At 46.1% G+C, this 68,881-nt stretch overlaps 7 protein-coding genes and 1 long non-coding RNA gene across 8 annotated transcripts; 6 read left to right on the top strand and 2 right to left on the bottom strand.

The window, feature by feature from the left end:
* The first annotated feature begins 8,856 nt into the window (after positions 1–8,856).
* LOC128875499 (dynein beta chain, ciliary) lies at positions 8,857–28,532 on the top strand. The gene is made up of 36 exons (XM_054121133.1): positions 8,857–9,094; positions 9,150–9,382; positions 9,472–9,737; positions 9,893–10,299; positions 10,653–11,080; positions 11,181–11,422; positions 11,493–11,760; positions 12,307–12,850; positions 12,922–13,239; positions 13,419–13,773; positions 14,018–14,289; positions 14,380–14,760; positions 14,825–14,973; positions 15,245–15,274; positions 15,618–15,863; positions 15,935–16,466; positions 16,534–17,098; positions 17,173–19,566; positions 19,881–20,242; positions 20,313–20,789; positions 21,018–21,282; positions 21,384–21,733; positions 22,103–22,365; positions 22,430–22,726; positions 22,800–22,969; positions 23,359–23,662; positions 23,733–24,202; positions 24,343–24,897; positions 25,293–25,593; positions 25,650–25,931; positions 26,005–26,306; positions 26,377–26,504; positions 26,936–27,150; positions 27,204–27,560; positions 27,620–27,784; positions 28,233–28,532. The coding sequence occupies exons 1-36, from the start codon at positions 8,857–8,859 to the stop codon at positions 28,530–28,532; spliced, it is 13,431 nt and encodes a 4,476-aa protein (XP_053977108.1).
* Positions 28,533–42,057: 13,525 nt separating this feature from the next.
* LOC128875745 (inducible metalloproteinase inhibitor protein-like) lies at positions 42,058–43,305 on the bottom strand. The gene is made up of 3 exons (XM_054121606.1): positions 43,144–43,305; positions 42,691–42,803; positions 42,058–42,598 (listed from the first exon to the last, which is right to left on the bottom strand). The coding sequence occupies exons 1-3, from the start codon at positions 43,238–43,240 to the stop codon at positions 42,458–42,460; spliced, it is 351 nt and encodes a 116-aa protein (XP_053977581.1). The 5' UTR covers positions 43,241–43,305; the 3' UTR covers positions 42,058–42,457.
* Positions 43,306–45,724: 2,419 nt separating this feature from the next.
* LOC128875757 (uncharacterized) lies at positions 45,725–46,500 on the top strand. The gene is made up of 3 exons (XR_008456877.1): positions 45,725–45,885; positions 46,254–46,339; positions 46,446–46,500. It is a non-coding gene; the product is annotated as an uncharacterized LOC128875757 (long non-coding RNA).
* A 28-nt stretch (positions 46,501–46,528) lies between these two features.
* Positions 46,529–48,097, top strand: LOC128875756 (chymotrypsin inhibitor-like). The gene is made up of 3 exons (XM_054121617.1): positions 46,529–47,045; positions 47,256–47,353; positions 47,438–48,097. Exons 1-3 carry the CDS (start codon positions 46,991–46,993, stop codon positions 47,513–47,515), a joined length of 231 nt encoding a protein of 76 aa, XP_053977592.1. The 5' UTR covers positions 46,529–46,990; the 3' UTR covers positions 47,516–48,097.
* A 131-nt stretch (positions 48,098–48,228) lies between these two features.
* On the top strand, positions 48,229–49,250 carry LOC128875755 (chymotrypsin inhibitor-like). The gene is made up of 3 exons (XM_054121616.1): positions 48,229–48,381; positions 48,613–48,713; positions 49,044–49,250. The coding sequence occupies exons 1-3, from the start codon at positions 48,330–48,332 to the stop codon at positions 49,122–49,124; spliced, it is 234 nt and encodes a 77-aa protein (XP_053977591.1). The 5' UTR covers positions 48,229–48,329; the 3' UTR covers positions 49,125–49,250.
* A 1,371-nt stretch (positions 49,251–50,621) lies between these two features.
* On the top strand, positions 50,622–52,480 carry LOC128875747 (proteoglycan 4-like). Its single transcript, XM_054121608.1, has 5 exons — positions 50,622–50,757; positions 51,218–51,493; positions 51,907–51,998; positions 52,068–52,176; positions 52,254–52,480. The coding sequence occupies exons 1-5, from the start codon at positions 50,706–50,708 to the stop codon at positions 52,268–52,270; spliced, it is 546 nt and encodes a 181-aa protein (XP_053977583.1). The 5' UTR covers positions 50,622–50,705; the 3' UTR covers positions 52,271–52,480.
* A 2,501-nt stretch (positions 52,481–54,981) lies between these two features.
* On the top strand, positions 54,982–55,873 carry LOC128875752 (chymotrypsin inhibitor-like). Its single transcript, XM_054121612.1, has 3 exons — positions 54,982–55,143; positions 55,218–55,336; positions 55,532–55,873. Exons 1-3 carry the CDS (start codon positions 55,092–55,094, stop codon positions 55,610–55,612), a joined length of 252 nt encoding a protein of 83 aa, XP_053977587.1. The 5' UTR covers positions 54,982–55,091; the 3' UTR covers positions 55,613–55,873.
* Positions 55,874–56,984: 1,111 nt separating this feature from the next.
* LOC128875754 (chymotrypsin inhibitor-like) lies at positions 56,985–57,707 on the bottom strand. The gene is made up of 3 exons (XM_054121615.1): positions 57,546–57,707; positions 57,229–57,329; positions 56,985–57,160 (listed from the first exon to the last, which is right to left on the bottom strand). Exons 1-3 carry the CDS (start codon positions 57,595–57,597, stop codon positions 57,077–57,079), a joined length of 237 nt encoding a protein of 78 aa, XP_053977590.1. The 5' UTR covers positions 57,598–57,707; the 3' UTR covers positions 56,985–57,076.
* Positions 57,708–68,881: the final 11,174 nt, after the last annotated feature.

Raw genomic sequence — 68,881 nt, 5'->3', positions numbered from 1 at the left:
AAACATACGTCATTCTAGGCCACAACTCGATTTAAAAAAAAAATGTTACTTCCGCCACTCTGGTTCTCAAGGCCTCATGTAGCATACAAAGACTGTATTCAAAAATTTGAAAACAGTCATTCGACCGGTCGTGGTAGATTCGGTGTTAAGCTCGCTTCGCGTCGACAGGTTTGCGTATTTATTCCCCATCTGCTAGAAATTAAATTCTCTCGCCGGGTTAAAGAATATCGACTTAAAGGGAGACTGATTTTCTCAGGAAAGAATCGAAGTCGAGAGGACTCCGTCGTGCCACGTGGATTCCTCTCTACTTTCTACGCAAACACCGTGCATCGATCGACCTCCCCCGCGAACATATTTCCCTCTGTTTTACGCTTAACGCTCATGGAGGCTCCGTTGAAGGAACTTTCGGGCAGGAACTGCAAACTTCCATCAGGTCGGTGTCGCCGCTTGTTTTTCGTCGCAGCTTTAACGTTCTCGGATGACGCGGAGTGACACGCGATAAGAGGACGTCGGTAGGCAAAGTGTTCCAGCCAAAAGAACGACGGGGGTTGAAGGTAGCCAGGGAGAGGGGCGAGGGCATCGTAGGAAGAAAAAGAGCGCCGCAGACGTGAGAGAAAAAGAAGAGATTCGACGTCAGCAGATCGAAGAGGTTTCCACTTTCTCCCTGCCAGCGAGGGTATTGGAAAACCGGTGGAAAGAATGGGGAAGGCCTCGACTGCATACAACCTTCGAATAATATCAGCCGAATATTGGAGGAACGCGAGGACTGCCGTGCTCGTAAACCCCCTGCGCGGATATGAATGCGGATAGCTCAATTTTCCACGCTAACGTTGGAAACGTGACGGCTTTGAGGTGATGTTTCCTCCTCGTTTCGTCGTCGAGCGTTGATCTAGTCTCCCCCCTGCCGGGAACTGCGAACCTTACACCCAAAACAGGCTGAAAATGATTGCACCTATTCGAGTCTAATCCTTATCTCGTTGGAAATCACGCAGGAGTGTACCTTGACGAGGTAGGAAACCTACTTTCCTAAAGAAACGGTACGTTCAAAAATTATGCCGCTTTACTTATTGTAAAAATGGCGTTCGTTTTAGTCGATGCTCGAGGAAAACCATCTTTCGCAATTGCAGAGTTTCAAAGTAGACTTGCCCAGCTCGGAGTATGTTTCCAGCTTCCCTCAGATTTTAATTGAGAGACATTCGACGTGTTTTCGAGGACCAGGAAAGTTCCGGCGAAGGACCGTCGCGGCGGCGAATTTTTCAGAGTTATCGTGAGACTTTAGCCAACTGTCTTCGCGAACCGGAGAGGATGTCGGATTCCGAGGGTAGCGCGGAGGGCAGCCACGGCTCGGAAAAGTCGGGAACGCGGGAGGAGATCGTCGTTCCGTTGCCGAATCGGCAGAATCCCACCGGCGACAAGCTCGAGGAATTCGAGAAGCTGCTGCAATCGATGATGGCGTCCCGTTCGCCCTCGCAGGAGCCCGAGGAACCCGAGGAGAACGACACCGAGAGGAAGATAGGTGCGTCTTTGACGATCTTTTTGTTAACCCTTTGCACTCGGATGTCTCTTCTGAGGGGACATCGCAAGTCCAGCCAAACTTTGTTTGTGTCGTTTCCTTCTTTGGAAAATGTTAGAAAGAGGAAACGAGACAAACATATCAGCAAACTTCAGATTTATTCGAAGCCTAGGGTTTTGCGCATCACTGTACATTATTCCTTGAAGGTTTCTATTCGAATATCATGAAAAATCAAATGAAAATATGGCACACGTATTAAGATATACAGTCGATCCTATAAATGTTCGTACCATCATCGCATATTAGAATAGTATAAAATTTTGATTTTCGACACGAATACGTTCCTCAATGACTAAAGATTTCTATAAACTCAAGTATCGTTACAGAAAATTACATGCTTTATAAGTTACATTATGTAATACGACGTGATTCCTGTTTGCACGTTTCGTAACGAAATTGCTCCGAGCGCAAAGGGTCAACTTTTCTTAAAATGCTAGACTAGAATAGCAGAGAATATAAAACAAGACAGAAGACTTGTAGATGAAACGATAATAAACGAACCAATGCAGAGTAGTAATGCCACGTAATACTACACAAACCCTGTGTTCCAACCGTGAGCTTCAAAATTCGTACAGGGTCAGTTCCTATTCAACTTTTTTGGCCTATAACAATGTCTCTATAATGAATTGAACATGAGAAGCACGAGTTAAACGCGTCGTACGAACGTGCACAAACGATTTTATACCTGACCGTAGCTAGCGTGGTTCTAGAGTAAATCGTAGGGCAAGGGATCAACTCGACTATTAATTTACGAATAAATAAATAAGTAAATTACCCTCTGAGAATAAAAGACGACGACGTCGATTGTTCTCGCATCACTGTAGGCCTCTAAGACACGCGAAGGGAGAAAAGCGAGGCTCGTCTAGCGTGAATCTTGCGCCCCTCTCGTCCAACGCAGAGGAAACGCTGGTCGTTCTCGAGGGAGCACGCGAAGGGGCCTCGGGATGCAGTTTCGCAGTAGAAACTCAGGTAACCTGTTGAGAGGGGCATGGAGTGGGCGAAAATGGAGAGCTTGCTGCAGCTTAACTTGGAGAATTTCCCAGACGCTCGCCAAGGGCATTTCCAGGGAAAGTGGTTGAGCTTGAAGGGTGGTTGGCGATGGTAGAAGAGAATGGGTGGGAGGGAAAATTTCTCTCTGGCCCCGGGGATTAAGTTCCGCCCCGAAACGTCTCGGGCTTCGTCCTTTTCTCCGTTCTATTCTTATTCCGTCCGTCTTTTGCGAGTAGCGCGCCGAGAACCAGATGCCAACGCGAACTTTAATGATCTTTTTCGTGGCTCGGTAGACCCAGCCGGAAATTAGCGAGCGAGAGAACTTGCTCGCCGGGAGCCTTCTGCTTTTGTATTCCTTTCGTCTTCGTCGTCGTTGCGAGACTCGTCGACGAGGGTAAAAAAAAAAAAAAAATTGAAAAAAGATTTTTCGAACTGGCACACCTTGGGCTCGTTTGCATTTCCTCGCCCTTTTCTCCCTTCGGTCTCTTCCTTCGCTTCGCTTCAGCGTTACAGAATGCACGAAGATTTCTGAGAAATGCCAGCAAGAGGGAGCTTTTCGAGCTGCGAATCGACGAGTGTCGGGGATGGTGTCGGCGAATCCGTGTCCTTAAAATTTCCGGCCTCGCCCAGATCTCATTGTTATCGAGCTTTCCAATATTGGATCAATAGGTCGCTCATTTACATTTCGTCCTGTTTTTCTTCCTCGCTGAAATCCTTGAAAAACTGTATTAAAATGATAATTACGTTCGTATACTCACGCGATAAAATAACGAATTACACGGAGTCATTTAAAAGACATTCATGGCGAACGATAAACTTCCAGAAAATTTCACTGCTATTATACGTCCCAGCGTCCCCTCAAAACGACTTTTGTTTCAACGACTCCCTTCCAGTACACAGTTATTAGTGATTCAGAGCGAAGCGGTTTCGTTATTGAAACTTTCAAACTACGGGAAGATCTCGATCGTGAATCACCCGGAGAAACACAAGTTGGGAGAAAAGTCGTCGCGTGAAGAATGGTCGCGATGAATCAGCACGGCGGACTCGAGGACAGTGGCGCGACCAAAGAGGGCGGCAAAGAATAATCTCTTACTATAAATACATATTTAGCTAACCATTGAAGCGTTCAACAAAATGAATAAGTTACGTAATTGCAAATTGGTAATTTAATTGTTATTCTACCAACGAGCTTCGCGATAAGTCTTCGTTTTCAAGTTGCACCCCCTCTGTTGGATTCGCGAGTGCGCCACTGGCTCGGGAGGGCAGTCATGCGAACGCAGGAGTGGCTTAAAGCTTTATCGTTCCTCCGTTAAAAGGGACTCCGATTCAGGGTACCCTTCGCGATGTCGTGCAAGGGTAATAACTGCTTTAATTACGGATGCACCGAGGAGATTTAGGACCGCGTGTAACGACACCGTTGCTTTCGCTGGGAACCGCAGCTGTTGCCAAATTCGCGTCGTCGCGGCGACGTTCCCGAGGCTCGATACCGGTCCCGTCCTAAATTTCCCAGCGAATTTCCCGTGGAACCGAAACCATGGGACGTCGGGCAACCCGTCCACCGTTCCAAATTAAACTCATAAAACGCCCTGAACCCGCGTACCCGACCATTCACCGTTCAAGGGCAGCTTTGCGAAACCCGAACACGCGCGAAACGTCTAGCACACGACTGGGAAATTATACGACACGATATGACCGTAAATTTCGCGAGGAAAACCCTCGTGAACTCCTATTTGCGCGCAGTTTCTGTGTTTGAATCGCTCGGATGTTGCTAACGCTTGCGAATCTCTCGAACCTATTAGCTGTCGTTCTTGAGGCGTTGATTATTCATTTTTGACGGCGAAAAGAACCTGATAGCGTTGTAATATGAGCAGTAGTATTTAATACGAGTGAGTATTTAGTATGAGGGTAATATTTAACCCTTAAATGCCCCAAGTTTCAAATTTGATACCGGACTTTTAAATTGAATTGTACACTTGCAATTTGTTCGTTTTAAATATTTGGCTGTATGTACGTTACCATTGCGTAATGTTCTTTTGAACAAAAGTTAAAAAAAATAAACGTCAACTGTAAAAATTGTTCAAGTAATAAATACATTGATATTTTTTTGAATATAATTTGGAAAATCAGGCTTCTAAGGGTTAACTTGCATTCCATGAAATGGTGAAGGTGGCCAAGGTGACAACCCGACCGCTATGATTAAGATAATAAATTGCGGGGACGGGTACGGTGGAAATTAGCATTGCATCGGGCCGCAGAGGATACCCTGAATTATAAATGCCGCGGAGGGCGTTGCCTTTTGAATGGTCGCAAGGAGACTCCTCGAGAAACGGGGAAGAGATTTTGGCCGGAGCCGGTTGCGTCCCTGGCGATGGGCCAATTCGATCTCGCGGTCGACTCGTTTACGGAATTTGTGCCATTACATTTACGAAAAATGTCGCAGAATGCGTACTAGGTCCTGTGAAAAGGGTTCCTCGAGACGGCGTCCCTATCGAGACTCGTCTCTCTATGGTTTACTGCTCTTTATTTTCCATGAAAGACCAATCCACTTCTACGTCTTATTTCTTCATTATACTTCAAATAAATCATTGTCTAGACTCGATTCTTGTTGTTGATCCTCCGAATAAAATGAAATTTAAATATGTATCGCACACTTTTTCGTATCTCAACAGTCCAATTTACGTTTCCCCTCCCCAATTTCGAACCGTTACAATGTGAAATCGCGGAAGGTATGAAAAATGTCTCCCTCGCGTTCCCCCGCAAGCACGGAGCCATTTTCAAAGGTTGCGTCTTATTAACGGCGACCCTCGCCGTTTTCGGAGTGGAGTGTCAATATACAACGGCCGGATTATCATAATACCGTTCGACAGTTCGCCACGTATGCGCGTACATGCTCGCGGGAGAGTGACATCTTGCCACCCCTGTTCGCGAGGAGCTTTAAGCTCCCGCCGTTGGAAAAAGTTTCTAGATACGCCAGATGCGTTGCCGTTTTTTCGCGAACCACCCTCTGGGTACTCGATTAGGGTCGAGTTCATGGAGATCGTTCAACTTTTATTTGTCCTCGGCTCGTTCCACGGAACGGCCTTCTGTCGCGTACAAACGCTTCCGGATTACGCGAGAACATAATAATTTCGCGCGGAACAGGACCGTTCCTTCACCCTAGTTTCTTCGACGTACTCTTCACGGACGCGAGAAGACATTCGAGTCTACGCGATTGAGAATCTTTCGGAAATTCTGAAGCTAGCTGCAACAATGATTAACCCTTAAATCCTCTAAATTTCAAATTTGACACCGGACTTTTAAATCGAATTGTACACTTGCAATTGGTTTGTTTTTAATATGTAGCTGTATGCATGTATCAAAATTGAGATCTGCTTTTCTTCGAAATAAATACATAAAATATGTACTGTGATTTTTAAAATTATTTTTTTTTTCAGGCTTCTAAGGGTTATCTTGTACGGTTGATCGCCATATATGGGCGACAGTGTTTTCCACTGAAGAACTAAACAAATTAATTCCGAGAGTCAAGCATCAACGGAAACGAATATAAATGAAATTTATGAATTTTCATCAAGTTATAATAATAAATACCACGACAGATGTTTGATTACGTAGTCTCAGTAGTCTAAATAATATTTATTCCTAGCAGAAATTTTCAAGAATCTGGCAATCGACGTGTTAATTACAAATAGTAAGATGCCCAACGAAAAGAACCCTATCTCGAGCCTACCTAAATACACGTTTACGAAACCAGCTATTATGAAAAAATGATGAAGCCTTGCCTACTCTATTACGTCCGCTAATAATCAATCCCCATGACACGACAGAGAATCACCATCGTCCTCTTAATCGATTCATAAGCCAGTCGCGAGAACACCCACCCTTGCGTTGCTGCCACGCATCGCCATCAATCACTTTTCCTTCGAGCTTCCGTTCACGGATTGAAATCGTCGAGCGGGCCGAGCGTGAAAAAAAGTACCTCCTCGAGGATCGAGCCGAGCCTAAACAATTTGCACGGGCGTGGGTAATGATTTCGGACGTTATCTACCCTCCAGCGAAATTTGTCCCGGGCCCTCCATTCGTCATCCGGCCACCCGCGTTCCTTTATCGCAGCGATTCTCAACCCCGCAGCACCTTCCAAAATGATTTCTTATTTAGGGAGCTCTCGAACTCTGCGTCATTTTTCATGCGCGCCTCGTTTCACTCGGCAATGAAAGTTCTTCTTTACAGAGTCGACCGGCGAGCGGAACAATTTTTTATAATGCACCCCTCGAAGCACGAGCTGACCGATTTGGAGTAACTAACTCTCTCAGGGGCACAAAGCACACTGTTACGCGAGAGTCCCAGAGTTCGCAGCATCCCCTCTGCTTCTCCATCCGTGTGAGCTTAGGCTACCTCCGCGGGAGACAACGGGATCGAGAGAATTCCACGCTCCACGCGTCTGTTGTCCTCCATCCTCGCGCGAGTAGATCCAATTTGCGCGACGAGTACCCGCCACGAACGAAATTCGCGACTGGAGGGGGCCAGTGGATGTAATTTGACGCGGCGGCACGAGGGTGCTCGTGCTCCTTTTTTTTCCTTTTTTTCCCTAATTCAACGAAGGGCGAGCAGCCGCGAAATGAAAAGCGCGGCCACCCCCCCTTTTGTGCGCGGCGTGCACGCGTCACCCCCCTAAAGGTACCCGTCATCCATTTGCGAGCTGCTTGAGAGCAGCGCGCGTGTGTGTGCTCGAGCAGCGGAAAATCTCGAGCCTTTCGGGAAACGCCAGACGGCTAATCTGTCGGGAGGAATTAGTTCTGATGTTTGATCGGCGCTCTTCAAGCGTCTGAAGTTACCCCGCAAGGGTAGATGATACGTCTGCTCCAGCTGGCAGATGGTCCTGCAAGCTGCTCCCTTTTCTCGCATTTTTGTCCCGGTTTCCGGTACTTTGGCTATCGTTGAATTCGGTAATCGAGGTCTCCGTTAGCTGCTTAAACGGTACAGTCTTTTCCCGTCTGATATAGACGTCCGGCACAGCACCCATGCGTCAATTGGGAGTTTCCACCGAGCAGTGGTCTAGAATTACGCGGTAGTTCTTCGTTCTCATCGTCAGCCTTAATCGCTGGTCTCGAATAACAGCTTCGACTGTCGCAGGCTATTTCGACCTGGCTGACACCCAAGAGCAAGCAGCTGCGGCATTGGGCCTTCCCTATTTTCGCATCAGCGCAATTTTCAGAGCCGATCGATCGCTTCGGTCGGGGTTACGGCCTTGGCGAATGATCTAGCGATACGTGGACGACGATTTTTCAACGAATATGCATTGTGTACGATGCGAACAATCGACGACGTCGCCTTTGGTGTATCCCGGTCATTGAAAAGCTAAGCTGTCGTTTGCGTTGAAAGTGACAATGCCTAACGGTTATTATTCTTCAACCTAGGTGTACTAAAGTGTCTACGGTGCGTCGATGAATGAGAATCTTGTACCTAATTCTCAGTATTTAACATAATAATTAGCGAAATTGAACTTACTAGTAACGGTCCTCGTTAGCCAAAGGCACCACTCGTACCGCAGACCTGAGTCAGACCACTGTAATTTTTCCGTCAAGGATTTCAAGCGAACGTCAAAGGACTCCCGAGAGGACGGACTCGCGTGTACGCTATCTCCGCGATGGAAGACTTCCTTGGACGCGAAACGCTGACTAATATCCGGGGCGATTGCGGAAAAGTAAAACGGTACCTGCCAGTACGCGGAAGGCAGGATCGCGTGCAGTGTCAGTCGTTCGTTGGGATATATTCCGTGCGTCCCGTGACAATAGGGGGCCAACTCAACTCGAAGACACGATTGGCCAATGCCAGAACGTCTCGGTTCAGTCGGTGCCTGGTCTCTTGACCTGCTTGCACGACCAAACGATTTTTATTTTTACCATTCGACCCCCCTCTTGCGGTTGCCCACAGTTCTTCCAGGTGTTTTCTACACCGAAACATGCGAGTCCCGTTCCGCGTCGCGTTGCAAGGCTGTACAAAGGTCTACCGATACCATCAAGTGTCTGTCGCATATCGTTGAAACCTTGGTGGGAGTTTCTCTGTGGCATGGGGACTGATAGCTCCTCGAAGGATCATCCTGTACAGGGATGACCAATGATTAGTGATTTAATTGTGATTTATTCACGCTATCCGGAAGTCTATGGTACCGGAGTCTCGAGTCCAACGAAGCGAGTCGGTTCTACTCAGAAATCGCTATGCGTTTCCCAACGCAAGCCTTAATAGGTACTTTGTAGAATTAATAGGAGATTCGTTCCACCCCCGCGAGCGCAGAAATGGCTACGTCGGATAGCCTGGCGGATTTTCGGCTGGAGTACATCGGAGGATTCGTGCAGAAGTCGTTGAAACTGAAGCCAGAGAAATGGGGCAGGCTGCTGCTCACCGAGGAGTACCGGAACGCCGTGCTGGATTTTCTCGATAATCCTCTGCCAGCGGTCCTCTTCGTCGTCCTGACGCCGAATGCGCAATTAGTCGCGTCCACTTCGTTTCCCATACCTTGCCTGAGAACCAAAGGTGAGTCTGGATGAAGAAAATCCTTCTATCTTCTATCTTGAAACTTATGATTTAGGTATCTATGCGGTGAAGGTGAAGCAGACGCCACTGGCCAAAGAGAAGGAAGCGTGCACCGCGATGCTGATCCTAGGCGACCTGTCTTCTCGTGTGGTGGACCAGTTGGCCACTCTGGTGGACAACGTGTTCGCTCCTCTTCTTAGCAAACCGGAGAACCACAAGGATCTGCCCGACGTCGCGGTCCAGGACATCTGCAGACACGTTCACTCTCTGCGCGGTACCTTGTACCAAGTAATATATTTACCACCATGTTCATTTTCATTTGATCAACTCTACCAAAGTTTAAATAGAGAATACAGTGATCTAATTCGCTCGTACAGGTGAAGGGTCAGGTAAACGGCAGGACGGTGCTTCCGATGCCAGCTGGGATGGAGAAAGTGACGGAGGTGGAGAAGCTAGTCAGAGCGCAGGGAGCGCAAGCCGTCGACCTGTATTTGAAGAGCGCCATAGAAGGTGTCGTGATAAAGTGGGCCTATTTGGTGAACGACGTTGTCACTCAGGAATCCAACGCGGCTTTCGACAATGGGCAGAATCCCACCCCTGACGTCGAGCTGGAGTACTGGTCCGCTAGATTAGCAAATTTAAGGTAGATTATACTACGGATACGCTTGAAAGTAGATAGGGATAGTATTATTCCATTGACGTAGTCCAAGGGCCAGTACCTGTGCCAACATTATACCATGTCGATCGATATATGCCAAGCAGACGTCCTAAATGTCCTCTTCGTCCCACCTGTCGTAGGTACATCTACGACCAGCTGCAAGAGGATCGCGTGAAGAAGATGGCGAGCATCCTGGAGAGGACGGACAGCGCGTACTTCCCGTGCTTCCGCACCCTCTTCGAAAACGTGGTGTCGTCGATGGCTGAGGCGAAGGAGATATCGCTGTATCTGTCGCCTTTGGCCAGATGCTTCAAGACGGTCGAGGAGGTCGACTTCTCCGAGGCTAAGCCGTTAATGGCCACGCTGATACACTCGGTAGGATTAGCCTGGTCGAAATCCACCTACTATCAGAGCTCCTCCAAGGTGATCATTGTGCTACGACAGATTTGCAACCTGTTGATACAGGAGGCTCGTCGATTCCTCGATCCGACTTCTATCTTCCAAAGCGACGTGGACGAATCGCTGCAGCGCGTTCAGATGTCGAGAGGTGGGGCTGACTTATCGAAAACCGATTTCCTTTTAGCGGATCCGATATCGGTTTAGTCAAACATTCGCAATTAACCATTCGGCCTACGATTTACTGTGGCATCGTGCCGTGCCATAATCGAGTATAAAATACCTTGTGGCTTTTCATACGACGTCTCTGACTCGTGCTTTTCAAATTCTGTACCGTGAATCTCACACGTTGTTATAGCTTAAAGAGTTAAAAGTCACTAGGTGACCGAATGTTTCGCATCTGTTCGAATTGTTTTCATTTTCTTACAACGCAAGACTTTTTTACCTTTGTCTTCTAGTTCACCTCTCTGTTCTGTTTTAAATATCATTTAAATTGTTCTTCAGGAGTTCTAGAGGAGTTCAAGCGTCAGTTCGAACTCAGAAAAGACATGCCAGCTATGAAGCCCCACGCACCGCCGTGGACCTTCAACTCCAGCGCGGTTTTCTCTCGCTTGGACGCCTTCCTGAAGCGACTGAGCGATATCGAGTGGCTCTTCAACACCGTCATGGAGTTCTCCAAGCTGGAGAAGATCGAGATCGGCGGTATACTCGGTCGATCTCTCAGCAGCAGGATCATCAACGTCTACAAAGAGTTCCAGCAACTATTCTTGTCGTTCACCGTGCGAGCAAACGACGCCCTCGAGCCCGACGACGAATCTTTCGCCGTCGACTGTATGAAATTCAACGAGTCGATCACCGATCTGGATAGCAAACTGGCGGCCATTCTCTGTCAGGCGTTTGACGACTGCGGGAACCTCGAAAGCGTCTTTAAGGTAGAAGGCGTCGCGATAATAAAAAGCAGAGATTCCCATAGCTTCTCATCCGCAGATTCGTTGGAATTCACTCGCGATTTAATTGAACTTAACGTTCCAGTTAATAAACATCGCTGGTTCGGTGCTCGACAGGCCAGTGATAAGCAAACAATTCACGGATCGTTACTCCAGGATCCTGGAGCTGCTGAACGTCGAGCTGACGGTCGTCGAGGTGCTGTTCAATCGCGGCACCAGAGGAGCTCTAATTAATCTTCCGCCTCTGGCCGCGGCCTTGACGTTCACCAGCATGCTGAGGCAACGCGTCGATCTGCCCGTGCAATCTTTCAAAGCTATTCAACACCCGTGAGTGACTTATACAGAGATTCAGACTTAGCCGAGCCAGGCGTCGACGCCAGACGGTTCACGATTTCAGCATGGCGAGCAGCGAGGAGGGACGAAACATCGAGAGGCGGTACGAGAGGCTGATCAAGATTTTCAACGACAAGGAGAGCGACCTCTTCGAGGAATGGGCTCGAACTGTGCCGAATACCGTCGACGTGGGCTTGAATCGCAATATTCTAGCTCGCGGTACGGATTCCGCGTTGTTGCTGAACTTTGACCCCGAGCTGCTGACCGTTTTGCAGGAAGTGAATTATTTGAAGCAGATGTCGCGGTCGGATATACCCTACGAGGCTGTCAAGGTGCTCCTCTGTTCGCTTAGAAAAGAATTTAAAAATTAATTAACACATTGTTAACCGGTCGCGAGTAAACTCGTGTTTGCACTTGCATGATCTATATCAGGGCTTCTTAAACTATGGGTCGCTTAGGGAATTCTTGTGGTCGCGAGATATTAATGTAAAATATTTAATTTCCTCTTCGATATTCTCTTTTCTTTATGCTATTGCTTTCTCATATCTTTATTTTATATTTTTCGGGTTACGAAAAAAAAATTACAATCATAAATGAGGTCGTGAATGAAGAAAGTTTAAGAAGCCCTGATCTATATAAATTTACGAAACCCAGGGCGATACAGAATATTGCAAAAGCTTTGCTCGTCGTGTCATTTTTTTTATTCTTTTTAACAAACAATACTTTTCTCGTTATTTAGATTTATATCATTCGGTAGTTCAGTAGTGAACAAAATTACGAAATAATAGCCGATGACACGAAATCGCTTCTGTGTAAAATTGCCGGTCAACAATGCGTTAACCATTGATAAAGGATCGAGTGTTAAAATTCCTCGTTAGGTGTCGGAGAACGTGGAAACCTTCCGAAAGTTTCGCACTTTGTTGGGAGCGACGGTGGACTCGTACAACAATATTTGCAAGAACACGAGTCGGGTCGAGTTTCGACTGATCGAGAAGGAGATAACGAGGATCGATTCCCTCGTGTCCCGGGGAGAGAAGGAATTATGCTGGAGGTCGGACGGCGTCCTGGAGTACATCGAGGAGCTGGGAGAGCTCGTCGAGGGGCTCTGGAGGCGTATAAAATCCGCCCAAACGAACGTCGAGAAGATCAAAGCTATTTTGGAGCCCTGGACCAGGACTCCTCTCGTTGAAAGGAAGGATCGCCGTAAGGATGCTTTATTGTCCTTCGACGAGCGACCGGAGAAAGTATCCAAACGTTACGGCGAGATCGAGAGAGCAGCGGAGCAGATTCACTCGTTGCTAGGGGAGAACCAGGTCCTTTTTCAAGTTTCCGATGAAATGGAGGAACCCTGGCGGAGATACGTGGACCACGTCGATGGCATTGTTATGGAATCCCTTCGTAGAGCCGTGGGGTGCTCGTTAGGTCGCTATTTTCAACGATTCAGTTAAGAGCCAGGACACGCGGATTGATTTATATTTCGTTGTTCTTATCAGGATACTTGGTCGAGAACATGGATTCCGTTGGACGAAACGTGCCGCTTTTGGAGGCAAAGTTGGAGCTCAGAGAGCCCGATCTTTACTACGTCCCTTCGTTGGAACCGGATGATCCAGACGGGCTCGATCAGCTGATTCTTCGTCTCTTGAACGACATCATTGGCATGGCTGCGTTGGTGCCGAGGTTGAAACAGGACTTCGTAGGATACGCTGAGGAATTAGAGGAGGATTTCGATATCAAAGGAATGAAGAACGAGATCCTGAGTAACGTGTCCACCGCTGTGGAAGACGCCACCGAGTTCTGCAGCAATTTCGAAGGTGAAATGAATTTCTTCATCGACGAATGAAATTTCATCCATGCAACGAATACGTAGAAATGCATTTACGCTTTCTCGCGAGATAGGAATTCGTATTATCATCGTCGTGCCTTTTATTCAGCTTCGTCCAACATCCCGGTTATGGTACGTACGTAATCCCTCGTCATCTTATTTTATCAGGATACGCCTATCTCTGGTTGGACGACAGAGGTATAGTGATGCAACAGTTCCTCGAGTATAGCCGGCAATTGACGATGGAGGAAATGGAGATGGTGGCCGTCCAGGATCCCAAGGGGCCGGCACGGTCACCGCCGAAAATGGAGCAATTCCGCGAGCAAATCGACCTTTACGAGGGCCTCTATCTCGAGATCGAGGAAATGGAACCGTCGAAAGTGTTTTGTGGCTGGTTCAGGGTAGACCTGAGACCCTTTAGACAGTCGGTGCTGAACATGGTCTGCAAATGGTCGAGCATGTTCAAGAGACATCTGGTCGATCGCGTTACCAGCAGCCTCTCGGATTTGGGATCGTTTATAAGGTGTTTGTTTCTGCGGAATGACCTTCGTCGTCCGATAAAAACAAGCCGCTTTCTTGTCGACGTTCGCTCCGAACGCGCGAACGAAGTTCTCGTTTCTTCCATAACCGTTAAATTTGATATTTTTAAGAATCGTACAAAGTAGTAACTTACTCGAGAAAGTGAAAGCAGTTGCTACTTTTAGAGAATAAGCTCTAAATTAACGATCGCGCAGACTAACGTTTACGACATCGATTCTGCTCGATAGGCGGGCAGACGAAGGTTTATTGCAACCGATTCAACCCGGCGACTATGCTGGCCTCGTCAGCGTGATGGGTTACCTTCTGCAAGTGAAAGAGAGACAGCCGACCACGGACGAGATGTTCCAGCCACTGGAGGAGACCATCGAGCTGCTCAAGTTTTACGACCAGGACATACCGGAGGAGGTGAACGTGCTGCTTCAAGAACTGCCGGAACAATGGTCCAACACGAAGAAGCTGGCACTCATGGTGAAGCAGCAAGTGGCTCCTCTGCAGGCAGGTACGATAACGTTGAATTATCCTCTTTCAAGTTCGAGCTATCTGAAAACATACGAGCCAAGCTATTAATAAATTACTCGTGTTAACAAAGGCGAGGTGTCCAGAATAAGAGGACGAATCTCGGCGTTCGACACGACGATAACGCACTATCGAGAGGCTTTTCGACGCTACAACTTCTTCAAGTACGAGTGCCAGAACCCGTACGAGTTGCTCGACGAGGGTCACAAGGAGATCCTGATGCTGGAGACGCAGATGAAGGACATACAAGCGTCCGCGTCCTTGTTCGAGGTGACCGTGCCAGAGTTCAAGGTGTTGAGGCAGTGCAGACGGGAGCTGAGGATGCTCAAGCAGCTGTGGGACTACGCGAACATCGTCAGAAGCAGCATAGAGGGATGGAAGACGACGCCATGGAGAAAAATCGACGTGGAGAACATGGACATCGAGTGCAAGAAGTTCGCCAAGGAGATTCGAGGTCGGTAATCGAAGTATATCGACTGAAGTCAGAGTGTAAACGGAATGTTTCTTGGAATAATTAGCCCTGGACAAAGAGATGAGGTCTTGGGACACCTACGTGTCGCTGGAGGCGACCGTGAAGAACATGTTGACGTCCCTGAGGGCTGTGGGGGAACTTCAGAATCCAGCGATTCGAGAGAGGCACTGGAGGCAGCTGATGAACAGCACCAAGGTATCGCCAGGGTTCACAGAACGTGTCAGGGACGCCAAGAAAGCGATTCAGGAGTATAGATATCTCTGAGTCTCCTATTTTGTACAAGATTACGCATTTTTATAACTATTTTTTACATCATTGATACCAATGTCTGTATATATGTACATATTTTACGTTAAGGTAGTCGGATAAGAGTTAGGAAAATTTGAAGGAAAACATTTTGAAACGTGTACTCACGATACTGATTAGATATAGTTGCACCGCTGTATATATGCTGTCGGTGTTGCAGAAACTGGGCGACATGACTCCAGAAATGACCGTAAGTCCACTGTAAATACGCGCACGATTACGTTTTCATCGATATTTCGTTCTTTCGTTCATCTTCGTACATTGGACACCAGAGTAGAACGCGTCTCATAAGCACTGGCATACCCCATGGAACGATAACAATTCACAGAGCATGCAGCATAATTTTGTAACACGTTCATTATACGCTTCATTGTACATATTCCGTTAAATAAATTCTGAATCATTTGATACGAGTTCTTTGATTCGTGCTTCACCTGGCATCACCCTCGCGTTTCTTTTTGTCGAATTCGTTATCGAGCTTCGCAAAGGTTAAAGCACTGGAGAACATGGTCAGCAGAGATTTCTGCGATTAGGTGCGATTCGTAATGGACGCCTCGACCACGCTGGCGGACCTGCTGGAGCTGAATCTCCACGACTGCGAAGAGGAGGTGAAGAATATCGTGGACAAGGCCGTGAAAGAAATGTCGATGGAGAAATACATGAGGGAACTGAACGTCACGTGGTCCAAAATGGAATTCGAGAAGGAGACTCACGCCAGGACTGGAGCCACATTGATAAGAGCCAGTGAAGAGTTGATAGAGACCCTGGAAGAGAATCAGGTTAGGACAGGTTAGATTTAGACGCTCCGATGATCTGACAGGGTTGCGAATGGGGTTCTTGGCTTTCTCAGGTGCAACTGCAGAATCTGATCACCTCCAAGTTCATCGCTCATTTCTTGGAGGAAGTGTCGAGCTGGCAGAGGAAGCTGAGCATCGCGGATCAAGTGACCACCGTCTGGTTCGAGGTGCAACGAACGTGGATGCACCTCGAGAGCATATTCACGTCCTCCGAGGACATACGAAGGCAGCTCCCAGTGGATGCCGAGAGGTTCGACCGAATCGATAAGCAGTTCAAAGAGATGACCGAGGAGATGGCGAAGACGCCCAACGTCGTCGAGGCAACGAACAAGGAAGGCCTCGTGTCCGCCCTCGACATCCTGCAGAAGGAGCTCGTTCTCTGCGAGAAAGCTCTGGCGGAGTATCTGGAGACAAAACGCCTGGCCTTTCCAAGGTTCTACTTTGTCTCGTCTAGCGACTTGCTAGACGTTCTCTCGAACGGCAACCAGCCGGAGGTCGTGGCCAAGCACCTGACCAAACTGTTCGATTCCATGGCGCGACTCAAGTTCGGCGAGGAGATTGCCAAATCTTCCAGGGCCGTGTTGGGTAAGAGTTTCGAGTGTAAATTGCAATTCCTTGCTATATTTCGTAACTGTCTTAACAATCTGTTAAGGTATGTTCGCCAAGGATGGAGAGTACGTAGAATTCGCCAACTGCGAGATGAACTGCGATGGGCCAGTCGAGGCTTGGCTGAACCGTCTGCAGCGGGCCATGAGAGTCTCCATAAGGCACTACTTCAGCGAGGCTGTCGTCTCTTACGAGGAGAAACCGAGGGAGCAATGGCTGTTCGACTATCCAGCGCAAGTGTCTCTTTGCGGCACGCAGATCTGGTGGACCACCGAGGTGAACATCGCGTTCGCCAGGCTGGAGGAGGGCTACGACAACTCGCTGAAAGACTACCTTAAGAAACAGATCTCCCAGTTGAGTATCCTCATCACGCTGCTGATAGGGGAACTGACGAAGCAGGAGAGACAGAAGGTGATGACGATTTGCACGATCGACGTGCACTCGAGGGATGTCGTGACCAAGCTGGTGCAGTCCAAGGTGGAGACTGCCCAGGCCTTCCAATGGCAGAGTCAACTTCGCCACCGCTGGGACGAGAAGGAAAAGGATTGCTTCGCCAATATTTGCGACGCGGAGTTCAAATATTCGCACGAGTACTTGGGAAACACGCCAAGGTTAAAGCTCGCGTCCAACGAACGATCGTTACCGAAGGAAAGGGGAAGTTAACGTGTATATGCTATTGTTTCAGGTTGGTCATAACGCCTCTGACGGACAGGTGTTACATAACTCTGACCCAGTCCCTCCACCTGATCATGGGCGGTGGTCCAGCAGGGCCAGCAGGCACGGGTAAAACGGAGACTACCAAGGATCTAGGCAGAGCTCTAGGCATAATGGTCTACGTGTTCAACTGTTCGGAACAAATGGACTACAAATCCTGCGGGAATATTTACAAAGGTCTGGCTCAGACAGGTGCATGGGGCTGCTTCGACGAGTTCAATCGGATCACCGTGGAGGTCCTGTCCGTTGTCGCCGTGCAAGTGAAGTCGATTCAGGACGCCATCAGGGACAAAAAGGAGAAGTTTAATTTTATGGGAGAGACGATAAGCTTGGAACCTACGGTGGGCATATTCATCACCATGAACCCTGGTTACGCTGGTCGCACAGAACTCCCAGAGAACTTGAAGGCACTCTTCAGACCCTGCGCTATGGTCGTTCCGGATTTCGAGCTGATTTGCGAGATCATGTTGGTGGCAGAGGGCTTCCAGGACGCCAGGATCTTGGCTAGAAAGTTTATCACGCTCTACACCCTGTGCAAGGAGTTGTTGTCGAAGCAGGATCATTACGACTGGGGACTGAGAGCGATAAAGTCCGTCCTGGTCGTCGCTGGAAGTTTAAAGAGGGGTGACCCTGGCAGACCGGAAGAGGAAGTGCTCATGAGAGCCCTCAGGGACTTCAATATTCCAAAAGTCGTCTCGGACGATTTGCCCGTCTTCATGGGCTTGATAGCCGACCTGTTCCCCGCATTGGACGTTCCCAGGAAACGAGACGTCGAGTTCGAGAAGATGGTGAAGCAAGCCGCAGCCGATCTGCTGCTCCAGCCAGAGGATGGGTTTATCCTGAAGGTCGTTCAACTGGAGGAACTGCTCGAAGTAAGGCATTCTGTTTTCATCGTTGGTATCGCTGGATCGGGCAAGACTCAGGTATGGAAGACCCTGTTTAGAACCTATCAGAACATGAGGAGAAAGCCTGTGTACAACGACCTGAACCCAAAGGCTGTCACCAACGACGAACTGTTTGGGATAATTAATCCAGCAACCAGAGAGTGGAAGGACGGATTGTTCTCGGTGATCATGAGGGAGCAGGCGAATCTGGGAGGCGAGAACCCGAAGTGGATCGTCCTGGATGGCGACATCGATCCCATGTGGATCGAGTCTTTGAACACCGTCATGGACGACAACAAAGTTTTGACTTTGGCCAGCAATGAGAGGATAGCTTTGACGCCTGTCATGAGGCTGCTCTTCGAGATATCGAATCTAAGAACCGCCACCCCGGCCACGGTGTCCCGAGCAGGTATCTTGTACATCAATCCTCAAGATTTGGGCTGGAATCCCTACGTCACCAGTTGGGTAGAGAAGAGGACGTCGCCGATAGAGAAGTCCAACTTGGTGATGTTGTTCGACAAGTATATCCCTCCTTGTTTGGAGACTCTGAGAACCAGGTTCAAGAAAATAACCCCTATCGCGGACATGGCACACGTCGAGATGTTGTGCCATCTTCTTCACTGTCTTCTGAGGCCCGAGCTAACTGGCGGCGATTTTCTAAAGGACCACTACGAGCTCTACTTTGTGTTCGCCGCTGTTTGGGCGTTCGGTTCCTCCATGTTTCAGGATCAGACCATCGATTATCGAGTGGAGTTCAGCAAGTGGTGGACCAACGAGTTCAAGCAGATCAGATTTCCTAATCAGGGTACCGTGTTCGATTACTATATCGACGCCGAGACGAAGAGCTTCGTTCCTTGGACGCAACGCCTGCCTAAATTCGAGCTGGACTCCGAGATGCCTCTACAGGCGGTTCTAGTCTACACAGCCGAGTCTATCAGGATCAAGTACTTCTTGGATCTGTTGATGGCTGAAAGACATCCTGTTATGCTAGTGGGCACTGCTGGCTGCGGAAAAACCGTTCTCGTCGCCGAGAAACTCCTCCATCTACCGGAAAATTACGCCGTGGCCAACGTCCCCTTCAACTTCTACACCTCGTCTGAGATGCTGCAGAAGATCCTGGAGAAGTCGTTGGAGAAGAAAGCCGGCAGAAATTACGGTCCGCCAGGGAACAAGACTTTGGTGTATTTCATCGACGACTTGAACATGCCCGAAGTCGACGCGTACGGGACTGTTCAACCTCACACGATGATTCGTCAGCACTTGGACTACGGCCACTGGTACGACAGAACGAAGCTGACGTTGAAGGACATCCACAACTGCCAATACGTAAGCTGCATGAACCCCACGGCTGGTTCGTTCACCATCAACCCGAGGCTGCAGAGACACTTCTCAGTTTTTGCTGTCAGCTTCCCCAATTCCGACTCTCTGACCACCATCTACGCCTCCATTTTGTCGCAGCACCTGTCAAACGTCGAGCACAGGTACCGTTTCAAACAGTACGCAAGGGAGTTGGATAACTTGACCCTTTGCACTCGGATGTCCCCTACGAGGGAACATCGTAAGCCTAACAAGTTTTGTTAGCAACACCACCGCAAACATAAAGAATTTATGGATCTCAACGCTTCAAGAAAGCTATAAGAATTTATAATCGAGTCTAATAATGCCAAAAACGGTCACGTTTCCAAAGTTAGATTATTTTATGTAGCGCGATTCCTGTTCGCACACTTTGCGACGAGGTGGGACAGAGTGCAAAGAGCGAACCTTGTAGATTTTCTGATTTCTGAGCGTTTTACAGGTTTCCGTCTTGCGTCACCGAGCTCTGCAAGAACGTCGTGCAAGCTTCCATCCAGCTGCACCACCGCTGCGCCCAGATGTTCCTACCGACAGCGGTCAAGTTCCACTACATCTTCAACCTCCGCGACCTGTCCAATTGCTTCCAAGGATTGCTCTTCAGCGGCAACGAGTGTCTGCAGTCACCGATAGATCTGATCAGGCTTTGGTTCCACGAGACGCATCGCGTGTACGGAGACAAGCTGACGGACGAGAAGGACATAGAGAGCTTCTCGAAGCTGCAGTTGGACATCTTGAAGAAGAATGTGGAAGAGGTGGACGAGGGCGCCATCCTGGAGAAACCCAACATCTACTGTCACTTTGCAGGTGAATACTTTCGAGCGGTTTGTAAAATTTGCGACGTTCTTCGAGACACTGAAGGATATCGAATCGCCAGGCGGCGTTGGAGAGCCGAAGTATATGCCCGTGAACGAATGGACTACGTTGCACCGGTTGCTATCGGAGGCGATGGCCAGCTATAACGACCTGGTGGCAGCTATGAATCTGGTGCTGTTCGAGGACGCCATGATGCACGTTTGTCGCATAAACAGAATATTGGAGTCCCCCAGAGGCAGCGCTTTATTGGTGGGCGTAGGTGGTTCTGGCAAGCAGAGCTTGTCGCGATTAGCCGCGTTCATAAGCTCCCTGGAGGTCTTCCAAATTCAGCTGAAGAAGGGTTACGGGATCGCGGATCTCAAGCTGGAGCTCGCCGTTCTGTACTCGAAGTCGGGCTTGAAGAACTTGGGCATAGTTTTCCTGATGACCGACGCGCAGGTGCCTAACGAGCAGTTCCTGGTGCTGATCAACGACATGCTGGCTTCTGGCGAAGTGCCGGACCTGTTCGCCGAGGACGAAGTGGAAAATATAATAGCAGGTTGTTGGATAGTTGCTGTGTAGTTGGCATTTTTCAAAAGTACCAACTTCAACCCTTTATAGGTCACTGGTATTGTTATAACTAAGGAAGGGGAGGGATGTTTGATTTTTAAGTTTCTACGCTCGTCTGTTAGGTTTAATTGGAAAAGAAAGAATTCTCTTACCAGAGAATTCTGGCCTATAAAGGGTTAAGATGCCAATTACTCGTTGGGGTCGTAAACGTTCACAGGGGTCCGCAACGAGGTGAAGGGCGCGGGTATGTTGGACACCCGCGAGAACTGCTGGAAATTCTTCATCGACCGGGTGCGCAGACAACTTCGAATAGTTCTCTGCTTCTCCCCTGTGGGATCCACTTTAAGGGTACGCTCGAGGAAATTCCCAGCTATAATAAATTGCACGGCGATAAACTGGTTTCACGAATGGCCGCAAGAAGCTTTGATGTCCGTGTCGAAGAGGTTCCTGCAGGAGTTGGACGAACTTCCCGGGGCTTATAGGTATCGCGTTTGAATATCGACGCTGGTAACTTGCTCGAGACGCGTGCCGTTTTAATAGCAACTCCGACTAATATAACGACTCGATGCTCCCCCGAACGCAGAGATTCGGCGGCAAAATTCATGGCCCACGCTCACACGAGCGTCAACGCCGCGAGTCGTCATTATTTGGCCAGCGAGCGTCGTTACAACTACACCACGCCGAAGTCGTTCTTGGAGCAGATCAGCCTGTACGCCAAGTTGTTGAAAGCGAAGGCGAAGGAGCTTCGCGCGCGAGTGGCCAGACTGGAGAACGGATTGGAGAAGCTTCGATCGACGGCTGTGCAAGTGGACAAGCTGAAGGAGAAGCTGGCGGTACAGGAGGTGGAGCTGCAGCAGAAGAACGACGCTGCTGACGCGTTGATCGCCATTGTCGGTATCGAGACCGATAAAGTGCAGAAGGAGAAGGCCATAGGTATCGTACGGAGTGTACCGTGATTCTCGAATTATCGTAGGTAGATTGGAACGTTTTCAAAGTTTGCTTGGTTTGGTTGGTTTTTTAAACTTTAGATTCACTTTAGTTATTGGACTGAACCCATACATCGTCATACAATTATTCCTATTCTTCTTGAAGTTACTTTACCTTCCATAACTCCTTAATTTTTGCTTAGTTCGCGTTATTGTAACTCTGTATATTACATTTACGTTAGTCTTGTCTTTCGTACGCGTCTGTTGGCCCCCATCTAGCTAGGGTATCTCGGGATTACTAAGCCCGTACTTTAGCTGCGTATTCGCATGCTACAATCCCTGAGGGCTTTAAAATTTGCTTCCTGTTCGTATTCAGCCGATGAGGAGGAATGTAAGGTCGCCATAATAGCGGAGGAAGTGTCGAAGAAACAGAAGGACTGCGAGGCGGATCTGCTGAAGGCGGAGCCGGCGTTGTTGGCCGCCCAGGAAGCCCTGAATACCCTGAACAAGGCGAATCTCACGGAACTGAAATCGTTCGGTTCGCCTCCTGGAGCTGTGACGAATGTGACGGCAGCCGTGATGGTCCTCCTGGCACCGTCTGGTAAAGTGCCCAAGGACAGAAGTTGGAAGGCTGCCAAGGTACGAAGACGAGGTCACAGATGCTTCCTCGAGAGAGACCACGCTATACCGTTTCGTTTCGCAGATCGTGATGGCGAAAGTGGACACCTTCCTCGACTCTTTGATCAACTACGACAAGGAGAACATCCATCCAGAGGTGATCAAGGCGATCCAACCGTACCTGAAGGACTCCGAGTTCGAGCCAGAGTTCGTCAGGTCTAAATCCGCTGCAGCCGCGGGCCTTTGCGCCTGGGTCATCAACATCATCAAGTTCTACGAGGTGTTTTGCGACGTGGAACCGAAGAGGAAAGCCCTCGCTCAAGCGAACGCCGAGCTGGCAGCTGCTCAGGAGAAGCTAGGAGGAATCAAACGCAAAGTTGCGGTAGGTAGAGCGCGGTCTAGTAGCGTCGGGGCTTGTTTGAACGAGTTCAGAACGAGTGTTGTTTCCGAAACAGTCGTTGGAGGAGCAATTAGGGAAGCTGACGGCAGACTTCGAACAAGCGACGTCCGAGAAGCTCAAGTGCCAGCAGGAGGCAGACGCGACCAACGCCACCATCGCGCTGGCTAACAGACTGGTAGGAGGCCTGGCCTCGGAAAACGTGCGATGGGCGGATTCGGTGGCTAAGTAAGAATCAATGTCTGTTGATCTCTGAGTTCTGATAGATAGCTGATAAATAGATCGTCCGATGCTTTGATCAAGTTTCGTTGGGGTCCGTCCCCTGGTGTGGTCGATGGCGATAGACTTCACCAGTTAGAAAGAGTTTAAACGAGGACTCCAAGTACTTGCCTCGATGAAATGTAAAAATGGAGAGGGCTTGTCTTTCTATCCTTTCTTGATCGCCTTATGGTGGGTTCGTTAGAATAAGAACCCCTACCAGTGGCAACTGGTACTAATAATCATCTGTTACGTGCTCGTTTGTCGTTTTACAAACACATCACCTTCGGGTGGGGTCAGGTGTGCCCCTCAGACACAGGTACTGGCCCTTGGAATACTAACATGGAATACCGTTCAAGTTTCATGCAACAGGCATCTACGCTACCGGGTGACGTGCTCCTCGTGACAGCTTTCATATCCTACGTCGGATGTTTCACCAAACAGTTCCGACAGGATTTGCAGCACAAACAATGGATGCCGTTTCTACGGACCGTGGAGCCAACTGTTCCCATCACCGAAGGCTTGGATCCCCTGTCGCTGCTAACTGACGATACTCAAATCGCCAAGTGGAACAACGAAGGTCTGCCAAACGACAGAATGTCGACGGAGAACGCCACCATTCTGACCAACTCGGATCGCTGGCCTCTAATGATTGATCCCCAGGTACTTGATTCCATCGCGAACGTCTCACGACGTCTGAATCTTAAACGATTAAATCCTTAATTTTCTACAGCTTCAGGGTATCAAGTGGATCAAACAGAAATATGGGGAGGAACTTAGGGTGATCAGATTAGGCCAGAAGGGTTACTTGGACGTTATCGAGCAGTCCTTGGCGACGGGGTCTACGGTCCTGGTGGAGAACATCGGCGAAACGGTGGATCCTGTGCTGGACCCTTTGCTGGGCCGAAACTTGATTAAGAAGGGTCGCGCGATTAAGATCGGCGACAAGGAGGTCGAATACAATCCGCTCTTCAGGTTGCTATTGCACACGAAGCTCGCCAATCCCCATTACAAGCCCGAGATGCAGGCTCAAACAACCCTAATTAATTTCACGGTGACGAGGGACGGTCTCGAAGATCAACTGCTCGCCGAAGTAGTGAAAGCCGAGAGGCCGGACCTGGAGGAGCTGAAGGCCGAGCTCACCAGGCAGCAGAACGATTTCAAGATCACCCTCAACAGTTTGGAAGACTCTCTCTTATCGAGGTATGCGTCGTCCGAGGGACCATTTTCCATTTCCATTTCCTTCTTTCGTAGATGATTTATATCTCGTATCGTCCGACGACATCTACGCCGGCGAACGAAAGCGTTTCCAGCGAACGGTGAAATTGCAATTCTGGCCGCAGATTGTCGTCAGCTGGCAGCAACGTCCTGGAAGACACGTCGCTGGTGGAGAATCTGGAGACGACCAAGAGGACCGCGGCGGAAATCGAATCGAAGGTCACGGAGGCTCGAGGAACCAGCCGGGAGATCGACGCCGCGCGAGAATTGTATCGACCAGCGGCAGCGAGGGCCTCTCTGCTCTACTTTATCCTAAACGATCTCAACACCATCAATCCAATCTATCAATTCTCGTTGAAAGCTTTCAGCGTGGTGTTTCAGAAGGCCATCTCGAAGGCCGATCCCGCCCCGGACGTTTCCGGGAGGGTGAAAAATCTGATCGAGTGCATCACCTACTCCGTGTTCATGTACACGACCAGAGGGCTGTTCGAGTGCGACAAACTCATCTTCGCCTCTCAGATGGCGTTTCAGATCCTCCTGGCGAGAAAAGAGGTGACCGCTGGCGAGCTGGACTTCCTCTTACGGTTCCCCGTAACGCCTCACGTCACGTCGCCCGTTGATTTTCTCACCAACACCAGCTGGGGCGGAATAAGGAGCCTCGCCAGTCGAGAGGAATTCCGGTAAGCAGTTCGAGACGGCTACCCGTGGCCATCTTTGGCGCCCAAACTTCCACGAATTCGACAAGAACCGCACAGAAATGCTTCAATGCTCGTAACATCGGTACGCAGAAATAAACTCTTTGCTCTCCTATGTCGAGTCAGACTCGACAGAACCGTACTGAAATAAAAGAATCTGGAGTGCAAAGGGTTTCTCTCATCTGCCAAGTTTACTTTGTACGGATGAAATATTTTTTAAACCCACCCTATCTCCTTGAACCGTACGATGACACCTGCTCCTCGTGGAATAAATTTTTGCGCGAGCCAGAGCCTTTTGAACCCTGTTACCTACGATATATGGAACCCACCGGGCTTTCGTTGGCCCTCGCGTAAGAGACGTTGTATATTTCTCTGCGTAGTAATCTAGACAGAGACATAGAGGGATCAGCGAAGAGATGGAAGAAGCTGGTGGAGTGCGAGTGCCCCGAGAGAGAGAAATTCCCGCAGGAGTGGAAGAATAAAACGACCATCCAGCGTCTGTGCATGCTGAGAGCCCTGCGACCTGACAGAATGACTTACGCAATCGCAGCATTCATCGAGGAGAAACTTGGTCCCAGGTACATCGAGGGTAGAACGGTCGAATTCGCCAAGTCGTTCGAGGAGACCAGTCCTAGCACTCCAATTTTCTTCATCCTTTCCCCCGGAGTCAATCCTCTCAAGGTACGTGTACAAAATTCCTCTCGTTCGTCGAATCTACGCGATTTCTGCTCGACCAGGACGTGGAAGATTTGGGACGTCGTTTGGGATACACGCTGGACAATCAGAATTTCCACAACGTGTCGCTTGGCCAAGGCCAGGAGACCGTTGCGGAACAGGCGATGGACGAGGCGGCCAAGAGCGGCCATTGGGTAATCCTACAGAACATCCACTTGGTCAAAAAGTGGCTGCCGCTGTTGGAGAAGAAGTTGGAGATAGCTGCCGATGGCTCTCATTCGGAGTATAGAGTTTTCATGAGCGCGGAACCAGCCAGCACGCCCGCGGGACACATCATCCCTCAGGTAAGCTTCGATCTTTCCCCCTTCCCCTCGAATGCGTTTCGAGTCGACACGACGCTAAAACCAGACAAATTAGGGGATCCTCGAGTCGTCCATTAAGATCACCAACGAACCGCCCACGGGAATGCAGGCGAACCTGCACAAAGCCTTGGACAACTTCTCCCAGGAAACTCTGGAGATGTGCAGCAAGGAAGCGGAGTTCAAGGCGATCCTGTTCTCCCTGTGCTACTTTCACGCGGTTGTCGCCGAGCGTCGGAAATTCGGACCTCAGGGCTGGAACAAGGTCTACCCTTTTAACGTGGGCGACCTGCACATCAGCGTCAGCGTGCTCTACAATTACCTGGAAGCGACGTCCAAGGTGCCTTGGGAGGATCTCAGGTGGGCGTTGGGGTTTCTTGGTCGCCGTCGAACATTTCGCAAGCGTACTAATTATCGCTAATTGAATTAGATACTTGTTTGGAGAGATCATGTACGGAGGACACATCACCGACGACTGGGATAGAAGACTCTGCGTCTCGTACCTGGAGGAACTGATGCAGCCCGATTTGGTCGACGGAGAACTGCAGTTGGCGCCAGGTGAAAGGCTTCTTTTGCGGTCTCGGATGTTTTAGAATCTTTAGAACCGTTTGCACTCCTATGTAGAGTGCGACTCGACGTCAATGTTTATCTCAGGTGCTCCTTTCATGTCCAAGTATATAGCAAAGAAAATTGTATCAAGAGATATCATACACTTGAAAGTTACAAAATACAACAAAAGTAAGAATAAAACTGGTATTTAACCTCTTCACGCCCTTGGCCACATATGTGGACGTTTAGATTTTTATAATTATAATTGCTGTCGATAGTACAAAGAACAAAAATTTGATAATAACAAGAAGAAATAGTCCCTGAAGAGGTTAAGTACATTTAAAAAAAAAGAACACTTAAAAGCGTTGGGAGCTGTTGATATATAATTCGGAGTGCAAAGGGTTAAGTGGTAATAACTTGTATCATCGATCGTCTCAAAGGATTCCCAGCGCCTCCGAATACAGACCTAGCAGGCTATCACGGGTACATCGACGAGGCTATGCCACCAGAGTCACCTTACCTCTACGGGCTCCACCCAAACGCAGAGATAGGTTTCCTGTCGATGACCGCCGAGAATCTCTTCAAGACCGTGTTCGAGATGCAGCCACGGGACGCGGGCAGTTCGGGTGGTCAGACGGTGACCAGAGAGGACAAGGTAATCGTTCGACTTTTCTAACGAGGCAACGCTACAATCGAACATGTTCGAAGGTGAAGCAAATACTGGACGAAATAATGGAGAAACTGCCGGACGAGTTCAACGTAGTCGAGATAATGAGCAAAGTAGAGGAGAGGACGCCGTACGTGATCGTGGCGTTCCAAGAGTGCGAGAGGATGAACTACCTGACGATCGAAATCAAACGATCCCTGCGTGAGCTGGATTTAGGTCTCAAGGGAGAGCTGACCATCACCTCGGACATGGAGGACCTGGAGAACGCGCTGTTTCTCGATCAAGTGCCACCAGTCTGGACCCAAAGAGCCTATCCCTCTCTTCTAGGGCTCGCTGCTTGGTTCGTCGACCTTTTGTTGCGCATCAGGGAACTGGAGACTTGGTCTACCGATTTCATTGTAAGACGGCAAGCTTGTATCCACCTGCTGGGAAAGAATCTAGGAGGATTTGTTTTTAGTTACCAGCTTCGGTTTGGTTGGCTGGATTCTTCAACCCTCAGTCCTTACTGACAGCCATCATGCAGTCGACAGCCAGGAGGCAGGAGCTGCCTCTGGACAAGATGTGCTTGCAGTGTGACGTGACGAAGAAGAACAAGGAGGAATTTACGTACGTTATTTGCGTTATTGTGCGTCCATTTAGATAACCTGTGATCGAAGAATTAATATACAGCCAATCCCATAAGTATTCGTACCTTTTATGTCTATCGAAGACATTCGTCTAAACTGATTGATAGGTTTGATGTTTCCAAATAAACTTTTTATTATATATATATGTGTGCGAAGTCTATTTACGTACATATTTATAATAATAAAAATACTTTATTTACGGGCAATATGCTCTTGATATCAAATACGATACAATAACAATCAGAAAAATGGAGACAATCACAGCATATCATTATGTAACATGTTCAGCTAGATTACGCATATCCAAAATTGCTGATGAATCACTGCTAATGAATTATTTATTTTAAACATCAAACCTGTCATTTAATTTAGACAAATTTCGTCGGTAGATACAGAGGATACGAATATTTATGAGACTGACTGTATTTGTTTTATGGTTTCGACGTTAGGTCGGCCCCCAGGGATGGCGCATACATCCACGGAATCTTCATGGAGGGAGCGCGATGGGACGTTCAAACTGGCGTCATAGTGGACTCGAAGCCCAAGGAGTTGTTCCCGGCGATGCCAGTGATCAACGTGCGCGCGATCACTCAGGACAAACAAGATCTACGAAACATGTACGAGTGTCCTGTCTACAAAACTCGGACTCGAGGACCCACTTACGTGTGGACATTCAACCTGAAGACCAAGGAGAAGCCGGCCAAGTGGACTCTGGCTGGCGTTGCGTTGCTGCTTCAAACTTGAATCGTTCTTTCGTATTAGCTTCTAAATTAGGTTTATATTAGAATAGACAAACTCAAGACGGTAGTCTTTCAGATTGTAGTTAAGGGAGGGTCGCTCAAATCCGGTCCTTAAAAAATAAATGACCCCCTTCGTGGACCGACTCCAATATACGAGTGGACGCGGTCCGTAATTGCGGCCGAGGAAGAAGAGAATAATTCGAGCGTAAATCCCGAAGGACTCATCGAACGGAGGATATCGCGAGGTCGACTAATCGACCGAGAGTTAATAAACCGTAAGACAGAAGAAAACCGACGCGCGGTCTCCGAGGAGCAGCTCCTCGTTTTCTGCGCGAGGGACAGACTGTCCCGGGACAGAGCGAAGGGAAGAAATTATCTGTCATTCCTCGAAACAAAACCCTCCCTCGATGTTTCTGGATCGATAGTCGCCGATAGGAGCCCCTGAATGGAACCAGTTCGACGGAAGAAAGTAGATTAGCGTGTTAAAAATTTTGATTCGACTGTACCAGGATTTTCCCAGTATTAGTTCCAGGTCTTATCAAATTTTGAACAGACGAGGAAGCGGGAATCGTATACGACGAGTCCCTTTGGTTGAATTCGACAACCAGGAGAGTAAAGATAGAAACGGAACGGAACCTCGAGGTGAAAACGCAGGAGGATACAAGAGCTCCGGCCGCCTCGGGGACATAAAAGCTTTCAGATTGCGACGCTGGATCAAAATTGTATCGTGTTAGCGGAAGAAATTAGATTTCCCTTACTGACGGGAACGTCGAAGCGCGCAGCGATTCGCTCTCGGGGAACGATCTCTCGCAACAGAATGAAATCCCATCAAATATGCAGAGGTTATTAGCTCTCGAAGGGGCGAGGAAAAATGTTTGCCCTCCCGGTTTCTTCCCGTCCCTTCGACGGAGGATTTTATACGGCGGCCTCGCAAGGTCGGCAACGGTCCGCGCTGTTTGCCCCTTTAAGACAGAGGGACGATAAACTCTTGTTGATCAACCTGTTAACTAATGCAGCTGATGCCTGCTCAAACCTTCGGGGAGCGCTTCGTTGAAAAAATCCTCGATCCTGCGAACGAATGGTCCGTTTTAAGTCCGAGGCCTCATTCGCAGACGTAATTTCTTTTTACTGGCAGGATTGGCGCGTTTAATCCTCGACTAGTTGGAACAAGGCTTAAACGTATCAGAGGGGTCTTTCGAGGTGTTTTGGCTGATTACAGCTAGGGATTGTCTGCTGGCGAACTTTGGATGGAGGGCAAGAATATTATCGTCCACAAAAAAAAGCTGAAACTGTTCGAAAGGGGAGCACGTTGATACCGGCGGAGGATTTTTCACCTCGCCGTTGTTACAAAGGCTTTGATTACCTCCGGCACAAAGAAGAGCCACGATGGTCCACGCTCCGCGCAAAGTCAACTCATGAATCCCATCGAATCAAAGGGGGCAGAGAAAAAAGTGTTCGGCCCTCGGACGACGGCTGGTGATTGGCTGGCAAACACCCTCCTCGTGATTCGCGTCGATCGATTGGCCCCTGCACCAGCTTCAATCACGGTTTTCATTAAGCCTCGCTGGACAACCAAGGGCAAGAACGGGATCGAATACCCAGCGTTCCTTGCTTCAACGCGAGAGGAAGTCGCTTTCGTGGCCTCTGCTTCCTGGAATCGGTTTCCTGGAGACGGCTGATTGGGCTTCGGCCACTCGTGCCGCGATATGCTCGAACGAGATGGAACGAGTTTTGTTATCGAATCTGGAGCGGGAGATTCCGGGAACGAAGGTGAAAGTGGAAACGAGAAAAGTTCTCGATTGTGGCCATTCTTGGGAACCAAAATCGCTGGAGAATGGAGATGTTTGGAGAAGCTGCCTTCCAGACCAGGCAAGGCTACTGAAAGCTTCGATCCTAGAAAAGGTTTCGTAGGTTTAATTTCGTACTCTACGAATTTTATTTTATCCATTGAGAATTAAACTATTTCGCGGTTGCAGGTGTGGGAGTTAATCAATGTCCCAACTAAAGAGCAGGCGATAGTACTTGTAAAGATCGACACTGGATCTAGCGAGAGAAGCAAACGGTTCGCGATATCAAGTCGCCTGGCTAACGTTGCTTACAGCGTATTTCGAGGGTTACCTCGCGTAACGTGCGATCGATAGGGGGAATACAGGGTGGGGCAATAAATATTAGCACCTCAGATATCTTCGAAACTATAAGTTTTACAGAAATATTTGCTGAAATAAAATTGCACAGTACGAAAGTGACCATCCGGTGGCGATAATATGTAGTTTTCTTCGAACGATCGTTCGTCGCGAGTAATAGCGAGCTAATGGCTCCGAACTTGTACCGTACTACGACCTTTAGATATAGATTAGGAATGACAACTCCAAGGAGCCTCCAAGAAAACTATTATCGCTACCAGATAACCCCCTTTCTGCTGTGCAATGTTATTTCAGCAAATATTTCTGTGAAACTTACAGTTTCGAAGATATCTGAGGTGTTAATAACGATTGCCCCACCCTGTATATTAATGCCGCTGGAGTCGAGAGGCTTTCAAGGAGCGGGAGTGGCTCTTTGGCAAAGAATTCTTAGCAACGAGTAATCATCCCCTCGGAATGCTAATTTGAACGGCGCGGAACGGAGCCAGGACCCTTCGAAATCGCGAGGCGTCGTCGAATTCAATTCACCTAAATTCCCATTCGAGCTTCGTGAATCACGGATCGCTCACACGTCGTCGCGGCTCGAGCGTCTACATCTGTTGGAAACGCGATCGTTAATGGACGCTCGTTAGCGTGACAAATCGCTTGTCAGAACGACGTGTCGCCCTGCTCACGTGGTTCGCGATATTTGGCATCACGATCGATCGGGGATCGACGAATTCTTGACGTCGGTGCTGGCAATTGATTCGATTACGAATGATTTAATTTATAACGCGACGAGGGAGGTTTTAGAATGAAACACCAAAGCATAATACTTGTTATACACGGTGGAGACACGTTCGAATCAGGATTTCAGGACGACATGCCGTATGCTCCGCTAACCCAGAATATTACTAACAATATTTCGTGGATCCATCGCGTCAGGCTTGAAGCTCCCACTGGTCTCGTTTCCCAGAAAAATGCGCGCCATCCGAGTCGAAGGGAGGCTGTAATCGGGCAGCGAGTACCCCGTTGCGCGCGAAACGGATCTAATTTTAAAGGGAACCCCAAGCAGGGGACGTCAGATTCTTGACGGACGTGAAAAATGTCACTCGTATGCAAAGCAAATTGCGCAACGCCGTTTCATTATTTCGCTGCGAGCCCCGCCGTCTGCTTGGGGATTCCCCTCTCGCGGAAATTTTAATTCTCGGCCGGGAAGTCGTTCGAAGACTCGCGCTGGACCCCTTCCTCCGTTTAATATAAGGTCACGGGGTGCACGGCGGCTTAGGACACCTGCGGTCGGTCCTTTAAAAATGATTAACCTGCGAAAGGAGCGGCCAGCCTGCGCCGAATGAAAAATGGATCCTGCCCTCGGGCTTTTAGGTCGACGCAGAGCCGTCGTTAACTCTTCCGAACGGCTGCGTGATTGCGAATCCGATCTCTAATGATTTCTCCGGGCAAAAATGGCCCCCTGGATAAACGCTCGGGACCGTCCCTCGTCGTTACCGATGAAATTAGTGGCTAACATCGTCATTTTGGGATTTGGTCGCAGGTCTTTGCTTTCGAAACGAATGAACAAATTAAATGAATTTTTGTTCGAGTCAATCAACCTCTTCACGGTTGGAAATCGTACATTTTAATGGAGAGTAAGTCAGGGGAGGCATGTTCTTTTGTGATAACAGTATCCACGTAGCAGACGTGTCCGAGAAACGGCACGCGTGCCCCATAACTCTGGCTCGCACCTCGTATGAATTCTGGCGCTAACGTCCCGCCAACAGCTCTTTTTCTTTCGGCGCTGAATAAATTTCACCCCTTCGTTGCAGCGTCGCACCGGCTATCGCACGCTCTCGACTCGGACATCCCTTCGAGCGCATTTTAATATCGCGTGCACGCGCTTCCACGCCGGCCAGACTTCGCCGCATTGCAGTATCCGAATCGATTGACCCTCCTCTTGTCACGGGGGATGACAATCGTCATTCGATTCAAGGCTTTTACTACCCTTAAAAGGTAACCGTTGGGGACACAATTGTCAATTGGACGAGTTTCGTCTTCTGTGCACTTTCTCCTGGACTTGTTTAATTTTATATATCTTTAAGAGACTTTCGAGTATCTTCGATACAAGTTTCATTGAGAAACGCTCCCTTATTCCCATTTCTTGTTTCATTAAGCGACGGGTCAGACGGTTTAACGAAGGCTCCCGACACGGATCGTCCAAGCAATCGGAAATACGTATAAATAATCCGTGCCGGCAATTACGGGTTAATTAAATTATCCGGCTCGCCGTACTTCGAAATAATTATCTCCGTAGTTGAATCTGCGACAATCGAAGAATAATGGAGCTTCGCGTCGGGCTGACAGGGTTCGCGAGGAGCTGCTCGATTCAGTGCTTCCCGAACACCTTTGCGTCGCTACTTTAAACCCCAGAGATTTCTCTTTGAAGAAATTTTACAAGAATTTATATTACCTCGAAAACAATTATAAATATCTGTAGTCTAAACAAGGTCCTGGGAAGACGCGCACAATTGCTTGGCAATAAGAGTACAAAGTGCGACCGTCGCACTGTTGGGAAGCACTGTGTCGGTTAAGCCGTGACGTGCTTCAAACGAACGATTTATTTTTATCCTGATTACGCGTAATTTATTTACAGACCGTAATCCAGCCGTCTTTCCCGGGTGGAGACGTCTCGAGGGTGGTCGCTTTGCGAAATCAAAGGTGCAAAGGCTTCGCGCGGCGAAGTTCGATAAACGCGAGGAGGGAAAGAGGCGAGAGGCGGAATCCGAGGGAAATTAATGAAACAGCGGCGAAGGGACGAGATGAGATCCTGAGCTGGCCGGCTAACTAGAGAGACCTTTGAGCGTCTGAGTTCGGCTCAGCAGATCTGTAAACCAATCAGTGACGCCTCGTCGATACGGAAGGCTAAGTCGACGTAACCGGATCGCTCGACTAAACTGCTTACTTGATTATAGCGTTAGTTAGCGCCCCGTGGTCGCTCGTCTGTGTCGCGGGGAACTTGTCCCCTAAATTCTCGTCACGTAGATCGGCCCAATTTTTGCTACGGTCCTAAACTTTGCGAGAACAGAGCGTCACCGATACTCCGAAATCATTCACGACGCAGATTTAAACCGGGCACACCGTTCGAAAGGATCGTCCGTGATCCACCGAAGGATCGACGAATCCGTGGAGAAACGAGGGGTCGATCGTGGAAAGGCATATCGAGGGTACGTGCATCGGCTCGGCTCTCGGGAGATTACAAGGGAAACACGTCGAAGACAGTATACACAAGGGTGGCTACTAAATTTGTACTAGGTGAATCCACAGGCCGGGATACCTTCCCGCTCCTGGCGCGCAAATACTCCTGGGAGAGGGTCGAGTTATTCGATAGGTTCGAGTTTGGTCAAACAGCGCCGCGGTCCGATTGCACGTTTTCCCTTTTCCATCTCGGACCCTCGCTACCTGGGATTACAACCGCGTATCTATTGTCGTAATTAGCCGGGGTTGCGGCGATCGGCGTCGCGACATCATTTGATCCGTCGACCGGTATAATGGTAGGAACGTCGATGGCGTCGGGACGGCTGCCGTTTGCGCTACCGGACGATAAAGGGAATAACGCGCTTGTTTGACCACGACGTAATTATTTCACGTTTTCGCGTCTACGCTCTTCTCGAACGCTGCGTGTTGCCAGAACGTTGACAAACTAACGCGTTGGTCGTGCCAAAGGGTTGTTTGCTTTTCCCATAGACAACGAGCGCGTAAATAGCTTTGTTATCTCGAGTACAAAAAATAAATGTATCAACCCTTTGAGTGCCAAGCGATATGTCGCTCCTCGAAGTTGTAAGTGCTATAGCTCGTTAACCTTGAAGTAAAATTGACCGAAATATACATTTTTGTTTACAATCATGCACCTTTGTTTAAAACTGTTTGGCATTTCTCGGATATGTATGAAAATTACCTCAGACACTCAAAGAGTTCATTTCTGTAAAAATCGTCTCCTTTTGAAAAATCGACCGTATCTTGAGCAAACGAGCTAACTTGTATCTTGGCAAACAGAAACACGGTTCAGCTAATTGCTACAGGTGACAAGTGACCGCCTCGCGAATTTTATGGATGGTTTCTTCCACTGTTGAGCCGATAGCAAAGTCAAACAGGGAACGATTTTCCGCGTTCATGATGAGTCAACGCAACATGCTCCAAGGAGAAAAAATACTATACTACTCGACTCGTCACTTTTAGGTCCGAAATAGCGCCTGACGCAACCCGACAATTCCCCAAACTACTTGCCAATGCGACTCGCGTTCTTATCACGCGGCTCTCCGACGATTCCAGGGACTATGTCGAATATCTGAAAGCACTGACGCAAACGCGAGGTCTTGCCCAACCGGCTACAACATTTGGAGAGAAAATATTCGAGGCTAATATTTACGTTCGGGCAGCCCCGTGGCCGTTTATCGTTGATGCGATTAAGTCGACGCGTGATTCATTCCCGAGCAGACGTTAATAACATCGGCGGACTCGAAACGAGCATTATCGAATTTCCGAGGCGTTCGTGGAACCGTTCCATCCTCCGCGGTGTCAGAATTTCCCCGCCAGGTTCGCGCCAAGAGCTTGCATGAATCGTCGTGGAAATCAATTCGATAAAACGGTTGCAAGGTGGAAGTCAACGTTTCCAACGATAATGGATCTAAACTTATTTGCGTGCTCCGAAACAGGACCTTTAACCAGAGACATTTTCGAACGCGTTCTTCCTAAAATTTAGAGCGAAACTGGGATGTGGAATCAACGGCTGACTCCGTCCTCGTGCCACTTTTGTAATTCAGATTGTAACTCTCGTCGATTCGAAAGCTGCTTACCCTTCGCTCGTGATTCGAGATTATTATCTGAACAAGAGTTCCGCTCGCCTCTGGGCCCCAGAAACCGTACAAAAAACTACACAGAGACAGGAAGTCCTCCCCTTTGATCCCCACGGTCGACCAGTTTTTAATCCTCGGTGTCTCCAGGCTTCACGCGCGCGGACCAGCCGAAACGCGCGGATTTATGCGTCAGGGTTTATACACGGGGACGACTTTAAATTCCGTCGATCGAGCGGCGAAAAGCGGCGTCGTCACGGACTACCGCGGGCCAACCCTTCGCGCAGTCCTCTCTGTTTTCGAACGTTATCGCGTCTCCCACAGCGAACACGGGAACACAGGGCCCGGTCCAGCCTCCCGAGATTATCCGTATTGGGGAGCAGAGCACGCAGCGGCGAGGCAATGCTGGGATTTCGACTCGATGCGCCTCCATTTCGCTCCATCTGACTCCCTTCCGTAGTTAGCGATACGCGTGACTCTGTGGCCAGGCAATCTTCCAGGATCGTCGTTGATAGACTTGGAAAATGTAATCATGTAACTGGTAACTGAACGTGCTCGAGCTTTCGCGCAGTAAGTTTTGGTTTGCGCGATGGGAAATAGCACGGAACTGAATGGCATATACAGTGAGGAGCAAAACGGAACTAATCGTGGCAATTTTTATGAAAGATATTTATTTTTCTTCAAATAAATCATAACAATAAGAAACTAGCGTTGTTTGTTATTTCTTTAGAGTCTCTGGAAATGTACACTATTTTATAAGATTTCCCTTCCTTTGGCTGAAATAATACAAATTCGTAGAATCAGTTTTGGAGCCTAATTTTTCGTAGAAAGATTTACAATTTCACAAAAAATTTCAGACAAGAAATTTCAAATGTTATAAAATAGTGTTGGTTTCCTGAGACTCGAGCTTCGAATTTTTTACCATCCATGATGTATCTCCACTCACGGTCCAGGCTCTCAGGCGAGAAGCGTTCCAAGAATTTTTCAGCCGGATCTCCATGGGCGAAGGGAGAACAGCCGTTAAATCTCCGCTAGTGGATACTCCTCGACCACCGCGAATGTCATTTTTCTCACGGGAAAGCCGGCATACCCGATGCTACCGATATCACTCGCAGAGACTTACGCGATGCGGCAAACAAAACGGCCGTGTCAGGCGATTCGCGCGGTCAGCTACGCTTTTCAGAGGGTGAATTCTCTTAAGGTTCCCCTTTCTTCGGTCCTCGAATCCTCTTAGCCCGTGGAAACGTATCCATGATCGATATCCTTGGATGCCGAGTCTGTTGTTTCTCTAAAAATTGCTTTATTCTTGGGGAATAGGAGAAGGGGTGTCGATCAGCCAAAACGTACGTCTAGTTAAATACACGAAGAATATTCAATCCCATAATTAATTGTACTGTCGATGCCTATTAAAGAAATTTGTCTAAATAAAATAATAAGTTTAATGTTTCCAAATAAATTAAAAAGTAAATTATAAATATGTACATGCGTGATTCGAGATATTGAAGACATTTGTCTAAATAAAATGATAGGTTTGATGTTTCCAAATAAAATTTTCATTATAAATATGTGAGGTTCGTTCGCGCAAATACTTATTATTAAAGTTGTCGTTGAGTTTTTCAAAATTTCTTCGATATATATAGAGGGTATGAATACTTATAGGGCTGGCTATATACAGGGCTGTATAAGCTACCTGCTGCGCGTTCGCACGGGTGCAGGTTGCAATTGCAACCGACCAGCTGAGTCATCGAGGGCGCGGGATTGCAACAGAGGGTGTCCATTAAGGGTTCGTGACTGGGCCATAGCAGGTACGTGACAGTGAAACAATGAGACAGCAAGAACAGATCGTTTCTCGACGAAGCCCCCGTCGACTGGTTACACGCTAATTGAGGAATGAAAACCGAGAAGCTCGTCAACGGAGGACGTTATCTATCCTCTAGGCTAATAAAAAGCTCCGTTCCTGTACGCGCAAGGGGCACTCCCCTGTCAAACGACCTCGAGGAACGTATTTATCTTGCTCGAGGTCGTTATTTCGTTCGTCCAGCTCGACAGACCGAGCGATTCTGTTCGACAAGCCGCGCTCGAAACCACCCAATCATTTTTCCAATCGATTTGCCGATCATTCTGTACGAGCGAACGCTCATTTCGGGGAAATAGCCAACGGGACTTGGAGGATCCTTGGGCGGAGAATAGAAAGAGAGAAAAAGACAGAAAAAACGAGCCACTTGCAGGGGCCAATGAAAATTTCCGCCCCGTCGTCGACGGCTACCGTCTGCATCTTGCCGCCTTCGATCCTGGAATCCCTCGAATTCCGGGCAAATTTCGCGGACAACTTTTACAAATCGACGCCGAAGTCGTTCCATTAACACGCCGACTTGGATTAATCGCGACCCACCAGGCGATTTCTCTTCTCGAGCCTCGATTCGTCCAAGTCTATTCGAAATTAATGCAAAAGTCGAAGCGGTGCGTGATACGTTTTACCGTTCGATTCGAATGTGTAGCGGATCGTGAAAGTCATCGGTGGGAGTGCGACGAATCGTACAGGGATAGCTTCGTCCTCCATCGATCCGTCTGCGACTGGTTTTAAGTAATTTAACAGAGGCGGCCCCTGGACGCATAAACAAACACGTGAGCTCATTGCGCGTCGATTGAATATTCATGCGACGCCTCGTATTTACATTTCGTCGGGATTATCATAACGGACTCCAGGTCGGAACGATCCCGAATCTCGCCGAAGCTCCGGATTCGGTTGCTCAAGAAAACTCGACGGAATCACCGGCGGAAAAGAGCGTGAGGGGAAAACGGAAAGACATTTCGCGGAGAAATGGTATCGGGTAGAACGGTCTCGCGAGACTTTGCTTGCCAGTGTTTACCCTGTTTTCTTTTTGTTCCCTTCCATTCTCCCCTCGTTTTCATTAATTATACGGGAATAACTACGACAGGATTGATCCCTCTTCGAGCGCAGCTCGCAGTGGAAACGGAGGGGCTGCAACTCGCGTGGAAGCCGCGCACTGATTTGCCTAAAAAGTTCCTTTGTGGTTGCTATGGCGTACGAGAATTACATCGGTTATCGATTCACCCTTCCAACTCCAGCCGGTTCAGCCCTAATTTCCTCTGCGCTTCATTAAAATCATTGGACGAGTGTCGCTCGTTAGATTCATGGCTCGTACTCCTGACGGTGCGTGGATTGAATTGTTACCCTCTTCCATCGACGTCTTTGATGATCGAGGGATGACGAGCTCGCAGCTTCGATCGTTCGTTTCGGAGCCACCTCTGGAATCTGTAAATAAATTAGATTTATTAGTTTGGATTCGCTTGTGTAAAAAAACAAAGTGAATAAAGTTAATATCGAAAATGGAGTACAACGAAATACTAAATTTATTAATTAAAAGTTTCGATTTTATTACTAAAATGTTACGAATAAGCTGAGTTCTTTTCAATACGTGGAGTTGCTCAAAGCTAATCGACGAACGTTGTAAGAAAAAAGGTAAAGAGAATTTCTAGCTGTATACAGTGCAGTTTTCGCGCATCTGCTTAAAAGTCCTCTCTGCCGCTTCAGAAGGCGGGCTATATCCTAAACTTTCTCTTCGATTATTCTGCAGTGACAGATATAATTATACACGTATCCTCAGATTCCTCAGCGCAATTTATTTTTGCGGTAAAATAAAAGGTTGAGTTATAGTAAATATTCCAACAGTGAACAAACACTGTGACAGCTCTTGATTTGTTATTTATCATTTACATTTCAAGCCCAGTAATCTCGACGAACCCTCCGCGTACAGCATTTCCTTTACATTTAACCAATTTCCATACTCGCCACCCCACATGCTCCCCTTGATAACGGTCGTGTATTTTATAGTAGCGCGAACAAAGACGGCCCCTCATTTCTATAACGTGGAAATCCCGCAAAGACCGAATTATAGGTGGCAGCGGAATGTTACTTTGATCCAGCGTTTAGTCCAAGTCAGTGGGGGCAACCGAGCAGAAATGAACTCGCGATAATGATACGCGCAGTACGTAAAACGCGCCCTCGGATTCAACCCCTATTCCCCCCGCAGGGAAACTTCGCATCGACGCTGGCGTCGCGGAGGGGCTGATTCCGGCGGCCATGTTCGTTGCTCAAAATTTCGCGGTCGTCCCCCCCCCCCCCCCCCCTCCCCCGATCCTCCTCCCACAGTGGTCCCCTCTGCCGATAACAGCTTGCGCGACAAGTGAACCAACAAAGGGGAGCAATTTACGCGACGTGCGCAGTTTAGAGACATTGCGCACGTGCAGTTTCCACGATTTTAAACATTCCGATCTAACGAATTCGATCTCTTTCAACACGTTGGTCGCCATGTCACCCATCCAAGGGTGACAGAGCTTTTTATTAAAGAATTAAACAAATTAATCCTGAAGTCATGCTATCGATAAAAACGTATCCGAATATTATTTGTGAATACGGAGAGGTTTGAAAAATATGTACCGTGACAAATGCTAGGTTACGCACTTTCCAATTGTCTCGAAACATAATTTTAACTACGTGGAGATTTTCACGATTATTAGCTTGGCGATCAACGCGTTAAATAATTTCATGCTCCTTATTTTTGGAGACTTGAGAGAGAAACTTGAGAAAGAATTAGCACGTGGACGACGACCGTTTACTTCCACGGTTCGAGGCTTACTTCCCCCCTTTTTCCTAAATACGTCATCCGACCAAAGATAAAAGAGTAACAGATGCCTAGATAATTGTGCACGTCCGATGAGCAAGAAATCGACGAGAGTAAGGAGTAAGATTTACGCAAAGTGCCTCTTTATTTTAGAAGCTTAAAAGTTTCCTAAGGAAGATTAAATTAATAATAATGATTTCGTAGCCGTCCCCAGTAAATCACAGCGATCGCTACCAGACGCGTCCATCCATGGAACGGGGGATGGCGAAGAAGAGAGGAGAAAAAAGATCAAGGTCACAGGGTGGAAAAGCGCGCGCGCGCGCGCACGTGCCACGAGTGGCGCGCATTTCCACGACGATGCGGTCGTGCAGATGGGGCGGTCGAATGCAGGGGTGACCCCGGCGGCCATGTCGGTTTCCAATTAAACAAATGCCTGGTAGGAACTCGAGCAACCCCTCAGGCATAGGCAGCCCGTTTCCACCCCGCGGTTCCAGCGAGTTCCTCTCTGTTCCACAGCGCGAGGGGAAATTGCTGCGACGCACGTGTCGAGCAGCATGCGAAATTCGAGTACAGTCCGCCATTATGTACGCGTTACTCTCTATCTATCTTCAATGATGAGCAACGTTTTATTGCAATTATAGATTAGTGAAACTATCGAAACAACAAGTGCAGAGATTTGTACTAGTTAAAATGCCTTAGCAAGTTAACAACTATTCTTTCGTTTATTTTCATTTATTTATTTGCTCCTTAGACGAGCGTGGCACCGTGTTGCGACACGTAGCGCGTGCAATCGCATACGTGCACGTGTCTGGAGTTTCTAATCAGTCACCAGACCGTTCCAGCGAGGCTGAGGCCATCGTGACAGTTGGGGGGGAAATCGTGTTACATATTCCGTTCGCTAACCATTGCGTGATCGAGCGTTCGTTGGAATCAATAGCGAATGCCAGTAAACGATCGCGTGGCTCGTGCACGTGTACCGTAATCAGCGTATGCATCCTTTCTTATCGTGAATAAATTGTCCAGCACTGGATGATCCAGCTTCGTTCAATCTGCAACGACAGCTGTTCCCCATGTTTCATCTCAACCGTGGCTACTTCGTTTCAATCTCCCATGTATTTTATTATCGATATTCAATCAGTCCCATAAATATTCGTACTCTCTATGTTCAAATTAAATGGTAGGTTTGATGGTAGGTTTGTATAAATATGTACATATATAAGCATATACACGAAAAATTCATTAACTATTATCAAAACTATTATTTAATTTAGTCAAACTTCTTCGATAGACATAGAGGGCACGAATATTTGTGGGATTGTCTGTATTTATTCCTTACGCGAGCAAGATGCATCATGAAATTCCATTGAAACTTACATCACACGTGTCTCTACTAAATCGTCGATTTATGTAGACGTTGTTGTACGATCGCTAGGTCGAATCGTTTAATCAAAAGAATTAAACGAATGCATGTAACGGATCTAAACTCGCTTCTCGACCAGCGATCATCCTCGAAACATCGAGTAATCTGACTTTTCCGTAAAATCCAGGCAGTCGTCATCGACGCAGATAACTCTCCGCGACGCGTCGCGCGGCCAAGAACAAGAACAAGAACAAGAACGTGCCGCGGATGCGATGAACTTTCATCGGCGATGACCTTATCAGGAAACTGTTTTTTCCTCGGGAAGAGTTCATCGCAATCTCGCGACGTTTCGAGAGACCGTGCACAAGCTCAGGGGAAAAGGAAACCGGAAAACTAACGACGAAAGCACTTTCGATTTGCGTTACATTGCCAAAGCTCCAAATATTGGGCTCCTCCGCTTGGCTCAGGTAAAATTGTTTGCGGACTCTTCGGTTTTTGGATGTGTGGGACTCGTCAGCAGCGTTTCAACGCGCTCGATGACTAAAAAAAACGTTTCCCATTTTGGTCGGAATCGTAAAATAATTTATTCTATAATTTCCGCAATTCTTAAAAATACATCTTTCCAGAAGTTATATTAAACGTCCGAAGAAGAAAAATTGTAAACGTTACGAATTACATAAATAAATATTGTATTTTCGTTAATTAGATTCGATGTTTGAATGCTTCGTATACCTCGTTTACTTTATCTTTCGTCGCAGACAAAGTTATAGTTGCATAGCGCCGCAATGATTCCGTTGCGTCGCAATTATCTCGCGAGATGCAGTTCCGAAAAAAATAAATGCAACTCAAGTATGAAACACGGTGTTATCTGTGTTTCCACACGAAACGGAAAAATAGACACGGGTCTACGGAGGTGGGGGATCGAGGTTACATTTGCCGAGCTATTACGTTTGCGATAATTACGCGTGAAGATTCATCAAGCGTATCAACCTGCTTGGCTTACGTCCTTTCTTAGGGCAACGTTCTATGGGGATGCATGGGGAGTTGTCGCCTCTGATCCTGGCGTAACCCGCCTTGCAGTAACAGGCGTCGTTGCATCTCTGCAAAAAAGTAATTAAACGACAATGCTCGCGGGGGAGTAAATCAACGAGTACGACTTTTTCACCGATCACCCTCCTGTTGAAACACTCACGATATTAACGATGGGACAAGTTTGATTAAGATTCGAGCAAGTGGTTTGGCAAGCAGATCCACACGCGTACTCCTCGTTCTTCCTGTCACAAACGAGGACCGCAGCGAAGGTGGCTAAAAATATAACGAATTTGAACAGCGAACTCCACCGCAATTTCACCTCTCATCGATTCGAATTTCCGTGTTCTTGTCACTCGAGAGTGAGTCATAGAAGACCAATTGAAACCAAATAGTTTTACAAAAAGAAACGACTTTCGCTTGAACACGAGATAATAAAACATCCCCAAATGATGTAAATATAGAGTAATTTCTGAATACTTGCAAATACCGAAACCAAAAATTTCTAGAGGCTATTAAAAATAGGCGCGTTCACTCTGTCCGAACAAAGTCAAGAACCGTGACGCGAGATCACCTGAAGTTCGAAACGATCACAATCGATTATGAGGACACTTACTTGCGGAGAGAATGGCCAGAGCGGCGAACAAAACAAAAATTACTTTATGCATCTCGATGGAACGTTCGATATCTTGTTTACAACTAAACTGATGCATGACAGTCAAGACCAGGCTTATATACGTTGCAATAATTTTTTCCACGTTAGATCGGTTGATGACTAAATGTCCCCGGTGATATTCAAGGCTGCTCGCGTTAGTGTAATCCCCCTTTCTTCTATTTCCCCTGTTTCTCCAACGTTTGAAATCGCGACTAGAGTAGACGCTAACTATACATCGACTTGTATTATTAACGAGGTTAAATAATTGTCTCATCGTGATAACAAAATAAATGGTTGAAACGCTATTGATAAAAGCAATGTCAATTCGCAACTTGAAGCTACATTTACATCATTTTCTATATGCTGTAACATGATCTACGTTGTCGATGTAAATTGATTAAGCATTCACTAATCTATCTTTTTCCAAGATGTTTGTGTTAGTTACTGCGTCGTTGAAGAAGAAAACGACAACTCGCGACACGAACATTACACCTGTAAAAACATCACGTTTGTATCAACTATCTCTTATACAATTTCAACGTCCATACATTACCCAACAATAAGAATTCGATGTTTGCAGACACAAAACATTGCAATTTTTAAAGAAGCACTACGTTTTTCCCCGAGCTATTAATAACCATAAAAGTGGCGTTATAAATTATATTACACGGACGGAACGCTTCATAGTTGGCTGACTACGATAACATCGTCCGTGTGAAAAACATGATTCTCGGGAACTGAAAGATAACGAAGGCCTCCGGAAATTTCGTGTAACGTGCAAGTTCAACCATTCGATTAATCGCGGGGAATTCTAGCATCGAGCATGAGTCACGTGTAAAACTTAATTCGCACACCTCCCACTTTCATTCCTGTGATTCAATTTAGCGACCATTGTCTAACCCAATCTACCATGTACTTATGCACAGACCGCTCGACGTATCATCGCGTTTAATATATAATTCTGTTTTATCTACAGCCTTCGCTAGTTTTATCTACAGCCTTCGCTAGTTTTCCTATCGGTCGTACGTCGTTTAATTGGCAGTCACTGTTTGTTTCCATTTGGGTTTTTCAACAATAAAATTTGCTAACTAATCGACCTAACCTTCGTATGTTTTTAAACTACTTCCTATGTCTACTCGGTGACCGAAAAATCGAAGACGTTTGGCAATGTTGGAGGTCGAGCAGGGCTGATTGGAGGAGTTAATATCGGGTCAGTGTGTCAGAAAGAGCGTTTCACGGGGAGGGAGATGGCGAAATCGTGGCCCTTCATTGGCACAAAGGAGCCACGGTCGCCTCCTGCAACGCGACGTTTCACAGGGGTGAAAAGTAGAGTAGAGAAGGGCGCCAGAGAGGACGGGAGGAAGAAGGGAAATGGGAGACGAGGCAGGGTCTCTCGAGGGCTTGCAATCGAGTTTTCCGCTGTCAGTGGCTGCTGGTCGTCGACGAGGAAAACAGGGCGGCTACGCAGCCATTCGCACGCCTTCAGACTTCAGACGCCCGAATAGCTCAATCGAGACAGTGTCGAGGGATTGGCGACCCTGTCGCGATTGCTCGAATTGAAAAAAAAAAAAAAGAAATGCTTTATGTATTCTGTTCTACACCTTTCTTTACGCTGCTCTCCTTGAATCTAAAGGACAGTGGTCTGTGTGTGAACAGAGTAGAGGTCCAGAATCACTGGTCACTTTGATTACCGAAGGAATCGAGGCCGCACTGTATTCCCATCGAATTTAAATATATAAATTGCCGAGCAACGTATTCAGCGATCGTTCCTCTCGATCCGTCTCCCCGGAGGCTCTCGACGAAATGATAAATTTTGTGGAGAGCACTAGACTGTCGCGACGAATCATCCGCGACTGGGAAGAGGGAGGATGAAAGGAGGCGTAATGGAGGAAGTTGGTTCTGAGTGCTCAATAATAAATAGCATTTTCGACTGTCGGATATTCGATTGTCGGCTAAGGCCTGGCTAAATAAAAAGGTAAAAAAGGGGAGGAGCAGAGAGAATAAGGAAATGCAAGCGGAGGGATTCGGTGGGTCGTTGTCCCATCCCCACGGCGTTTAAAAGAAAAGGGAGCGCGGAATCGAGAATCGACGAGATCGATCGCTGGTTCCAGAGTCGGCTGCGTGATCCAACGTTCAACTTTTACCGATTCAATCGAGCGAAATTAACGTCGACGCTGTTCGCAGAGTTCTAATGCGGAGGTCGCTAATTGTAGGGCCCGCACAACGTTCTGCGATTCACGGGTCGGTACGACGGAAATCGCAGCGTCGACGAGACCAACTCGAAAAAAAAAACGCACGTTTAGGCAGCTTTCCTGTCACGGTATTTGTCAAACTCCACCTTTCGCAGGGATCCGTACATGCATCGCACCAAACGCGTCGCTATCGAACAGTTTTTAGCCACTAATCACGCGTAGTAATAAGCCGTTTGCACATTTTTCCACGATAAGATTGACCACGGCATTGACGAGTTCACGTTTGTTTTCCTACTGCAAGCAATCGTCAATGGTCTGTGATAATTATTCTAATACACATAATAGAGTGCGTCGTCAAAACTTAGGTAACGCGTTAGCGAGGAATTATATAAAAGCCCGGGCGATTGGACGATAGATACAGAGTAGCTTCGACAGGCTTCAACAACATTACACATCATGCTTCGCAAACTAATCATTTTGTCCGTCGTTCTAGCGATGGTGTGCGCTCAGGGTAAGTCGTTTTTGCAAAGATTTTACGTATTTCGATCGAGTGAGAGTTTGTCGTGTGCGGTGTTGTCGAGTATTTTATTGCATTTGTCGTGGTTTACGGTAGAATTAACCCTTTGCACTCGAGAGGTGACTCTCAGTCACCATTAGGTTTCACGCAGCAAATCTATCAGTAATAATGTTTCTTTAGGTTTAATTTCTCTGGAGCTCGAAGTGTCGATAAAATGATTGTCGGCGAGGTAAAGGTGACATTATTCTCAAATCTAGATAGCTTAGAATTCATGGCAATAGAATGCTAAGAAACATCTCGAGTTGCCGGTAGAAGAGTTAATTGTCGTTTCAGAGCAATAACGATTACGGAAATTCTTGCAGATTGCGGACCAAACAAAGAATGGAACTCGTGTGGATCGGCGTGTCCACCCACATGCGGCCTACCTGATATGCGCCCCTGTACTATGGTATGTTTATTTTTCGTGTATTGTACGTAAAACGCGTAATTGTTATGTTAAGTTGCATACAGCGACACTTCTTACAAACAATTTCATTCCGATTCTATTTCTGTAGCAATGCGTGATTGGATGCCGATGTAAAGCAGGCTTAAAAATAAAGGGTAACGAGTGCGTCGAGCCTAAGGACTGCTAATACAATTCTACTAGAGGTTGGACAACGTCAGCCGAGACTAGTGGCGAGTTTAGACGTTCCTATGTTACTTAATTAATTGCTTCCTTCAAATAAAATAATTTCATTCACGAAGTTAATCTGTGTATTCTGGCGTTCAACTGCGAACCATTCGAAACTACCCTGTCCCCTACCCTCTCAAAAAATACAGAACGTGTATCTACGGTGAAATTGATTATAGATAATTATTAAAATAATAAATACGTATATTTACATAAGTTTTCCGTTCGAGTGACCATTCGGATATTATTTGTTATTTTTCTCGCTAAATGTATCGCCGATGCGATTACATAATCGTTTCGATATGACAATCAAAATTTGGCAGAAATTACGCGTAACGAGAGGTTAAGTATTTCGTTCGCATGGAAACGTATAAAAAGACATACTAAAAAGATAACTATGCACAGTTGCTTTATCCAGACTCCGACAACATGCTCCGCGAACTCATCGTTGTAATCGTCGCACTGACGTTAGTGACCGCCAAGGGTAAGTAGATTTTTAGACAATTCTTACATACCTCAAATGTCTAAAGGGGGAGGCTTGTCCAGTCCAAAAATATACGATTACTCTGTAATTGCATGAGAACAGAAACTCTCCCACACCCTTCATCGTCAATTTAGAGATCAGTTGCTCGATTTCTCCATAACTATTGACTGTCATTCGAACGGAGTTACGGTTATAGTGAAATGTTTGCAGTGGCGCCCAAGGAGTGCGAATCGCATAAACAATGGCTCGCGTGTGGAACATCGTGTCCACCCACCTGCGGATTACCCGATAACCGCCCGTGTATCCTGGTATGTTCCCATCTCCAGTATCTTGCACAAAACACGTGCGTAATCGAGTCTGAAATCGATGGACATGTGCGTTTCGTTTTCTAGGAATGCATCCCTGGCTGTCACTGTCAACCTGGCTCGAAGGTAAAGGGCAACAATTGCGTCCTGCCTAGCGAGTGTTAACATTATTCGACTGTAAGCTTAACAACGACTACCAAGAAACTCGGAAGATTATAATTATAATTAATATTGTTTATATGCTTGTTTCTATGAAATACAATTCGTAACGTCTAACAGCGTTGTATTATTCTGTCCGCGTACACCCCCACAGATCAAACACAAAAGATAATAGTAATATTGGATTAATTGGATCTAAATATCGCATTTAATCTTCGACAACAAACATGAATCTCGCTTCATTTTAAATCCTCACAGAGTCAGTTCTACGAAGTGTAGGGCGATAAGATCGCTAAAGGATCTTTATTTAATATAACAATCTCGTTATGTCGTTAATGTTCTTACTTCCACTCTACTGATTCGTGCCAAGATGCCACCCACGCAAATTATTCAAGATGGATACGGTTTGTCAAATCTAACCCAGAAACAAAAAATAGTTCACCGCCGGTATAAGTTTCTACCGAAGATTGAAACGTATGTCCTACTTTACGAATCGTGTCCATTAAATAGGCTACTAGGACAAAAAAAGAAATGAAACGATCGAACAACTAAAGCACCGATCGTCCGAGAAGGTCGTCGACGAAATGAACGAATAATCCCGACAATTTCCTCGTCTACGAGCTACGGATGTAGCGCCAGTGTGGGATGGGAAACGAGATGAAGTGGGAGAGAGTCACGAGTCAGGAAAAATGCGTAGATCAGCGTGAAAGAGAAAAAAGATGTCGATCTTGGACAACGTTTCGTAACACCGCTATATAAAGCCAAGTAGTTTCGACAAGTTTTAGTGCTAGTCGTAAACTTCCCCGGAAATAGACCAACAATGTCTCGATTCGTTCTCGTTCTACTCGTCGCTCTGGCTATATTGTCTGCTGGTAAGTAAAAGACTACGAATCACGGATTATAAGCGGTGCACGAGAAAGAATACTAAAGTGATCGGATGCAACTAGGCGCGGAAGTAAAGGTCTCCGCTGGAGAGTACGAATCGTCGATGTTCGAAGGAAACGTTTGAATTTAAATATTGAATTTAAAATGAATTTCAATTAAGAGCATCGAGAACGAAAATATAATTTTCGAAGGATAACATAACGATTGTGTGCTCGAAGGTTCGTCTGCCCAGCAGTGCGGACTTAACGAGGAGTTCAAATCATGTGGATCGTCATGCGAACCTACTTGTGCCGTACCTAAGGCACAGGTCTGCACTTTGGTTAGTATTGAAATTCACGTTCGACTCGTGATAGTAAATACTCTTCTCGTAATTAGGACATTGTCGATGTTTAGCAGGCGTCCGAGTTATTTCGCTCTAATATGATAAGTAGCCGCGATAAATGACAGTAACAGTAGTAACAACGATGAGAACGTTGCACGTTCCATGTGATATACTAACGGCCTTCGCGAAACCTTGGTACTGAAACGAGTATCTGGACACACGAGTCTCCAAAAGAGACTGAAAGCGATCGTCATGTATTTGAAATTGTTTCTACCGATCATAAATGCGTTCGTCAAGGAATTAAAATTTCTTTATTCTTTTATGCAGGAATGTAAAACCGGCTGTCAGTGCAAGAATGGATTCCTGAGAAACAGCGAAAACGAATGTGTCACACGTGAAAACTGCTAGCATTGCCACCAGGAGCACGGAAACACGTTTCTACCGAGTTCTCAGCCTTCTACCAGTTCCTACCAATTTGTACTAAAAAATAAACTGTATGAAAATGTGAATAAATGATCGTTGAATTTTCTGTAATTCCTATTCTTCGTCCTTCGCAGCGAAATATCGAGTTACGTGCGCCAAAACCGTGTACTTCGAATGGATTATTTTGTTTATGAATGTAATCTTGTGGACGCATATACTTGTGTCTGAGTAACGGCAATTCCCCATTGGAAGAAGAAGAATAAGATAAACAAGAAAATAGATACAACGAGTATCTCTCGAGGCGAGAAAACAGATATGGGGATAATAAAGCAAGTGGATCGGTACCATATAAATACGAACATGTACTTTCCAGCTTTAGTGTCACTTATAAACCGTTCGAAAATCAGAGCCGCGATGTCGCGAATTGTTCTTCTTCTACTCGTTGTTGTTGGAATATTTTCTGCGAGTAAGTAAAACGCATCGTTCAAAACTAATAAGAAGGACGGTCTGATAATTTGCTGATATAAAAATCTATGGCTGCTTGCGCTTTCTTAAAGATTCGATAATTAATAAAACAGCAACTAACTAAAAGTATTACTTTTAACTACTCTAAAGGAACTGTTAAAGCAATTTTATCTGTTCGAAGGTTCGCATAGGCAAAAGTGCAGACCTAACGAGCATTATGTTACTTGTGGAGGATGCGAACCCACTTGTGCCGTGCCCGAGGTGAAAGTCTGCACTGCTGTTAGTATTCGAATTTCGTTTTAAGCCGTGTTCATACAATCGCTGAATAGAAGATTTCATTTTTGATTCTTTTGTTTATTTACAGCATTGTGAAATCGGTTGTCGGTGCAAGAGTGGATTCTTAAGAAACGATGCTGGATTGTGCGTCGCCCCCCAGAGTTGCTATTAAGGGCATCACCGAAGCCCAATGAAATATATTTGTTTATTTTTCCCCATCTTTTGCTTGTCAACGATGTCACGTAAATATAAGGTAAAAATTTAATACGAAAGTACAGAGTGTAATTGAAAAACGGAAATAAAATACTTAAAAAACGTAATATATTATATTATTATATCCAAAAGTAATTGTATAATATAACATACTAAATGGAGGTACGTCAGAGGCACGTCAGACACGGTTAGCGTCGTTGAAATCGCTAACAAAGACCGCGATCGATCACCTGCAACGTGTTCATTTTGCACGTTCACCTGTTCAAATGCGATAGACGACGCGCAAAAAGACTTTTTGGGGATAATTTCTAAAAAAAAAAAAAAAGACGAAACGACATTGGAAACTATCGTCAGAACACAAACGCGGTAGACCAACGAAAATATTCGGGATTGTAAAATTCATCCGATAAAGGAAACCATCCGAGTGAAAGGAAAATTATGAAAATCGTCATCGGCAGACTTTGAGAAACGACTACACGCGTCAAGAATGAATTATGCTCTCTTTAAGTAAGCAAAAGCGTTCGGTATAAAAAAGACCTCCAAGAAAAACATTTTATTAGTGTCGTAGTTGAACATTGTCAGGGTAACACTTAGCTTTGGAAACTAAGCAAAATGAAGCCGATTACTGTGACAGCTTTCATCGCGCTGATCCTTTGCGCTGCGTGTAAGTACGATCATTGGTATATGTGTGTACCACTTTTTCGTTGATTACTGTCTGTTAATTGACAATACGCGATCGCGCGTATCCAACAATTCACAGAAAAAAGAAAATACTTTTAAACGCTGTATTTGAACTTTTTGTACGTGATTTATATCGTACTTGCACGTTCGTCACCTTGCTAACGACGCCGTTCCCGATTCGTCACGACCTACACATATCGATACCAAAACAAACGGTTCGGTACAACGCTTCGGAACGCGCCGCTGCTACACATCGTCGAAATCGCGAAATATCTTGATTGCGAATAAGGGCCTGAACACTGTCATTCGTGTAATATTTATTCGAAGCAATCTCCCTACAATTATTAATTTCTTGCATCGACCACTCGAAAACATAGGATGATCTTATTTCCGAATATTTCTAAAAAGAGAATGGACATAGGCTACTAATGATGTACTTTCAGATATCCCTGAGGCTGTTTCTGAGGAAGGTACGACGGAAGCCCCTACGACCACCCACGCTCCTACGACTACCCCTGCTCCTACCACCACCACCCCCAAACCTACTACTACCACCCCCAAACCTACTACTACCACCCCCAAACCTACTACTACCACTCCCAAACCTACCACTACCACCCCCAAACCTACTACTACCACCCCAAAACCTACTACTACCACCCCAAAACCTACCACCACTCCCAAACCTACAACCACCACCGCCAAGCCAACCACCGAAGGTTAGCCATAAATTATCTATCTTCGAAATTAAGAAAGGTCGAGGGTAATAATTACTCCCTCCTTGCTGTCTTCCCTGAAAAACAGTAACCCTAATTTTATTTAATAATTTCAAGTTTCATTTCAATTGGGCCGAAGTAATAGAAGTTAAAGGAAGATCGCAAACGCACTGATTTAAAAAATTAATAAATTATTTTCAGTACCGATATTGGCGGGATTTGGTGGTGCTATCTAGTGGCAAGAATAGAAACTGTTCCGCTACGAATTTTGGCGTTTTGTCATCTAGAGTGTGCTAACTATCGCTCTCGCCAAGGATATAAGTTATTTATTCTTGACCTTTCTTCGATACCGAATATTTTATTAGAAATAATACAGTAAATCTGAAATATGAAATCGTTTTCTCTGTGTTCGATAGCACCACCTAAATGCGGTCCACGCGAGTATCCTACCGATTGCGTCGAATGTCAAGTATCGTGCAAGCACCCTTACCCCATGTTTTGCAGAAAGGTAATCGAACGAATAATTATATCGACTAAACTATCCCTTTAAGAAATTCACCGATCCCAACTATTTCAGTCCAAGAAATGCACCAAAGGATGCTCGTGCAAAGTAGGCTTCCTCAGAAACAAGGATAACAAGTGCGTGACCCTTGCTGGTTGCTTCATGGAGGGTCTCTCGTATGGCTGTAAGTATTCGCGTTAGCTAATCTTTCTAGTCTACCGCGAAGAAGGAATATTTCTAATACACTGCGATTCTTTACAGTTGCCCATGTAGAGTAACGAGCAGCCGTGTCCAGTAAAGAAGAACGAACATCCGTAATCTTATATCTTGTCTAAAGTTACGTGACTGTTCGTTTACTTTATATAAAAAAAGAAGAGAATATGAATATAAAAGTTGTGTAATTTGTTATTCTTCATCGTATATTCAGACGTATAAATGGATATATTACGTCGATGTTAAGATAAAGAAACTGAAAAGTTCCTCGTTAAGCATGCATTTTTTATTCTTTCCCGATGTTTCAGCCACAGTTTCGATCCTCGTTAGGATATAGCGTCGAACAACGAACATGAATATTTAATAGAAAAAGCTAATGGACTGTTTGCAGCATTCTGTGAACGAACAACAAAGTACAGAGTGCTCTGGAAATTCCAACAGATGCCTCGTGCCAATAATACTTCAAATACGGAGAATTCGGTGTGTATACAAAGTAAGGGACTGTAAACATCTCCGCGCTCCGTCTGTGCAACGCATAAACATTGATGTGTGCGTTTCACGAATTAAACTCGGTCAATTACATTTACTTCACGGAATCAGCGTGTCAAAGAGCACGACCCATCGGTCAGATCGGATCTCGTCGAGTACGTGTCCCAAATATAAGTCGACGAGTGGATTATCGCTTCCAAGGAAGGTTGTTATTTTAATACACGTAACGCGTTAAACAACACTTTTTGAAAAATATTTACCGCCGCCCCGAGAAAATTTCCACGATAGGTGCAACAAATCTCGAGATTCTCGATTATCTAATCGTATCATCGCCGAATTTACCGATTACAACGAATCTTCTAGAGTGTATTTACCGCGCGAGATACTTCAGACTTAATCAGACAGGATCACAAATAATTCTGGAAACAACATTTCGTTGATAAGTCGATTGCCGCTGACATAATACTCGAACCTATGTTTTCTTATGGTTTCGGATCAGATTCGAGTACCAATGACTTCCTTAGGTTGATCGAATTTATAGTAATTACGCTTGCTTTTAGTTTTGATAGACGTTTCGATCAAAAAGATACATTCGAATTTTGTTTTTACAGGGAAGAGGAAAAATTTGGTAATCGTAATTTCTCAGAGACAAACGTTGACATAATTTTCGTTCCGAGTAGACGCGCGTTAAGAAATTGCAATTAGTGAAACAAGTGCCACCTGTTCGCGTCACTGTGCAAACACTCTTGCGCTTCCACGAAGATCTTAACGTAATCCAAACAACGCAAAGTCAACCGAGCAACGAACACGAGGACGATGGTATTAATAATTTCCAACATTTACGCACGACGAGCGTCCACTCGACCGTTCGAGACGAAAGTCAAATTTATTGCTCTCACTTGTCGAATCGACGCTATTGAAATGTACCTTCCGTCTCAATTTTGCGAAATTCTAATTGAAATCCCGTACTTGGGTTGGTCCGGACCGTGGACGGCCTAGGAGTATGCAAAACGGATCGCTTCTTTGAGCTGGTGGGGAAAACTTTGCAACAACTCCTCGAGCAATACCGTGTTTGCCTTCGTTCGCGTATTTACAAACGTCTCAGAAGGTTGCTGCCTTATCAATATTTACGAAACTATCCTAGTCACGTAGTTTGCATGGAATTCCGTCAGATCGAGACTACCGATTAATCAAGTACAAATCGACAGATAACGGAAAATCGTATAATAAAATCGTATAATAAAATCGTATTGTAGTCGTATGAATAAATCATGACTGTCAACGATTTTCGATACTAAGCAATTTATCAACGACGTTTCGATTCAATATATTGAGTAATTTTCAAGGAACGGAGAATAATCTCTTCGATGAATTAAATTAAACAAAGATTAGGTAGTCAAAGGCAGAACCTCCTCGGATATTTATTAACCGACTTCTTTATTATTAGAATTAAAAATTATACTAGGATGTAAAATCCGAGGCAAATATGTGTTAAAGAAAAGTAGGAAAATTTTTAGCTTGCAGCAGGAATGGCAACGTTTCATGTGGAATCCCTGAATGAGAATCCTTTGGAACAGTAGAAACCACAATCGAAACTATTCGCTATCACTAGAAGTTACTATTCACGGTGTTGATCGCGATCGATTCAAGGGATGACTGATTACGATTGCGTAAGCCGTATCGACCCGACCCGAAAGGATCCCGAAGGGGCGCGGTGACCGAGGCCAATCAACAAACGACGCTCGGATCCTTTGACCCCTATCCCTTTCTCAAGCCAATCAGGGTCATCTCATCCGCATTTTCTTATTATCAGGCGGCGACAAAATTTAAACCAAAAATAATCGGTACAAATAATCGCGACAGGTATCGTTTATCGAACTTTTTCGAACTTTAGTTTGATACAATCCTTCTAGGTTAACGTTTCTTATTGCTATTATATTCTAAAGGTGAATTTAAACAAAAAACTAAAGGAATTTTAAACTAAAGAACGTAGAAATATGACGTACAAATGAAATAAATTTGCGAACATTTTTCCATGGAGAATCTACTAAGCAACATTGTGCAAAAATAGTAATTGCAATTGCATACAATCAATACGACATGTGTAAAATACTGAGACTTGCATCGATCCAACGTACTGTTCAAAATTATCGTCCGAGATAACCTACGATCGATGTCTCGAGTGTAAGTGATAATCTACGCGAATCAGGATTGGTAGAGTTGGGGAAGCGGTGAAAATTAAGCAGCGCGTCGTGTAGACAAGGCGCACTGATCACGGAACAGTTCCTATAAAAGCTGGACACGACTGAGAGATGTCATCATTCGTACTCACGAGGCGAAACAGAAATCAGTGAATTTTCTCGTCGTGAAATCAACGTACCGACTCTTCCTAGAACCATGTCTCGCGCTATCGTTCTTTTCTTGGTCGTCGTGGCTGTTGCTTACACAGGTAAGTAATTCGAAAGCTCTCGAAGGTCGTCCGAGTTCGTTAGTAATTTCTAAAAATCTGTGAATTTGTGGCAGCTGCGTTTCCTGAGGGACAAGAAGCCTCTCAAGAGTGCGGTCCCAATGAAGTTTTCAACGCTTGCGGATCGGCATGCGTGGACACGTGTGAACGACGGGCGACGCCAGTCTGTACGATGGTTAGTAATCGTTTGTATCGTTTGTTTGATCGAATAGCGACGTTTGTAATTGTTCATTGTGAGATACTTTATTCTACGAATCCATTCAATTTTAATCCCACGGAGTCACGAATAAAGCACCGTTTATCTTTTACTGTCGCGACCATTGGTCGATCGAACCGCCCCGTTTAATCCTTACGTGACTCTTTGTTTCAGAATTGCGTGGTTGGCTGCCAATGCATGGACGGATACGTGAGGAACAAGGAGAACAAGTGCGTCCTCACTCGCGACTGTTAATCCCTGTGGAGCTGCGATTAACGTGGGAGTTTTAATTTAAGTCCAATTAGCGACTGTTGCGCGCGGTAGAACTGAGTTCGATCCTGCGTAACTTATACTTAATCCTTAGTGGTGCCGACTAAATGATTTTATTCCGCTGTTGAATAACGAATCCTGTATCGCTTACTTTTGTCAAGCCTGTGTATTGATGTATTTGATACGAAAGGTTGTGTTAGAATTGAGTTATATATTTTTGCTATAAAATTAAACTTATTCAACCAATGTTATACTGTTCGTTCGTTACCACCCATCTCTTCCATCATCGACTTTCTGTGCGTAATACTATTCCGTCTCAGGGAAGATAAAAATATTCTCCAGGTAGGAATTTTTCTCATCTCTGGTACGGAGTCAAAACGCCCCGTTTAACGTCTACAACAATTTTTCTAAGATAAGTTAGGATAGTTTTATTAAAGACCTCGAAAATATGACCCGTTCCTCGGATAGCCACGGATACGAGATGATCCCTTAATACATTGGTGTCCAGCTCGACTTTACGGCCTCTACCCGCTTTATCTTCAAGACTAAAGTCCCCATTTCGAAATCGATCGAACCATCCTCCGCATTTTCGTATATCAAACACTTTATCGCACGCTTCACACATTTCGTTGGTGGTCACGGTAGCGTTCGAGATTCTTTTTAGAATTGTAAAATACGAAACGCAAACGTGCGTTACGATATACACTCGCGGTTGTTTATCAGCGGTTTCCTTTTCAAAAATGTTAAGCGTCGCATAGAAACGGCCTATCGTGTATCAAACGTTGAACGTAATCGATCACCCTCGATATCCACGCGACTGTTATCGAGGACAAAGCCTTTTAATTAAATAAAAAGATTAGATATCGTTGTAAGTTAGACAGATTCTTAAATCACTGTTACGTAACGGATATAATTGTGCCGTTAATTTATTTCGAATGGATGAATACTTTGTGGCTATGTAAGTTACCAAAAAGGTATACATGAAGCTATAGTTGAGATTTATTAAAGAAGCGCAGCTGATTCATAGACTCTACGTGATCGTTTTTGAGTTAGATAAGTCGAGAATGATTCATTGATAATACTTCCGCAGATAAGATTTGTATCTCCATGGCGCTCCTATCCGCCGATTAAACGATTCACCGCCGTTTAGTACAATGTCGTTCGTGAACAAAGGGATTGTCGAAAGTTAAAGAGCAACTGAAGGCACATGTGCCAACGTTCGCCAAGAATCGAGCGCATGTGCCTTCAACAACTGACGATGAATGCAACATACGTCTTGGATTTCCTAAGAAGGATTCATGGATTTATAAAGGGGACTAAAGCTTTGTTTTACAAAGCGTCTCGAACGCTTGATAAATTCTTGAATGCAAATTATTTATTATCCATTTTAAAGGTCAACAAATTTTTCACGAAAACTAAGTTCGCCATAGGTAAATAAAATCATTCCACTCAACACCTGGAGTAGAGGACACATTTGTTTTTGGAGTTCCTGACGTAGTTTGGCTTACATTGGCACATGGGTTCACCGCATTCCTAAAGAAACCCAAATCATAGTTCATCGTTCTAACTTTTCACCTTAAGAAAAAAAGACTGACACTAACCTCGATGCACGTGGACATTGGGTTGCGGCACGTAGGCTCGCATTTGCTCGAGCATTCTTTCCGGATCTCGTTGGGACCACAACCGGCCTCGACAGTGCTCACTGTACAAACGTAAACACAAATAACTTGGGGAAAAAGGACTACTTCGCGAGTGAATTGAAAATGCTTAATCTCAAACACGAAGGATAAAGTTTTGCTGGTCGTTACGACAGAATAAGACAACGATAACTCGATATAATAACAAACAACAGAGAAATATGCATTTAACGCAGCAGTAATACCCAATTTGGCAATTATCTAAACTAACGAATACTCACAACCAATGTACGCAATGGCGACGAGCAGAAGGAAAACAGCGGCGCGAGACATCGTCGTGTGCTAGTTAGACTTCTGTAGCTTCAAGAATCTCTATATAACTTTTCGATCGCGTATGGTGCCAACACGGTACCTGGGATAGTTTTTATATACAATATTTCTCGACCTTCGAAATTTATCAGCATCATTTGTCATCTAGTATCAATAGTATTGTTTATGCATGGCTTCAAATGCTATGTTTTGTGTATGATATACAATTGATCGCGGAACACCTGCCAAAAACCACGTGTGAGTAATTGTGCTTTAGATAATTTCAATCCTACGAGCTCAACTAAAACAATAACCGTCGAAACGATGTCGGAGAGAAAGAGAGAAGATCCATCTCTGTCTCTCGAAGGCAACGTTAAATATTTGCTTTGGAGTTTGGTCATTTATTCCGTGCACGATGTAATGCTATTTCTTCTTGTCATACGTGAGGTTTCAGCCTGTGACACTTTGCGAACAGGCTTTCAAAAGAACTGTATTATCGGGCCTGATAAGGCATTGATGAATGACTCAGTAAATTAGTCATAAATTAGTTCATTATCGAGGAAGGTGACGTGACTCTTGCTATGTTTCTACACGATAGTCGAGGTAGGAAATAAGTATGACTCCCAGCGAATAATGGCCTATAGCGTAACTCTGCGTTGCATTCTCTTTTCTAACATTGGTAAAATTCTAAAATTAATAACGTCGATCGAGGCGTTGGCCGTTTGGATGGAAAGCCTTGGTAACGTTGATGCGGAAGCAAGTTGATTCTGATGCGTGTACATTTATCAAGGGGGATGGTGGTAAATAATCGTGCCAGGGGCTAATGTTGCGTGCAGTAGATCTGTACGAGGCAGCTTGGCTATCCAGCGTTATTCACGTTGCACACTGGACCGAACAAATGCCCGGGGTTTAATCGCTATCGCATCGAGTCTCCGCAAACCGTGACTTTTCTCACGTAACTAACGCTTCGAGCAAACAAGCCTACTATAACGCCCGCGTAAATTACCGGATTCCCCTGGATTAGCCGCGAGCAACCCAAACGTGGGCTGGAAGGAAAAATTCGCCGGTCGAGGGAGGTTTTTGAATCGATAGATTCTTGAAAAATAATAAAAATAACAGTGTCAGTCAAAAGTAAAGAAGGATTAAAAACACTCGACGCGGTTGAAAAAAAAAAACCATATAGACAGCAGCGAAGCGAAATTCAGTGTTTCCAATCGTTTTCCACCCCCTCGAGTTTTCACTTTTGAAGCAATGGAACGAGCCGAAACAAAATGTAGCAACTCGCGAGGGAAACGCGTGGCAGACGTGCCACGTGCGACCAGTTTCATCAGCGTTGTTTCCAGCAGTCCTCGAGGACCCTCGGGGTGAACTGAATCGTCAGTTTTAGAGAAAGGGGATGGCGAGCTCGTATACCACCGAAACCGAGAGTTTCCATCCGGTCGGTTGCTTCAATATGTTCCACGGATAAAGCTCAATTCCGGCCAGCAACCAACGATACACCTTTCTGGATGAATCACGAGCCATGCGGACACGATTGGAATCTTGAGCGGTGTTTTTGATCAAAGAGAGACTTCGAGACACACCGAGACGACTGTTTGCGACCGACAGATCCTAAGATACTTCGAGGACAAGCAATTTTCGAAGTTTAAATATGCATAGGAAAACATCGAAAGTGGTACCAAGTTAAAGACAATCGATAATTCAAACAGCTTCAGAAGTTCAACGTGAATCAGCGTCGAAAAACTTACAATGTTCCTCCGTGAGATAAAGTGGCGTGATATAAAGTATCCTATCCTCTAACGGTCCATTTACGGTCGAAAATTTAGTCCACGGAGGGCGTATAAAGTCTAAACGAGCGAACCAGCGTCTTGGGATACAATTTATGGAAATCGGAGTCCTCCATAACGGAGGCTTTGCGAATCTTTCGCGGTATGGTCGTTCGTTTTGCGTCTAGACGTTCTCCGAGGCGATAGGTTGACTTTCGTGAACGATCCTCGACTCTTATCCGGATTCGCGATTAAATTTATCGGTACAACTAAATTGCGTGGTCGATCAACGGAAAATATGTAAGACGACGGTTAACGATTATCTGCTGAATTACTCGATTTGGAGAATTGTGGAACGAGTAGGTGGTACGAGGATCCTTCGTGACCTCGACGACTGTGTGCAATCAGTTTCCTTGTTCTAATCACCCGACGGTATCGTCTAATTGCCTCCGATTGTGTTTAATTGGTGTGCGACCGCTTCATCGGCGAACGGAGGTTCGCCTGATCGAAGACGACCCGCTGCACAGCCGAGCGAAACGTTCCTCGTCGTCAGGGGTACTCTTACGTTCGCAAAGGTTTCATGTTCGTATACAATTATCAGGTTGTTACATACGAAATGTCGAACTTAGAATCACCGTTTTAAATAAATACAACTTCTTTTATATTATACACTTGTAATTAAAATAGACATTGTTAGAATCTACGAATCCTTTCACGAAATTATAACTTTTTTTATTTTCGTTTCATAAATTTTCGAAAAAATTACGATTATGCGTGAAAGAAAGACATCATCAAACACGAAAATCTTAACAAATATCAATGAAAATTTATTAGAATAACTAATAGTCTCGTTTCGAAATAAGAATTCTTGAAATTTGCAGATTTTTTTTTCAACGAATCACGACGTTTCATTATTTCGGAAAAAATCATGTTGACTCGTATTCATAAAAAATTGAGAGAAAAAGACACCCTCTAATCTCTACCCAGAAAAAAATTTTGCCAGCATCTGATACCAGTACAGATCAATTCTACGGAACCTTCTGGATCGTCCTCAAAAACCCAGATGGTCGAACGAATCGTAACAAAAGTCTGTACACACAATTAACAATGCCTATCGCCTATCGTCTATCGTTATCTGCGGAGTCGATTGATCGTAACGAGTAAACAAGATGTAAAACTCACGCGTGACTCCAAACGATTAATTAAGATTGCGCGACTACCATTATTTTTCATAAATATCGTGAAACACGAAGAAATCAATCGATCTGGCAACAATAACTTCGAATCACGATAAACAATCGCTCTTAATCTATTCTGCAATAAACTTTTCAACCGACTTTGTTCGAAGATAAAGATTATCGCGCGAATTAAAAGTGCCAGGGCATGAATTCAGCCGAGCTCGAGATATAGATATGCTAATTCGTTACAAAAAAAAAAAAAAAAAGAGAGGAAACAGGGAATGTATCGAGTAAAAATACGAGATCGTTCGATTCGTTATAACGCCACTCGGAGTGTCAGTCAGGCTGCAGGGCTTCTCAACCTCTTTTTAACTCCTCTCGTGGAAATACAGCTGTTCTTTTATTAAAGTATAGAGGGATGGAGTACAGACGCATACGGCCCCCATTGCGAATCCCTGAGTTATCGTAATCCGTACAGAATTTATTTCAGCCACTCTGTCTCCTTCCAGAGTGTTCCTGCGATTAGGAGGATTAAAAATAGCCGTTCAATCTTTCACGGAGACCCAGATCGTTGGCTAGATACCGTGGGCTGTTTTATCAGCGTCGGGGCCATTAAATTCGGTAATGAAATTGGACTGTGACTGTGGTTACGAGCCCATGAATTTATATTAAAATTAAAACGCGGCTGAGGTCCGACGTCGTCGTTACTCATCGTTAAATTTCGTAGCTTTATTCGCGCAATATTATAGCCGTGCGTCGCGTCAAAAGATGAGACAGCCGTTCGTTCGCGTTAAGGTGCACTGATTGCACTGCATAGTCCACCTTAATCGCGCGGTCCAATCGTTTTATCGATAGATTAGATTGTCCTGTGTTCAACAAGCTGATACGATCGTTATCGATAACGATCCACGTATAAAAACGCAGACTGTTCCTTGAACTGCACCTGTGCACCGAGCACGTTACCAGAGGAGGGAATGGAAGGCTTTTTTTTTACATGAATATAGCATTTATTAAATTTCGATGAAATTGAGGTATGATGTAGTTCGCGTCTAATTAGGGAGGATCTCTTAAGTCATCGATTAGCCACAGGGAAGCAACTCGTCTGGATGGAACTCGTCTGGATGGAACTCGCGACAGGTTCGATTCCATCGCTATTCAGGGTCTGTCGTGCAACGGGAAGCGCGGACAAGCGGACGGGAAACGATCCCTCCTTCGAGACGATTTACTGTGGAGAAAAGACTGGTCGGTCGAGGCTACAGGACAGATTCCTGTCCATTACGAAGATTGCGGTCGTTCTCGCGGACGTAACGCGCCGAAATCTCGACGGATAAGGTCGATACGGAAAATTACGGGGCACGGAGGATATGCTCTTCAGGAACGACCGGTGTCGTCGCCCCCGCCCCCCTGGTAAAAGCTTTTACGAGCGTCCATTGGAACTTAATCCATAGAGACGGTACGGAGGAACACGTCTCCATCGGAGATGGCCAAAACTCTCGTCTAGTTACGAATTTTAATGACGATTAGAGTTTAAATCTCGGAATTAAATTTCATTTAATATTAACATTCGAATATGCTATACACCCTTTATATTCGCAGCCTCCATTAAACATTATACGTTCCTGCATCCTTGAGGGATTCTATGCCGCGTCGATAAACATCTGTCTTATCCATCTAACTATTTCGATATAATTTCGCCCATCTCTGGTCTCAATGGCGTACCTGCGCGAAAGGGTTTACCTCTGCGATACGAGCTCGTGGAATATCAGGGACGCCTGTTTACGGTTGCCAGGGAAACACTCGTGCACGCGTCTGCATCGGGAAAGGGGATCCCTCTCGCATGTCCAGCTAAAACACGACGCCGTCCGTGGACTCTGGACGTGCCAGGGTACGATTCTCGTTGGCTTTGAACGAATCGAGCATTTGGGAGATTGGTTTCCACAGAAATCACTGAAATATCACCGAAGACCCGCCGGGTACGGTATTATTCCCTTCAAAAAATGCCTGGTCGACGCTTATTCCGAACAGGTTCCATCGTTTGTGCTTGCACGACTCCAAGTAATGCGCAGATACAATCCCGTCGAGCATATTGTTCGTAGGTGTAACTCTTTCAGAAAATCAATTGTAACCTTTGCATCCAAGTTGGAAATTTCATATAAAAGTCCTGGTGTGTTAAGGGGTTTGAATGTTTCGGAGACTGAACTTACATTCAGGATTAGAGGATTATCAGAAATTAATTAAAAAATTTACCAACGAAGGGGTAAAATAATGTTGAAAATATATGTATATTTGAATTATACATGGTGTTCCCGGATTTAATGGCTAGAGGAAATTTTTTTTATTTTGGGGTCCTGAATTCATCTTTTAATTCGGGAACACTCTGTATAATGCGGAATAGGAGGCGCGCGCGTGTGTGTGTGTGTTATCGGTGTTCGTAATTAGGAAAGGAACAGACCGTTGTACGAAAACATTGAAGGTGACGGACTTTCAACGGTGACGAGGAATACGTTGTATGATTTGACTAGTTAGTCGACGATACACTGTCTATGAAAACATACAGTTTACAAGAGCGCTCAGTTAATTTTTCAAATTCTGCCTCGTTTTATATCTAATTTTCACTAAATAAGGACTTATCACAAATATACGCAAATATGTATATATGTTTTTCCATAGGGGTGCTTTCATCCCATGGTTCTCGAATTACTTGCAAAGTTCAAAAGACAAAGCGACAGAGAGGAAACGAGAAAGAAACGGCGATGCCAGTTGTTGAATGAGATCGAAATTCTACGACAGCCACAATCGGAAGCCACCCATCCCTTTTTGAGCCACGTAACACCAACGGCTGGTACCAGAGAACAAGCGTACCACCTGCGGCGGACGAGAGCGGGCCAAATTTCAAGGTACCTATTTATGGTTGCCAAGGAAACATGTACGAGGACGATGTCACGAGGGTAAAGCGAAAACCCCTTTCGCGCGTCCGGCAAGGACGATAACTGTCGCCGTATTTTCCAGGCCCTACAGGCCAAAGGGAGGCGAGGAGGGACGATCGTTGCGGATAATACGCGTGTAGCGGAAATTCGCGACACGGACTGCAATCGATCGTCCTCGAAAGAAAGGTACAGAGATCCCTCGAAATAACAACGGAGTTCTTCCTCTCCGTAACGACGCGGATCATACCATTGTTTGTCTTTAATTATCACGAGCCACCACTTGGCCGATGAGTAACCGAAAGTCGATCGATAACGATAGTTACAGTTTTATATCTCCAGCAGAGGATTCTTAATGAAAATCGGTCTAAAATTACACTAAAATATTTCAAATAAGTTGCTCGTCTGCTATTCCAGTGATTCAGCAGTCAGTTTGCTCGAAGCAGGATCGTCGAAAAAAAGTGGATACATAAAGTTAGCAGCACAGGCGAGTAAAGCGAGTTTCGCACGCTGTAAAAAGGATCATTAGACTGCGAATTAAAATTTCATTGATACTTCGGAGCGTCTAAATACAACGAGGGTGCGCGGTCTGCGCCGAGGCTCTATTCAGCCATTCACCCAGCCATAAATTCTCTGAAAGCGAAATAGCGTCGGGCTGTCTACCTTTAGAACGTCCTTAACGCGTTCACGACGTGGCATTTAATTTCCTCCCGTATAAACGGCCATTTACATGTGTATCGAATAACAAAGTACCAATCAAATTATTATATAGCTCCAGAAATAAATTTTTCCTCGTTCGACGGTAGGCACGTGGCATCGCTATTTAATTTACATATTCCAAAAGTCGGGTTCTATTTGTAGCAACGCAGATGGCTCTAAGAATGTTCAAATTTATACTTTTTTAACAGAAGATTCTAATCAGACACGCAAACGCAACATGTTCGTTTAATTAAATTGGACACCTCGACACTCGCAGGAATTTTAAGCTCCGTTTGCACGCAGCTATCGAAGCTCCACTGTGAGTGTAAAATCCACCGAATATTGTTTTCGTGTCCGACGGTTAGCGCGAAAGCAGCCAATAACTGCGAAGGGTATCGCTTACGAGGAACGTAAAATAAACAAGCGATTTTCTCGCGACGTCGCGTCGCGTCGACTCGAGGCTTGCGAGCGAACGGTCCGAGAAGGAACTGGACGAGCGAAAAAGGCGCTTTATCGCTGTACGGTGCACACGTAGCAAGGCAAGTAAACGGCCGCGAAGCGTGAAAACTCTTGGCTGCGAAGCCAATGTTCTCTCTCCTTGAGCTAGTTGGTGGTCGGCTTCGGACGTTGCACCGTTACGCCAGCATTAGACTTGGCCAATAACGTCGAACACCGACTAGCACGTGCGCAATTTCTCTCTCGTTAATTTCCAACGTGTTTCTACACGTAGTTATACAATGTCGCGGGTATGGCTCGCGTGTTACATTCAGTCGTGACGGCTTATCACGCGTAACTGACTTGGACTGCGCTGGATGCGCGATAGTAGACTGTCACGGGGTATGATTAACGGAGACCCACATTGTTGAAAAATACCGCTCGAAATTCTTGTACGCGTACTCCGAGCCGCGTGTTAATTACTGCCAAGTGTTCGCGACGATCTACCTACTCTTATCGCGTCGTTTATAGTTTCTCCATGTTCCGTATAATTGACCGTGTGTTGGAAGGAATAAAATGATTGCCCTTACGAAATATGACGATGGTAAATAAAAGTATTTTGATTTAATATACCTTCGGAAGAATTAATCGTCTTAAAATTCCGAAACGTTACTTCGAACAGTTGTTTCTCACTTGCATTTTAAACAAAACGTAACCGTGTCTGCCAGGGATTTGGTGACGCACGATTTAGATGACGCAAAGAAGGTTTGTTCCGAGGAGAAAAATATTTTGCCACGGGTGCTCGAAATGTCTGGAATAAATTACGAGCGGTGTCGCGTTCGTATCGATAAACACTATCTAATTATGTACAAGTGTACGTAACAGATGCGTATCGCGGTGAAAATGTTTACTATTAGCACCGTTAAAAATATGGAGCGACGATAAGCGAGGCAACCTCTCGTCAACAACGTTTTATCACCTGCTCGAAAAAAACGTTTACTTGGGCGACGTTTATCTCTCTTAATTCGGCTGGAGTATTTTTCCTTCTCGAAGGGGATCGTATCAACGATGAAAATTGAAGCTGGTTTGTTAAAATAACACACACCGTGGAGCACCAAAGTCGAGTGTTCGTCACATGTAAGGTGCCGTCGAGAGATTAATTGAGAGGAGGGCGAATTCGCGGCGAGGAATCGTGCCTCGGGCGCACCCAAGTCTTTTGTGCGAGTTCCCCGCTGACACAGATTCGCAGAGGTGGTCGGTCCCTTTAAAAAAAGACCGGTCTGTTCTCGCGCGTGAAAATTTTTAAAAGGAAAAAGTAAATCCCGCTATCTTGTTAGTCGGGCACGCGAGGGTGACATCAATCATCGTAAGGATACAAAGTATTAACGATTTTTCACGCGACGCTTGTTCAGGCCGCGATGCAGTTTGGGAAACGCTGATCTAGTCGATGAACGATTTGTGGGAGACAGGTTCACGAACCTCGAACCAGCTCAAGGATGCACGTGGCTCGCGTCGACGCGAAATACGTGCCGGTACGCGATTGCATCGCTGGAGGATCGACGATCAACGCTGCCGAGTGAAAAATCACCGATCTATCTCGTTCGAATCAATTTCTGCAGTTTGTAATTCTGTTATAGGTCCTCGATGAACGTTCGAAAATGAATTTTATTTAACGATCCCTGTGCGAGGAACGCCTACACACGCGCTTGAAACTTCGATATATTCTCGAAGACAGAAGAAACTGTTGAGACAAACATGAGAAGACATTAGGATTTAACAGGCTTTCCTTCCTCCCAATCGAGGTCCGCTGAATAAAACTTTTTTCTGTATTCAAATGTTTTATGCCAAATGGAACGGTTCGCCGCGTGAATTCGCGTTCTGCATGCGAATGACTCTAGCGGTGACTCTCGCATAGAAAGGTCAACGCACTGCAGCAGCTCGCGGTGGACGGGAATTATTTCTGCTCGATAGATGAACGATACTTATCTATCTCTTCGCGGTAATTGACCAGAGCGAGGTATTTATCCGCGCTTATCTCGAGGATTTTAATTTTTTAGTGACTCTTGTTATGAAAGATTCTTGTTATTTTCTTCTTTTTCTTCTGTCGAGCGAACAGTTGTTTATTCGTAAATTGTTCCTAGAGCTTCGGATATAGATAAGACGTTTGTCGGCCTTTGATTGCAGTCGAAAATAATCCAGGACGATCAGTCGAGCAACGGTGTTCCTGGAACGAAAGGCACCGGCGTCGATTCCTCGCTCCAAAGCACCGAACGATCGACTTATCGCTAAACAAGGAAGTTATTGCCGATCGTGGCCACCGACTAGCCGTCGAACTGACATTTTCGCAGCCTTTCACCGGGTCGTTGCGGAGACTGCAGTAGCCAGAAGCGTGCGCGGAGCTACCGTCCAAGGAGCGCGAACAGTTTCCATCCAGAATGGAGTCCAAGGACCGCGGTTCGACGTCTGATTGCGCAATATCGCGCGTGTCTAGCGTCGTATTACCGTACCGGTCAATAATCCATCGTCTCGTCTCGTCCACCGTCCGCGAGGAGGTGAGCAAGAAGAGGCTCGTGAAAGGAGAACGATCGCGATCTTTTATTTCTTCTAGCGGATTTTTTTATTTCGCTTCGAGAACGAACGCCACGGACGCGTTACCACCGACATCCTTATTTGTAGCGACAGCTCCTGCGACTCGAGATCACGGATGCAAAACGCGTTGCGAACGAATTTCATACGGCGGTCGTGACTGCGAGCTGGAATCGTGGGACTCGAGAGGATTTAATACGTCGAGGCCATCTTGCGCAAGGATTGGTCCTAGAAGAGCTGATGGACGATAGAGGCTTCAGAGTGTTCTTTGGGGGATCGTGCGAGTCTCTTCGCGCGAGGACAGTCGATCAAATCTGCGGGTAAACCTCGTATGGGGCCGTTTAAGCGACGCTTAACTCACGGTACACCGGCTAGTTTCGGCGTGGCGGACCGAGGGAAGGAAGAGCGCAATTTTGGCAACGTTTCGGCCAACTGGCCATCGGGCCCGGAAACCGCAGCAGCTGCGGCAATCCGGGACGCAATATGCGCCGCTATGGACGACGACGAATCTTCCGAAACCGTGGCGACGACGGCACACTCTTATGAAACAATGAACAGAGCGAAATTGGACGACGACCGCAGGGAGATCGAGATTAAAGGTTCCTCGTGGCGACCGATGCGTCAGGCGTCTTTCAGTCGCCATCCGTCTCTTCGACTATTCCTTTCTCGTTGAAAATCCTAGCGACGCACAAGTGAACAAGAAATCGAACCACTTGATATTTTTGTCATTTATTTTAATTACTAATGATACGCGTTTACTCGATCGCTTCCTCTTTACTTCTGGCATGCTTCTTCCGTTCGCTCACCGTTCCCTCATCTCGCATCCCACTCGCACTCATTCTTCCATACTCTCTGTCCACGTACTTGCCAATCACACGGTCGTTTACAAACATTCCATGTATCGCGTTCTTCGATTCGCACTTTCAAACGTTCAAACACTCATACACACCTGATCTCGTGTTGTTCTCGCGGTTGGCGCGAGCTTTGATGCCGCACTCTTTCTTAACCTCTTCACGCCCTTGACCACATACGTGGACGTTTAGTTTTTTATAATTATAATTACTGTCAATAATAACAAGAACAAAAATTTGATAATAACTAATCCGCTACAGAATCCCTCGATAAGAAGCGTACAAATTGTATGGCTTGGCTGTACTGACAATGTTATTTCCGATGCACAGTTAGAGATGTAAGAAAAGCGCGAAGACAAATCGTCCCGGAGAGGATAATTTTTTAGTTACGATCACCGTGTTTAGTCCTGTCACTGCCTACGAGTCTCAGCTTGTTAAACGGGGAGTGGCTTTGCTACCTCGACCTCTGTCCCCGTTTCAGGGGTGGCCTCGTCGTTCGATAACACGAAGGGTACGATCTCGTTGCGTTAAATATAAACGATTATCAACGATACAACTGCAAAACGTGGAAGCGCGAAAACAGCGTGAACGACAGGCACAAAAATCCGCCGATTTAACTCTGCCCAACACTCGTTCCCTTAACAACCCCTTCCCTTTCTTCGTCTCGCTCTATCGGCAGCTTGGACCTCCGTTCGCCCTCTCTCTCCGTGTCCCGATGAACCAGTGAATCCGCGAAGAAAAGAGGGAGAAATCATCCCCGTTAATGCCGAAGTAATGACTGGGGTGGTAACGTTGAAGGACCCTCGACGGGTCGCCATTGCCGTCGCTGCCAGCTAGCAACTCCCTTCCCTTTCTCTTCACCCCAATCC

Source organism: Hylaeus volcanicus, chromosome 4, assembly GCF_026283585.1.
Source record: "Hylaeus volcanicus isolate JK05 chromosome 4, UHH_iyHylVolc1.0_haploid, whole genome shotgun sequence".
Classification (NCBI taxonomy): domain Eukaryota; kingdom Metazoa; phylum Arthropoda; class Insecta; order Hymenoptera; family Colletidae; genus Hylaeus; species Hylaeus volcanicus.
Note: the sequence above shows the minus strand (reverse complement) of the source record. Positions and strands in the feature narration are given on the sequence as shown.

Coding starts and splice junctions, on each gene's coding strand:
- LOC128875756 (XM_054121617.1), top strand. CDS start 46,991: ATGCTCCGCGAACTCATCGTTGTAATCGTCGCACTGACGTTAGTGACC. Junction 47,046..47,255: donor GACGTTAGTGACCGCCAAGG/GTAAGTAGATTT, acceptor AAATGTTTGCAG/TGGCGCCCAAGGAGTGCGAA. Junction 47,354..47,437: donor ATAACCGCCCGTGTATCCTG/GTATGTTCCCAT, acceptor TTCGTTTTCTAG/GAATGCATCCCTGGCTGTCA.
- LOC128875745 (XM_054121606.1), bottom strand. CDS start 43,240: ATGCATCAGTTTAGTTGTAAACAAGATATCGAACGTTCCATCGAGATG. Junction 42,804..43,143: donor TCTGGCCATTCTCTCCGCAA/GTAAGTGTCCTC, acceptor TTATATTTTTAG/CCACCTTCGCTGCGGTCCTC. Junction 42,599..42,690: donor CTTGTCCCATCGTTAATATC/GTGAGTGTTTCA, acceptor ACTTTTTTGCAG/AGATGCAACGACGCCTGTTA.
- LOC128875747 (XM_054121608.1), top strand. CDS start 50,706: ATGAAGCCGATTACTGTGACAGCTTTCATCGCGCTGATCCTTTGCGCT. Junction 51,494..51,906: donor CGCCAAGCCAACCACCGAAG/GTTAGCCATAAA, acceptor TGTGTTCGATAG/CACCACCTAAATGCGGTCCA. Junction 51,999..52,067: donor ACCCCATGTTTTGCAGAAAG/GTAATCGAACGA, acceptor CAACTATTTCAG/TCCAAGAAATGCACCAAAGG.
- LOC128875754 (XM_054121615.1), bottom strand. CDS start 57,597: ATGTCTCGCGCCGCTGTTTTCCTTCTGCTCGTCGCCATTGCGTACATT. Junction 57,330..57,545: donor CGCCATTGCGTACATTGGTT/GTGAGTATTCGT, acceptor ACGTTTGTACAG/TGAGCACTGTCGAGGCCGGT. Junction 57,161..57,228: donor CAATGTCCACGTGCATCGAG/GTTAGTGTCAGT, acceptor GGGTTTCTTTAG/GAATGCGGTGAACCCATGTG.
- LOC128875499 (XM_054121133.1), top strand. CDS start 8,857: ATGGCTACGTCGGATAGCCTGGCGGATTTTCGGCTGGAGTACATCGGA. Junction 13,240..13,418: donor GTTCTGCAGCAATTTCGAAG/GTGAAATGAATT, acceptor TTATTTTATCAG/GATACGCCTATCTCTGGTTG. Junction 21,734..22,102: donor GCAGAAGGAGAAGGCCATAG/GTATCGTACGGA, acceptor GTTCGTATTCAG/CCGATGAGGAGGAATGTAAG.
- LOC128875755 (XM_054121616.1), top strand. CDS start 48,330: ATGTCTCGATTCGTTCTCGTTCTACTCGTCGCTCTGGCTATATTGTCT. Junction 48,382..48,612: donor TCTGGCTATATTGTCTGCTG/GTAAGTAAAAGA, acceptor GTGTGCTCGAAG/GTTCGTCTGCCCAGCAGTGC. Junction 48,714..49,043: donor AGGCACAGGTCTGCACTTTG/GTTAGTATTGAA, acceptor TCTTTTATGCAG/GAATGTAAAACCGGCTGTCA.
- LOC128875752 (XM_054121612.1), top strand. CDS start 55,092: ATGTCTCGCGCTATCGTTCTTTTCTTGGTCGTCGTGGCTGTTGCTTAC. Junction 55,144..55,217: donor CGTGGCTGTTGCTTACACAG/GTAAGTAATTCG, acceptor AATTTGTGGCAG/CTGCGTTTCCTGAGGGACAA. Junction 55,337..55,531: donor CGACGCCAGTCTGTACGATG/GTTAGTAATCGT, acceptor TCTTTGTTTCAG/AATTGCGTGGTTGGCTGCCA.